A 72,089-nucleotide genomic window follows, 5' to 3' on the forward strand; every position below is an offset into this window, starting at 1 on the left:
CTCTTGGTCAGTAATACTATTTTTTTATGGTAGTTTTTGGATAGGATCCACTAATTGTTTTAAATTCATATCCATCCATTCATTCTTCATGCCATTTTTTTATATTTGGTCAGTGGATGATCTAAAACTTTTAATTTGTCATTTCATTTCATACCATCAGGGGGTGATGACCTAGATGTTAGGCCCCTTAAAACAACAATCATCATCATCATCATCATCATCATCATCATCATCATCATGAAACCTGCAGTGTTTCACCAGCTGCACACTAACCACAGGCATCGTAGATAGGTTTAGCAATCCAACTGCGCAATACTCTGCCGCACAAAGGCAGAACGCTGGTAATATTTATGTTTGAAAAGGTGTAAGGAACTTGAATACTTTTAACATGCATAATCAAAGAAATTATATTTTGGTTCCCTTCCGGGAACTTTAATTTTTGTTAAAATGCCAGGCAGGCGTAAATACAAGTGGGGATATATATTTTCCCTATTTCATCATCATTGTTTTTTTCGTGCATACTAAGTTTGCAGTTGTGTTTTAGCATCGCACTAGCTGCCTGGGTCTTGGAAATGTATATGGTAATATAACTGATGAGCCCAGTGCTACAAAAATGCTAAAACCTAGAATGCTTGAATGTTATTAACTTTAGTAGTCAATGACTTTAAATTCTGAATTCCTTCAGAACTTAATTTCTGATGTAAAAGAAAATGAGGTACATTCTTCCCCTAGTACACAGCTTTGCGTTGTCCTACATAGGAGTCTTGGTGTTGTGTCCCATGTGGTGCTAGCCGACAGCGCTTCCTAAATGTGATGCAATCCAACCGATGGGTCTACTGCAGCACTAGGGCAAAACACTCGTAATTTTACTGTTGATGCACCTAATGTGCTGAAATGTATTCATAATTTCAACACAATTTCAATCAATCAATCAATCATCAATCAATCAATCAATCAATCAATCAATCAATCAATCAATCAATCAATCAATCAATCAATCAATCAATCAATCAATCAATCCTGATCTGCATTTAGGGCAGGCATCAAAGTTGCAGATTACCTATCTGTTGTTTCCCTTGCCTTTTCTTAAAGGTGTGCAAAGAAATAGGAAATTTATTGAAGATCCCCCTTGGTAGGTAATTCTAATCCCTAACTCCCCTTCCTATAAATTAATATTCGCCCCAATTTGTCCTCTTGAATACCAACTTGATCTTCATATTGTGATCCTTCCTACCTTTCAAGACACCACTCAAACTTATTCGTCTCCTAATGTCATTCTACGCCATATCTCCACTGACAGCTCAGAACATACCACTTGTAATACCAATATTAGTTGGTCCGTTATTGGACATTATAAATTTTCTTGGTTGTCAGCGTTTTGCACCAGTGTGCTAAGTTGGGCTCATCAGTTAGTAAGTAGCACACCTACTAAGACGCATGGCTAGTGCATACAGTGGAGGCTTTTATCTATTTATAAATGTTTTCAATCCCCAACCTGAAGGGGTAGGGCAGGCCACCTAGTAGGTTATGCCCTCTCTCTGGAGTAAGGGTGGGGGAGGGTTGGGGAGATGTGATGGAAGAAAGATGTGGGTAAGAGATGTGAAGGAGGTGGAGATGGGAGAGGAATTTTGCCTATGCCTGAGGATTTTACAATTTACATATTTAGTTCATCTTTTATTGTATCTACAATGTACATACAATCTACAGTTTTAAGAAATTATATATTAGGAATTTTCTTGAGATCCTATACCTCGAAGGACATGTATCAAAATAGAAAACTGTATTTAAATACAAAAATAATTTATTTCCCAGCACACTGACACACCAACAAGTTTCTATCATAATTTTGAGTGGTTACGTTTACAGTATGAGTGAAGAAATGTATGAAAGATTGAGCTTATTGGATGGAGTTAGAGAATGTGGAGTGCTTTAAGATGAGGGTTTCAAAAGGTCTGAAACTGAAGCGGGAGTTTAAGCCTGAGTGAGTGGTTGAAAAATGAAAGTTGAATATTTTGTTCGCCGCTGCTTGTATATGAGTGAGCACTAGCGATCTGTGATGGGATAAATATTCAGTAGGGAAATGGTTAAAGAGCAGAGAAGATCTTCAACTATAGGTGTTAGGAAGAGGGAATGGTCGAGTGGTGTGTGCATGTCGATGGGTCGTATAGGAGCTATGAGCTCTGATCTGTTTTGAGGAGGTGCAGGCCAGCTTGTGAAATGGCGTGAATATGCTGTGTGATTGTTTCCACAAGTTTGACGCAGGGGAGGGTGACGGATGTTGGGGCAACCTGTAGAGTGCTGTCGGCTGCAATGTGCGCATACACAATGTTTAGCTGAGCTCTGAGTGGTATGGTGGTTATTATATATGAGACATCACTCACACCTGATGGATTGTAGTGGCGGGGCTCGGGATGGCTCCACTTTGTGTGGTGTCTGTAGATTGAAATTCCGCTGGCCAGTACTCGGTCTATATCTTCAGGTGTTGGAAGAAGGATTCAAACCATGTAGGTGGGTCCTGTTGAGTTCCTTATCCTGAATACCTTTTTCGGTGGGATGCCTTCGGCTTTAAGTTCCGCGTGGATGTTATCTTCAGTAATAGAGGGGTCTACACGTTGTATTATGAAGGTGAGGATTAGATAGCGAGTAGGAGTAGGCGGAGCTTTAATGTGTTGTGGACCAGGCGAGTTGTTCGTGCGCGTAGAGGCGCGCGGTTGTGAGCTTGCATCCGGGAGAGAGTAGGTTCGAATCCCTCTATCGGCAGCCCTGAAAATGGTTTTCCGTGGTTGCCCATTTTCACACCAGGCAAATGCTGGGGCTGTACCTTAATTAAGGCCATGACCGCTTCCTTCCAACTCCTAGGAATTTCATATCCCGTCGTCGCCATAAGACCTATCTGTGTCGGTGTGACGTAAAGCCCATATCAAAAAAAAAAAAATGTGTTGAGGTGGGTGGTGTTGAAAGGGGGGGGGGGGTGCTTAAACCGAGGTGATGGATCCTATTGTAGTAAGCAGGTTGGCAGCAACATCCCCGTTGACCTGGATGATTTATTTATTTATTTATTTATTTATTTATTTATTTATTTATTTATTTATTTATTTATTTATTTATTTATTCATTGATTGATTGATTGATTGATTGATTGTTTGATTGATTGATTGATTGATTGATTGATTGATTGATTGATTGATTGATTGATTTATTTTATTGTGAACATAACAGCTCATGAGACCCAATTACAATGTTCATGACAACTGTTACTTATACGTTAGAACTACAAATTAAAACAAAAACAATATACAGCTAGAGTAAACTTAAAAATTGATTCCTGTGACACACAAGTCACATTATTGAGAAAACAAAATGATTTAGGTACATTACAGTACTAATAAATTAAAATTAAATTTAGTATAATATTTAAAACAATTATTTTAACAGGATTTCCACTTGGAATGAATATATTTAAAAGCGTGGTTTACAACATTTATACTAGTGTATACTAGTTTTCCCCTTTTCTAAAAGAAATTCTGCATAATCTATTAAACTATATTCAATAGTATAGTGTTACATGTCGGTCATACTAAAAATATATACATGGGGATGAACATTATTGTAAAATCTTATTGCTCTGTTAATTGGGGATTTCTTATGCATTTCAGTCATAGCCTTTGATAGAAAGAATTAGTTTATGTGGCACATAGAATGTTATCGACTTAAATTTGTATGAGCCATCAATCACACAATTAATTATTTTGTACAGGAAAATAAAATCTTTACAACTTCATCTGTGGCACAAGCTATTCACAGCATTTTGCTTCAGTATACCTGAATAATTTATGATGGTTGTGTAATTTCATGTGATTTTATAAGTCATGAAGTTTAAAAACTAGTGTTGAGCACTCTCGATAAGATTGATATTCTTTGTGGTCATTGGGCTCCAAATAATTGAGCCATACTCAAGTCAAATGAGTTAAACAAGGTTAATAGTGTCTTTGGATGAAATGATAATGAATTCCATATAATGAAGCCTAACATTTTGAGAGCATTATTCATAATTTTTTGAATATTTTTGTTGAATCTTAAATCTTATTTGAATGTTATTCCTAAATCCATTTTCATCTTGACACGAATCAATATATCAATATGCATTGCATCATTATATTTAATCTTCCGTTTCTTCAGAATAAATGTCATGCCTAAGGTATCGATTTACCTATGTAAAAATTTTATTTAAGTTTGCTGCAGTCTACAAGAGAAACTAAACCATTTTGAAGTTGTTGACAGTCAGATACTGTCTTAATAGATTTGTATATTTTAATATCATCAGCAAAAATAAGAATTTCAGATGATGTTATAGTTTCCGGTATGTCATTACCAAGATAGGAAAAGGCAGAGGCCCCAAGTTAGAACCTTTAAAAGTTCCAGAATTCACATCAAATTTGACCTTTGTAACATACATCCTGAGTTCTATCCTTTAAATACTATACTCAATGAGTTTTGTAATGCAGTAGAAAATCCAAAGGAAGAACATTTATTTATTAAGCAATCATGCTTAACCTTATCAAAAGCTTTTTGAAAATCCGTACAAATTACATCACCCTGTGCTGTTCACATAAATTAGCAGATACATATTCAGTAATGTTGAAAAGATTTGTTTCTGTGGTCTTCTCGCCATGAATCCTTGTTGTCTCAGTGACATACTATTTCTAACATGATCATAAATTAGTTTACAAAATAATTTCAAAAATTTTGGCTGGGGCACAAACAATAGTAACAGGTCTATAATTACTGAACAATGTTATATCTCCAGTTTTATATACAGGAGTAACCTTGGTATGTTCCCACAAGTCAGGGAATATCTCTGTTTTTACTATTAGGTTGAAGATAATGGTTAAAGATTATACTAAAACTTCTCTATGACCTTTCAAAATGTATGGAGGAATGTCATCAGCTCCTACTGATTTCTTTGGTTTTAGGTGGTCAATTGCTTTAAGAACTTCTTCTATAGTTATATGCTGTATATTACGTACACCTATTATGTTTAATTGATCATTAATCCTAAATTCCAAATTATATTTAGAGTTTTCCTGAGAGTATATAGTTTTGAAATAGTCTGCAAATCCATTAGCTATGTCATCTGGTGATTGTAACAGACAACCTTGAAATTCAAACTGTGGGTTATTTTTTAAGCACCTCCTCTTATTATTAATAAAGTTCCAGAATATATTACAATCATTACCGGTACTCAAGTTATTTTCAATCTTCTGGACATATTGGTTGTATGCAATAGTTATCCCTCGTTTTATTTTTGCTCAGAGAGTTTTAAATATATGCATGCAATACTCAGAATGTTTCTTCTTTCTAATTATTTCTTTTAATTTAATATTATTTATAATATCTTTTGTAGCATGATGACTTCAGCAGTAGTTTTCTGGATGTCTGCGATATCCTCACGGCGCTTGTTGAAGCAAAGCAGAGTGGCAAATATGGCGTCAGGTGATTAGAAAGCAGGGGAGGGAATGGAAAGTAAAAAGGAATGAGTACCTGAGCGAGTTGGTTGAAGAAAACGTGAGTGAATAATAGAGCATCTAGGGGCAGATTCAGCAATGAAGGAGAGCTGGACAGGAGCAGGTGTGGTGGTGGTGGTGGTGGTTGTAGTTGCAGGTGGAAGGTCTCTCTGCATAATAACATCCATGGCGAGTGGCAGGTCACGTGACGTGGCTGGTTGAGGGATCCGTTCTGAGGCCACTTCCAGGTGCCGTGTGGCTGGTACCTGCTCTAGAGTAGATCTTGGAGCCAGATTCTTAAAGTAACATTGCTGTCTTGAATTATCTAAAGGTGGAGCTGGTGTGGCAGGAATGTTCACTCAAAATACGGTGAATCAGAAATGCGGAAGTCGTCGATGATGGGCTCGTCCACTTAATCAGCACACATTTTTAATAGGGAATGTCCTACGTGACTGATGTATCAGTGTAGAAAACCGTTGGATGTCAAAGGATGTGGGATGGAGGCTTTTTTTCCTAAGTTTTCATTCCCCTCCCTGAGCGGTAGGGGAGAGCCACCTTGAAGGTTTCGCCTTCACCTTGGCCAGGAGTTTTGGCAGGTTGGGGAATGATCAATAGTGTTAGGAAGAGGGGAATTTGAAGTGAAGGAGAGGAAGGTGTGCAAAGTATTTTTTTCTTGATTTTTGTTATTTATTTTGTTTTGACACGGTTTTTTCTTTTCTTTTTCTCCCCCTTTTTACACATGCATAATGGAAATATTTACAATATTTACAATGAAGTGATGTGTATTATTTGTTTAATTCAAGTGAAGTATTTTTTGAATAATATGTTTACAAGATATAAACATTTTTAACCCCTCAAGCCGGCAATAAAATTATCTCGCCAGAACCTACTAGTGGTAATTTAAATGGCCAAGCAGTAGCTAAGTTACAGTACTTCAAATAAACATTTGTATTTCGACAACGTTTGCATATAAATACCTCAAATTTTGAGGAGATACACACCACAATAGACACTTAGTTACAAAAAGTAAAAATAAATTAACTCGCCTAAAATTTGGCTTCAGTATGATAAACTTTGAAACATCCATCTACAGAGAGCCTAACGCCACATTCCGTGCACAAGAATGGTGTTTCCTTCCGCTTTCCAGTTTTTTGCATACACACCACACACACCTTTTGTAAGGTTTTGCTTTCTTCTTTGTGGGAGGGAGCGTTTAAATGAAATGTCGAGCAATGCTTCTTCTCTATGACGCAGGGCTGCAGTTTCTGACCTTTGAGATCAACACCTCCCATAAACTTATATATTCTGTGATGCCAATGGGTTTCTCTATTTCCTTACCGCGTGTCTCTGTTATTTTTATTGAGGCATTATGAAAACGTGTAAAACGTGGAAATGTTTCAATGGGTTCTAAATCAGTTTGTATATCTCTTGTGACACCTGTGTATATAATGAATTGCCACAAGTACCCCGTGGACAATTCACAGAACTCATAGGACTTTATACCAAATTTGACAGCCTTTAGAGGGATTGTATGTTTTCATCCCTAGACTGCCCTTCCACAAAATCAGTGATTCATCTAAGCAAATATTTTCATTCATGTCATAGAGTGAAGAGTATATTTCATTTTGGTGTGTGATGGTAGGAGTTACCTTAAACAACTTTTTGTTGCCTTCATAGTTTTCAAGGTGTGAATTATCAACAAAATGTAAAAATCTAGTTATCAGTTGAAACCTGTCCTGTGTCATTACACTGTAGAATATAGGCATGTCAAGAATAGGATTTTTACTAAAATATGATTTTATGGAAGGCTTCTGAATAATTCCCATGAGCATCTGTAATCCAAAATAAACATACATTTCATCAATATCAATGTTCTTCCAGTCACAAACTCTGGACCACGGTGTCAGGTCATTATTCTTTGAATTCATAAAGTCATTGGTATAGCGAATTGTCTCATCTGCAATTGTACGCAACATTCAGGAGGTGAACGAGGGAGTTGTGATCAATGACGGGATCTGGTGTGGTGCTGTGAAGGCACCACACCAGGGAACTGTCTCTATCATTAAGGAGGGATTGTAGGTCATTTAGTTCACGGCTGGATCGGTATGTGAGGTTCAGGTCAGCGAGGAGCAGGAAGTAGGAGAATGTGTCAGAGAGATAGGTGAGGTACTCTAGAGGTAAGGGAATGTGTGATCGATGGTATATTGTAGCGAGGTGAAGGATTCGGGATCAGAATTAAATGGTTACAGCGATGGAGTCGGGGAAGGAAAGGGGATCAGGAGGGGTATGGTTGATGAGTGAGTGGCGATGGCTGAGCTCCCGTGGCCTACGTCATGGGAGTGGTCAGCGCAATGAAATGTAAAGCCAGGGAAGTGGGCAAAATGATGGGGACGCAGCATGGTTTCATTCAGGAGGAGGACGTCTGAGGGGTATTATGTGGTGAGAGCTTGGAGGTGGAGACGTTTGGAGTGGAAGGATTGGATGTTGAGGAAGATGATGGAGATGGTTGTAGGGGACCAGCTTCTGGAATGGACTAGTGTTATTATCAAACTAATGTTTTGAGGGGGGTGAAATTGAAGTAGGTGTTGAGGCTGGAATGGTATGTCTGGAGTGCATGTTTAAGGTCTGTTTGGCGGCTGTTTGGAGCTGAGTAAGGACTAGGGTATGGTGCATTGGATGGATGTTGAGGAGTGAAATGGTGATAAAGCAGATGATGTCTTCGAAGGTCGGAGGTGGAAAGAGGGAGCGTGTTGGTTGGTTAGGGGTATCGATGGTACGGATAATGGTACGGATAGGGGCGACCATGTCGGGGAGATTCTCGGGAGGTGCAGGGTGAAATTTACATTGGCAAGACTAAGTTGGATGGGATTCCCCACCGGTGTTACATTTGGGGGGCATTGGACATTGGGACAGCAGTTGGTGGGAGGCGACTCAGAACAATGACTACATACCGGATGTTTTGCGGTGCTGTGTGCTCTAGTGTGCTGGTTTTAGACCAGGCACCGTTCACATAGAATTGACTGAGGGACCAGGCCATGTGACGTTTCCGCTCTGCGGTGGTGAGGGTACATAGACACTCCACTGGTGAGAAACCGGTCGACATCCCCGGTGGCTGGGAGTAGGATCCTCACCATAAAGGTGGGTCCAATGGCATTCCTGATGTGGAAGGCTTTCCTAGCCAGAACGCCCTCCGCATTCATTTCCATGATGATGGCTTTCTCAGGGATGTCGGGGTCAATGCCATGGACGACACAGCTGAAAAGACTGTGACGGGCAAGAGGAGGAGGAGGAGGTGTTTCAATGGTTGGGGAGGGGAGAGATTTGAGGGGTGAGGGGGAACCTAGGTGCGAATCTCCATTGGAGTGCGTTATTTGGTGGGCTGCATCATCCCCGTTGACCTTTATTATCACACCACTACCTGTGGGGCAGATGTCAGCAATTTCATGTCGTTGCATGTTGACCGTGGAAAGAGTATTAAATATATTTCGGGGAATGCAGAATTCGGAGGTAGGGTTGAGTAGGAGGAAGCTGTGGTTGCCAACTGGAGGTCTCTGTAGGGTGCATGGATTGGTTGTAGGGAAACGAGCGAGGGAGATGGCAGAGAATTCGCTTGAAGGATTGAATTTTCTAGTTGGAGGGATTGTGTCCATGATGTCAGGTCCTTGTTCCCTGGATGCAGTAGCTGGAGGGATCTCGAAGGCTTTTCTCCGTGAGGAGTCGTGTTGAGCAGGATGCAGTTCTGGCCTTTGATTGCAGTCCTGGGCCTAGATGAACATTTAGGCGCTGGTGGTATCACGAGTTAGTGAAAAGTCCGTGCTTGGGCAGGAGACACCCCTGTAATGGGCTGGAGTGATGAGTGTGTAGCTAGATTGTGAAAGAGATGCTGTGGTGATGGTTGTAGTTGTAATAGGGCTGGTGGTGGTGATTGACATTGTAAATACTGTGCACAAACACCGAGACCTGGGGGGATGATTTCATTCCCCTTCCCAAAGGGAAGGGGCGGGCCTCATAGTAGGTAACGCCTTCTCTCTGGCCAGGAGATTTGGTGGGGTTTGGAGGTTTGCTGGATTTGGGAGATGGGTAATGGGGGAGAGATTATTGGAGATGTGAAAATTTGGCCTCCTGGCTAAGGGGTGTAATCTGCTCTGTGCTTTTTATTGGAATGTACTTTGATTACATATACAGTTATTACAGATTATATTTTACAGTTGTGATTACAAAGGTGCTAAGAAATATAAGGTGTTTATAGTCTGGGAAAGGTGTGCGGAGTAATGTGGAGTGCGAGGATATGGAATAGTGAGGAGAAGTTCATAATTGAGGTAAGAAGTAGATGGAGAATTTCGGAGTTAGGTGGTGTGGTTCGTGGGTTTTCGGGGGAGGGGGATGGTAGCGAGGATGTGGACTAGTTAGTGGTGCTGGGGTGAGCCAGGGACGACGTCTGGATGTTGTGGGACGAGTTATAGTGGGAATAGGGGAACGGGCGTGTTCCACTCGGTGGTGCTGGCCGTGCAGGTGGTCAACTATGTGCTGGACTTCTTAATGGCCTGGAAGATGGAGATGCACTGGAAATTTAGACCCGTCTGCGTTCCGGATCCTGAACGCGCATTGGTTGGGGATTCCTGCTCTCCGTAGGTCTTCTGCGAGGTCTTCTGGTGGGATGCTGGTATCCACTCCGCATATAACGCATCTATGAATGGTGCCGTTGTCCGTTATTATTGAGGGTGATGGTGGCCTTGCTGTGTCATTAGTAGAAGGGGCAGTTTCATCTCCAGGTGGATGCGGAGTTGCTTGCTGTGAAATCGGTACCGGGAGCCAGGAAGTCATGAGGGAGGATGGATGGGTCGTAATCATGGTGGTGCTAGGAGAAAGAGAGGAAATTTTTGTAGTAGAGGTAGTGGTGGTCGGGTTAGTGGTAGTAGTGGTTGTTGGGGAGTAGGGGGAAGGGGGCGGTGGCTTTTGTTGCGGCGGTTCCTGTAGTGGTGCTGTCGCATGTTGAGGTGGTGAGGTGTCCATTATTTGTAATGGGATATGCTGCGGAGTCCGTTCAGTCATATAGCGGTTGGCACGGAGCGTTACACCGTTGTTTAGGATATACTGGTAATCACGGGGCTCGGAGATGTGTAGCAGTACCTCTCTGGATGGTTCTGCGCCTGCGTGTATCCTGTCCACAATGTATATGCCATATTTGATAAGTTCCCTTTCAATTTCGAGATAAGAAAGTGAAAGAGCGAATGTCGTGGACTATAAAGGTATACATATTGATTTAGGGGAGACCGACTGCCTTCTCGGCGTCAGGCCTATATGCTTTTTGTAGCGGGCTAGGTACGAATTAGAGATGAGGCGTCACCCGGAAAGCGAAATAAAGAGATGTTGATGTGTAGAATTGAGTAGTCCACACTAGGAGAAGATACCTGTAAGAGAAGGGAGAGATGAACACTGAGATATTTTATTCAAATAGTTGTTTCATACTCCCCATGAGGGGAGCAGGCCACCAGTCCAACAAAGGGACTCTTTGGCCGATTACATGAACAATAATTTGTTGTGAAATGTTTTATATGAGCGTGTGCTAATAGCACATTTTTTATGAAAGGTTAAAAATAGTCTTCTATTATAGAACACGTCATCAGAAATGAAAGTCTGTTTCTTGAAGTATGAAGCACTACAAACTTAACATAAGAACTGTGAACATTGATTTCTTGAAGTGAAAGAATATGGAATGAAATGATAAACATGTTCGGAATTTTAATATACAGGCAATGACATAATATTTTTAACCAATTCTTGTCCAAGTGAAAGAGCCAAATCGTCATAAGTTCTGAGAGGTCATACATACACTGAACACGAATGTAGTAAGTGATGGCGGTGGTATTGCCATTAATTCCACAAAATGTGTAAGGTGTCACTGGAAAAATAACCGGAATAAGAACCTCACTCAGAATTGTGCAATCTGCAGTGGTCCATAACTTTATGTGCGTTTAGCTTTAGCTGTGGTCCAAGGTCGATGGTGGGAAGAGGTGTTTGATAAAAGGTTGGTTTTTAAGGATGGCGGTGATGAGAGGAGAAAGGCAAAGTGCTTCTAAAAGGTTCAGATGAGCTGCGGGAGACAGCATTCTGTAAATAGCAGAGATGAATAGAATACAGATGGGACAGGATTGTTGGGAATGTATAAATGTTATTTATTACTTCGAGTCTAGTTTCTGGTATGAGGCAATAAGCCAGTCGGATGGCGTGACGGTCTAGTGTAATATGTCGAGGTATTGGAGAAGGGAGGAGGAGTTCCAGGATAAGGATGCATACGTGATAACAGGTCGAACAAAAGCTTTGTATGTATTAATAATTTGTGTTGGTTTTAATCCCTAGGTTTGACCTAACAACCAGCGGAGGAGCTGAACCCTGCAGGATGCCTTTTTGTAAATCTGTTCAAATTGTATATTCCATTTTAAATTATTTTGAAAAGTGATGCCTAGGTAGGTAAGAGTGGTGATTTCAGTAAGGGTTTGATCATGTAAGGTTAGGTAAATTTGGTTAGTAGGACGGCATCTACGTTTACGATTACAAAAATTACAAGTTGTGTTTTGCTTACATTGATTTTGATGTGCCAAAGATTCAGCCATTGTTCGAGCTCATTTAAGTAGGTTTGTAATTGGGATTGCAGCAATTGGTTATTAGTTCATAAAGCCAGTATTGCTATGTCATCAGCAGGTTGATATAATCTGAGTGGGGGAAGAGGATGGGAAATATCGATACAAAAAAAGGTATACCAAAGTGGTGACATTGGAATACCTTGTAGGACTCCTGCTTTAATAGGAAAGGGGTAGGGTACTGTATTATGGATATTGATTTGGCTGTGTGGGATTTAAGAAAGTCGGCGAGGAAACGGGTGATCGTCATAGGTAGCGGGAGGTGACGAAGTTTAAATATCAGTTCGTCGATCCATACCTTGTCAGAGGCTTACTGAAGGTCTAGACTGATAAGGGCTGCGCAGGTTTTTGGGAGGTAAATATTTTGTGAGGGATGCAGAGATATGAAAGAGGTGATCATGTGTGGAGTGCTGAGATGGAAACCAGCTTGCAATTGAGGTATGGGATGGAGGGAGTTGAGATAGGAGTATATACAGCGTGCGAGTATGGTTTCTAAGATTTTAGAATACACTGTTAGAAGGCTGATAGGACAATATGAATTTAGGAGGGATGGTAGTTTTTTAGGTTTCAAAAATAACAAAACATTAACATGTCCCCAATGGGCAGGAAAGAATCCAGTATGGAGAATGATAGTATATACTGCACTTAGGAAGAGATGTGGAGCTTCGTTGATGTGTCGGTAAGTAATCTGATGTAGAGCAGGAGCAATATTCTTTTTGGTCCTGAGTACGTCTTTTATGTCTTGTACTGTAATAGGAGCATTTAGGGGATGTTGGGAATCAGGAGTGGAAGGAGGTTCAAAGCTAGGTCGAAGAGGAGGTTGATTGATATCCGCATATTCGGATATTACAGTGTGGTCAGGACGGTAGAAATGAGGGTCGGAAGAACGTGAGAAAATTACCCTATAATGATCTGCAAAAATTTCGGCCTTTACTTTAGGATCATTGGGTTCGGATTTGTTATGTATTACTTGATAATGGGGGGTAGGATTTCTTTATGTGTGTCAGTTGTTTTAATTTGGTCCAATATTTGCGAATATCAGTTGTGTTGGATAATTTAGTACAAGTATTTGCCCAGGCTTTTCTTTTCATAGCCTTGATGAATGAACGAGCATGTCTAAGGGTAGTTCTATGTTCGCGGAGGGTATTTGGGTCACGGGTTTGGAGGTATACCTTGTAAAAGTCATGAGAATATTTTAATAGCTGGAGTGCTTTGGGTGGGTGGGGAGGTTTGGAGGGATGGGAGGTGTGGCGAAGAATATGGAGTCGTTCGGCAGTAATTAGGGTGGATTCTAATGCCTTAATTACATCATGTAATTCATGCGGTGATGTAGGTGGGTCAGTATTTCGTATTATGTCTGTTATTGTTTGACTGTATGCTACCCAATCGGTTCGATTATACTGTCTGACAGGTGGAGGACGTCGGGTGTGTTGGTATGGATTGGTTTGGATATTTGTGACGGTTAATAGAGCAGGAACATGGTCACTGCCGATTGAAGGTGGCATAGTGATGTCACAGTTCATTGCTAGGTTAGCGGAGAAGATTAGAATGTCAGGGGTTGTTTGTGTTTATAGGGCGGGTGGAGGAGGGGAAGGGTAAGTCAACACCCCGGATATCATATAAGTTGGTCGTAGATGGTTTCTTGTTGTTATGTATATGACGTAATGTTAAAATATGCAATAATAATGTACATACTCTATTTACGATCGATGTATTCCACAAATTTGGTTGGTGGGGAAGAACCTGGAGGTATATAAATTGTTGCTAGAGCTATTATTTGACTTCCAATCATGATGTTTCTAATTAAGTTTTTAGATGGATATTCATTTAGATAATGATAATGTTACTGTGAGGGAATGGATTGATGAATACTAATAGCTACCCCTCCGCGGCCTCTGGTGGGGCAATCGGAGTGGTAGAAAGTATGGTTTCTAATTTTGGACTTTGTTTCCTTGTTAAAAATATTTCATTAAAAATTATGATATCTGGTTTTTGTTTATCTATCTGCAGATCCAGCACCGGGCACTTGACCCTCAAAGAACATACGTTATCATAATAAATTTTCATTTACTACAATAGTGGACTAGGATCAAGGGTAAAGACTGTACAGTGCATTCTTGTCCCAGAGAACGTTGCATCCAAGAGAGTCTGGAAGATCAATCGCACCGCTAACAGAATCTGATACAGAATATTAGGACGTTAGAAGAGGAGAACATTCTGGAACAGCATAGTGATGAATCGCAGAATGCTCTCAGTGGATGGAGGGGGAAGAGTGGAAGAGGAAGGCGGGCTAGGGAGGTCAATGGGAGTGATAGGTAGCATGGTTTCTGGTTGAGTGGTGGAAGTTGGAGTTTTACCCTTGCATTTAACTGAAAATGTTGGATGAGCTTCGCCGCAAGTGCTGCATTTGGGTGATCCCTTATTCATGCAAGCGTGTGAGGCGTGTTGACCACTACAAATCGCACATACCTGATCATGAAAGCATGGTGCAGTAGTAGGATGGTCGTAGGATTGACAGCTATCACAGCGCCTGCGCTGTGGTGCAGATGAGCGAGAGGCCTCCACACGATGTCGCTTTGCGTAGATCAGCACACCATCCCTCAGTATTTTGTCCAATCTTGCAGTATCCCTGGACAGGATATGCATCAGCGAGGTCAGTCCGTTGGCATTCCGGGTACGAATGGCCCGGAAGATTTGATGTCACGTTTGATGACCGTTTCCCCCTATTCCAACTCCTACAAATGCCCAAGCCCCACCATTCTCCTGGCCAGAGAGAAGGCGTTTCGCCGTAGTTGTTGAGCCAGGTTCTGTGATGCAGCATGCTTTCCAAAGTGCGCCAGTCCTATGGAGTTGACTAGGACTGTGTAGAATGGTATAGAAGTTTTGATATTGTAGCCGTCTTTGCTCCACTGAATTTCTAGATTGTATTCATGTAAGGCATTGGGCGGAAAATTGGTGATAATATGGTAGATTGCTTTAGGATGGTTGATTCTGGGTTCAGATGCCTCAACTTCACTATATAGAATGGGGCAGGTAGACCTGTGTTTTTTGCTGTGCCACTGCGCTGTCGTACTTGATAGGGCAGTGCAGGATTTTTTACTGCCTCTGCATAGCTTCTAATATTTGATGGCATAAATCCTGGAGACTGGTTCCCAGGTGGTAAATGGAACGGTGCTATAATATCACTCTCTTTGATGTTTAGAAGTGATATGCCGCTTGGAGATGCTTCCGGATTGGCTGACAATGTTTTATAGATACTGCCAGTCGATGCACGAGACCTGTCATCCTCAGGAGCAATGGCGAGCTTCTTGCGATGAGTGGGACTCGAAGAATCATTGGATTCAAGACTCTTTGCTTGTTTTCCTGTTTCCTCATCCATCGTGGTTTGTTGTCCTCGTGGTGGTGGTGGTGTAGTACTTCCGGAAGCCATGAATGTTGCTTTACCCGCAGATGGTAAATTTGCGACGGATGGTGCCCTCTGTTGATCTACTGCTGGTATACAGGTGTCGCCTTTCGTAGCTGTTGCCATACAGTACACAAGTAGCTGGAGAAGGGGTCGGCTGTTTTTAAAAAATGTGTTTCATTCCCCGCCCAAAAAGCGGGGCGGGCCCCTAGACAGTAACGCTGACTCACAGGCCAGAGATGTGATTTTGAAGAACAAAATATTATTTTTTCTTTCCTTGTGCCTATTCACCCCTTTGTCCCTATTCAACCCATTTTATGGTATCTCTGATTCCACTTCTTCATTCATATCATTTATGTATATAAGAAAACATAAAGGTCCAATATACTACCTTGAAGAATTCGCCTCTCAATTATTGCAGGGTCAGGTAAAGCTTCGCCTACTCTAATTCTCTGAGATCTATTTTCTAGGAATATAGCCACCCCTTCAGTCACTCTTTTGTCTACTCCAATTGTGCTCATTTTTACCAGTAGTCTTACACGATCCAACCTATCAAATGCCTTAGACAGGTCAATCGCTATACAATCCAGTTGACCTCCTGAATCCAAGATATCTGCTATGCCCTGTTGGAATGAGCTCGATAGCTGCGGTCGTTTAAAGTGCAGCCAGTATCCAGTAATCGGGAGATAGTCGGTCGAACAACACTGTCAGCAGCCCTGAAGATGGTTTTCCGTAGTTTCCCATTTTCACACCAGGCAAATGCTGGGACTGTACCTTAATTAAGAGCACGGCTGCTTCCTTCCCATTCCTAGGCCTTTCCTCGCCCATCGTCGCTATAAGACCTCTCTGTGTCGGTACAACGTAAAAAACCACTAGCAGCTATGGGGAATTTAAGAATATTACACAAACAGATGATATTAATGAAATTAATCTTCCATAATGCATATGTGTCAGTGCACGGTAATGCCAAATGTAAAAAAAGAAAAGATATCATGCATGTCCGTGGAAATATTCACCAACATAACATTTCAGCAGAAAATTTACGTACAGTCACCTATATTCTAAGCTGAACAGGACATTCCAAGTTTCCAGGAACATATATATATACCAGTATATAGATTTTGGTATGCTATGATATCTAAAATAAAAGAATTTAAATGTAATGTGAGTATTTTCTAAAGTAACAAAGGAAGTAACTGGATCCAAAAACTGTGAAAGGAATCCCTATTTGATATCATCACAGCAAGGGATAAAGGATTTATTTGAACAAGGCAGCAAACTTACCAGATTAACATGCGAAAGGTTTTTTGTATTCCAGTTAATGTCGACGCCCTTAGGATATGGTAAGAGTTGGGTAGTACCATACAGAGCAAGACTTATGCATTAATTCTTGGGATCAATATTCAGATTACTTGTTTAATGTAGAGTATCAATTGTCTACTGAACAACAGTACTATATGGCAAATTTTAATAAGTTGGCCTACTTACCTACTTACTCCTTGGCACTAGATCTGTGGAGGGCTGGTGCCTCCTTGATTACTGCCCAAAATGTTCTAACCTTTGCTTTCTTTCTCCATCAATTAACTCCCACACTCCCAAGGTCATCTTCAACAGGATTGACTCACCTCTTTGCTGGCATGCTTCTCATTTCACATCACCATGGTTCCCCCAGGAAATTTGCTTTGACCATACTGTGCACATGGCCCAGTCATAACAATCTGTTGTTGTTCATTCCTGGAACAACATCTGTTCTACAGTGCAGTTTTTCAATCTCCCCATTGTTCCTTGCTATTAAAAGTCCTCTATCTTTCACAGGGTCATGAATTATTCAGGATTTTTTAATATTTATATGTTCCAATCCACAAATATTTCATATATAACAGTCCAGGCCTCCTGAACAATACATTACTAAGGTCTCACCATAGTAAATTAGGTTGACAATTAACTTTAGATTGCTAATCAGACTTCTGGTTTTGAATAATTTGTCCAGAGCTAGGCAATTGTTTTCAATATCTCAATATAGATAACTTATTACCTTTTGGTAATGCATTGTTGATGCAATGAAAACAATTTCAAATATAGGTACATCCAATAATTGACTATGTGCAATAAAGTCAGTTGTGCACATGTTCTTTTCATATGTGGATTAATTCCCTACCAACTCCAACATGCTGGCAGATTACTGCTGGTTATCGAAGAATGACACCTCGCAAGAGAAAAGGTACAAAACAAAGATTCTTAAAATAAGTCAAGATATACAACTGAAACCGTGGACTTGCCAGTTTACAACATATTACCAGGTTTATGAGTGACAAATTTCAGACCATTTGGCACTATGTATACAGTTGTTATGATATGCATAACTTTCTTGTATATGCTTTTCAATATTGGAAAAAAACCTGATGTGATACAGGAAAACACAATTCAGTTCCACATTCAGCATGCCTGAATTAGAAAAGATCACTATTTCTATGTCATGCAATCACCAGATAGTTTAAATTCACAGGCTAGGTTTCAAACGGACTAATATTTAATTTGTTCTGAAAAATGTTATTTTTTTTTCCTGGTGAGTGTAGATCAGGTTATTAAACATACCAGTATCTCTGTTAATAACAGCTTGGAAGCTGGAGTATTCAACAAAACACAAAATTATTCAAGAATAAACGCAGTACCAATCAAAACGTTTGTACTGTACATAGCAAGGCAAGCAGTTACTGGCATTTTCAGCTGTCAGAGTATTAGGTAGAATTCTAGAATTCATTATGATAGGGCAACTGGTAAACATTTTTGAAACTGATAATCTTTTTAAGTTATGAAGCTCTGGATTTCAAATTAGAAAATCTACTATTAAAGCAATTGACTCTCTATTTGATGACATTTTCTTTGCTTCAGAAAATAAGAGGCTTCCTCAGATTATGTTATGTGATCTTAGCAAAGCTTTTGACTGTACGTCCCATTCAAATTTGATTAAAAAGTTACATTTCTATAGAGTTATCTGGCTCTGGAAACTGAGTAGACCGTACAGCCAGAAAGTCAACGCCGGGTGTTGGGTGGTGGCAAATAATCTGACTTCCCAAATGTGCCAACACCTTGGTGCAGATGAACTCATTTAGGAGGGGTGATGGCCCCTTCAGTGGAGTAAATGCCACTGGAAGCTATCTCATTCTGTCTCATGACGTAAAACTGAGGCAAAAAAAAAGGACACCTGACTCCGGGTAAAAAGCACGAGATACGTTGCCAGAGTTGAGAAGCAGCACTCGATATGTTGGCATGTTCAACGGAAAAAAATTTGAACATTAGACATTCTAGAAAGGTGCAAAATGGGACATGGTAGCTGTGCAGGAAACATAGTGGAGTGGAGGCAAAGCCAGAAACAGGGACTAAGGCTGAAAACTCTACTGAAAACCAGTAGGAGTTTTTAATGGCAGACTGAAAATAGGCAAAGAAACTTGGTGGTGAAAATATGACATCCAGGAGGCAATGAAGAGAAAAAATATTGTGTTTACATTGAAAAACGTAAAGATAACTGGAATGGACAAGACCTACATATCTTGGATAAGTTATTACAACTGATGTTAATATTGAGCAAATGTCAAGCATTGCATCAGTGTTGGATGGATCAACTGGCGGTCACTTACTGGCGTTTCGCGTGATATGCCGATGCAGTGAAGTTAAAGGGCAAAGTGAACAATACCACTATCCGGCCTGCCCTCAAGTAAGGCTCCAAATGTTGGGCAAGGCACTAAAAACATGACCAGCGAATGCATGTAACAGAGATGGTGGACGTTGCTTAGGTTGGCAGGGGTAAAATAAAAAATAAATAAATAAATAAACTAGACTTCTTTAATCCCGAGGTGGTGCAGCTCTTTTCTCATACACCCCCAGCGGAGGTGAGCTGCATGTACATTTCAAACCACATACCAGCCCTCCTGCCATTTTTAAATATATGGCAGTACCGGGAATTGAACCCGGGCCTCCGAGGATGGCATCTATAGTGCTAACAGATATGTATAGATGCAGAGAGCAGGAGTCGCACTGCATGACAACGTGCGCAGTGAGTATGTGCGAGGATCTATCAAAGTTGTGCCCATCAGCTACAAGATGGAATCAAAACAGCTTTGCTGTTATGGTCACACCAGAATAAGAAATGAATAATAGCATTTGTTATAGAAAGCTGTAGCTATTGAAGAGAGGGAGAGTTCGTACTAAGCAAACTTGAAAGGAAGTGCTGAGGCTGCCTTAAGGAAAAGTTAAGTGTCATTGGATAGGGTGGAAGAATGTTGGACATACACACTCCAAATCAGACGAGCTGAACACAAGCAAGCTTGGGAGTGTCCGTTTTATCAGTACATATATGGCCAGGAAAGAAGGAGAAGGAGAGGAAGAAGAAGCAGAAGCATTAGGAGAAGCTAACCTGACATGGAATGAATGCATAAATCTTATCATCAGATTCGGTCAAATGTACTGTATTTATTAAGGGACCTTTAAAACTAAATTGAAGAAATAGCTGCTCTAACATCCTTTTTATTCAACAAACGAGTTTTTGAAATGGATTTAATCAGTACTTAATCATAGAATACTGTACATATTAAGTACAAATATTGTAGGTTATACATGTAGGCTACATTTTTATCATTATACATCCTAGGCTTTAATGGGACGATGTCGACTGCAAATTCTATGATCAGTGACAGGAAGATTTATTGATACAAACATAAAAACAACTAGAAATATTGTCGAATTTACGGTAACAACAAATCACCTGTTGGAAAATTTGTAAGATAGTATAACCTCAATTCATTCATCTATATGAAAAAAATTACGATTTCCACTTGGAGAATTGCAGTGGAATTTAACTGTAAAAGAGTACCACGAACAAACCAACAAACTTGCGCTCCCATCGGTTTGACTCGTATGGGCAGCAATTTAGCCGAAACACTTCAGGTATTACCAGTTCACATCATGCTTTCTCCAAGTAGAGAGTAGCAACTCAAAGCATTCATAGTTATAAAGCCACTCCCTAATATCCGATATACCGTACCGGTATATACTTTTTAACTCTCAATGAATTAAAGAAATATTTTGTGAATTACTGCTATCCTAACCTAACTTAATGCAACTTTTCATTCAACCCCTGAAGGGGAAATCGGTGTGCTTAGAGGAAGATTTGGTATGGTGCAGAAGGTTTGTGGAGTAGGTGAACGATTGACAGGCGGAGCCTCTACTAGGAACTAGTACTACTAAACATTTTCAATTCTCCCCTGAAGGGGGAAGCGGGCCTCTTACACAGTCTCTCAGTCCGGGAGATTTGTTACGGCGAAGGTGAGGGGGTGGGCAGCCCTAGCCTATACTACGAACTGTCCCGGCATTCGCCTTAGTGCAGGAGAATGGAAAACCATTCTCAGGGCAGCCGACGGGTGGGATCCCGCCAACCGAATGCAGAGGCGTAGAGCCACGGTAGGGCCGTGGGCCCGTCCCGTGGTCACCTTTCCTCTGCTCGGTTGGCCGGTCAGAGTACAGAACTGCCAGACTACGGAGAAGCCGTGGCCTCTTAGGCGCCGGAGTCTGCACCCACCGACGTACTGCGATCGTTCCAACGACAACCGCATTTTTGAAAATTAATATTTTGGGGATAGGGATGGGAATTGAGACGAGTGTGGGTAACATGAACAATCAAAGTGATTAATCTTATTCAACATTGGGTATGCAATATTAGCTGGAGTCGGGAATTGTTGAAGACTATTTTATTTACCAATTTAGTTCTTCCCTATGTGTTGGCTCAATATAAATAATGTAATTTGCGTTACATATAAGAGTGAGTAGCACACTATGTTCCAGCGAGATAACATCTTAATGATTTTTAAAATGAATATATTCCTACAGTTTCTTTGAATTTATTTATGTACACCAAATGGTATATAATAGTATGACAAAACGTACCTGTATAATGAGAAAATATGTTAAGTATGTAGTGATTAAAATCTTCTCCTTATCGGGTGTGTTGCCAACACCATGCGTACAAATTGCTGCGATAACGTATAGAACTTCCCACAACGGGGAAAGTTTCCTATAATCTTTAACAACTTGGATACATTATGGAATCTTATAATTCTCCATGCATAGCCTTATGTCATTATTTACAGTAGATTATACTCCTGTGCATTAAAGGTTATTGAGAAAACAGTTAATGGAAGGTACAATGACCAGCTTAAGGAAAAAAAAAAAAATCAACAAGCTTGTACCTCGTAATAAAATGGATAATAACAGGGGCTACAATGGTTGTTGTTTAAACATGAATAACAGTTAGGTCCAAACCGAGTTTACTTCGTTCAATTCTTATTTATAATGGAGTGGGTGATTCTATTTCGATAAGAAAGCAGTATCACAAGCTACTCCCGTGTCTATTTTACTAAGCCTCAAAAGCCCTTGCTTATCTAACTCATGACCTAACATAACCTCATTCTCTCGGTGAACCCTTCCCACTATCTTTATATATAGGAATGGAAAACGGATGAAGGAACGAAGAAGTAAAACACACCATAATGTATATACACAGTTTGTACTTTGAATGTATGCACACATTTGCAGTATATTCAAAAGAACGCGTAAGAAGCACGTAAATACATAAACACAAACACAGGTATATACTGGCAACTACTAGTTCAACACAAGAGAAATTGATGGTCATAATAATATTTCTTAACACTAAGAATGCCTATAATTCTGATTTCACTTCCTACACTCAAAAATATAAACATGGAATGTAAGAAATTCATCCTATACAGCATCAAGTTACCTACTCACATCTCATACAATCACAAAATACTGTCACATAACAGTATATAAGAAAATAGCAACAAAGGCAAATGTTTGCCATGTAACAACCAGAAGGTACAACAAAAACGATCAGTGAAATGATACTTCAAAGTTCAAAATATTTTGTACCGGTACTATACGTAAGCTCAATCAAGTTGACAAATATCAAAACACAAGGCAAAACCTTAATTATGGTGATGATGGTGATGAGACAGATTATACAGAAATGGTTTACATGGAAGTTAATTCAGAACCAGTGACCACACATTACCCAGAAATGATTCACAGGGAAATTAATCCTGTGTTAGTGAAGACACAACACACATAAATGGTTTAAAGGGAACTTAATCTCGAACCAGTGACTGCATTTTACATGGAAACTGTTTGCAGGGAATTGAATCCAATGCCAGTGACCTCTTGGTAGACAGGAGTGGTTTATGAAGAACTTAATCCTTTGCCAGTTACGACACTTTACACAGAAATGGTTTACAGAGAACATAATCCCACACTAGTGACCACATGTTACACAGTAACAATTTATGGCTACCAGCGCCACTGAACACACATTACACAGAAATGTTTTATACAGAAGTTAATCCCAGGGCAGTGATCATACGTGACACAGTGATGGTTAACAGGGAACTTACACCTGTGCCAGTTACCAGACATTATAAAGAAAAGTTTCATATGTATTTCCAGTCGGCCAGAAAGTGGACTTTCTTCATGGAGTCCCTTCACCTTAGTTCAATCAAATTTTTGGCAAAGAGTCCAAATCACCGATCTCGATAGCTGCAGTCGCTTAAGTGCGGCCAGTATCCAGTATTCGGGAGATAGTAGGTTCGAACCCCACTGTCAGCAGCTCTGAAAATGGTTTTCCGTGGGTTCCCATTTTCACACCTTAATTAAGGCCATGGCCGCTTCCTTCCCACTCCTAGCCCTTTCCTGTCCCATCATCGCCATAAGACCTATCTGTGTTGGTGCGACGTAAAGCAACTAGCAAGAAAAGAGTCCAAATCTTACTCGCTAAATCCTGCACATTTCTTTTTATGGCCTATGTTTTTCCACATTTTCTGAAATTATCTCTTGCAGATCGTAAAGGTATTCATGCACTCTACTTGGGAAAGTAAGATGGTTTATTCCACCACCCATCTCACACAGCTCAATAAACTTTTTGTCCGAGCTCCTTTCCTCAATGCTACAGGTTAATAAACCTTGACACCATGAGCATTCAAAGTCATGTACTACCTGCTTCACAACAAAAGCGTGCGTTCGTGCGCATGGACACACTTGCACACACACCCGTACACACCTACACACACACTCACACAGAGGTGCCTGTCTGTAGACCTTCATATGATATTACTCTAATGTACTACTGTGGACTTTTAGGACAATTTGAATTTTCTACTAGTTAGTTGATTCATTGCAGGAATCATGGATTCTTCCACAGATTGCTCAGATTCTCCTCCAATGCTGAATGTGAGGCCCTCCCAAGAAAGTCTGAAGGTTGCTCAGAAATAAACCATTATCGTATTTGCAGTTTTCCCTTTCAGTTGTTGTGACCCCAATTCATGTAAAACTGCACTTTTCAGTACAGCTATGAAGTGAATGAAGTTTGGAGAATCGTTGTTACCACATTTACCATTCACCACAGCAAACAAATTCTCCTGGGAATATCGGTTCAAATGCCAAAGGTTCATGTACATGAAAGAAACCTTCAGTGAAGAACACAGTCTCTCCATTCCTGTAACAGTGCTAGTGTTTGAGTCATCAGTCCATAGTCTGGTTTGATGCAGCGTTCAATGTCACCCTATCCTGTGCTAACATTTTCATTTCTATGTAACTTGTTACATCCATCGTCTGCTCTAATCTGCTTGTCATATTCTTGCCTCAGAAACCAGCTGAACATCTTCAATCTGTCCATTTCACCTTCAGCATTCTTCCATAACACCACATTTTAAAAGCTTCTATTGTCTTTCTTCTGGAGATATATTGTGTTCATGTTTCACATCCATGCAATGCACACTGCAGATGAATATCTTCAGAAATATCTTTTTAAATCCTATATCAATGTTCACAGTGAGCAGATAACTTTTATTAAGAAAGGAATCCCTCGCTTGTGCTAGTCTGCATTTTATATCCTCCTTACTTCTGCCATCATTAGTTATAGGGTGCTTGTCAGAGACAGTAGAAACAACAAGAACCTCATGGTGAAATATGGTTCTCACAGCATACTGTATAAGGTTTACAAGCACTACTGCTCTTGTGCAGCCTTTAGAGAAGGAAAATAAAACAGTTTTGTCTGATACCCTGAATCATGAATACAAGAGCATGAGCAGCACTCTGGTTGTTTGTATGTGGAGTACCATACTCCTGAAGTACCGTACCATAATCCTGATATCCTACAATATATCCCTTGTTGTCATCGTAGTAAAACCCAAGTTGCAGAGCCATCTCATCAAACATCAGGAGTCATCTTCTTGTAGCTTCTCCATGACACTCTTCAAGTGTTGAAGAAGAATTTCACTTAGGCCCCGCTGTAATGGGATGTTCATCAAGAGTCCATGTAAAGTCCTTTAACTGGGTAGAGTCATTAAGCACAGAAGAAATCAGTACATTTTTGTACTCCGATTCTACGCAGCCAAAGCAAAAGTTTTCTCTTCAGAAGTCCGTCTCTTTGTACGTGGCTGCTCTGAAAAATTATGAAGATGACCCTGTATCATCTCCTGGAGACCCTTGCAATCGTCCCACAATTTGTTGAACCTCAGTGCCATTCTCCTGGACTTTTCACAGTACTCCTCTGCAGTCTTCACAAGAGATTCCTTGAGGAGTGTGTCTATGTCTCTATGGTCATGACTTGACTTCTGCAGCACTTAATATAGATGTTGATTCCCATAGGGAATCTGAAATATTTGTCCCGAATGAGTAAATTTATAATACCAATATAAATGGTCTGTTATTGGACATTATAAATTTTCTAGCTAACTCATTCCTGGTTGCCAGCGTTTCGCCCCTGTGTGCTAGGTTGGGCTCATCAGTTGGTACCTAGCACACCTACCAAGACGCACGGCTAGTGCATACGCTGGAGGCGTTCGTTTTCACGTTTTCATTTCCCGCCCAAGGGCGGGGCGGGTCCCCTAGAGAGTGATGCTCTCATTCGGGCCGGGAGAAGTGAAGAGAACTGGGAGGTGTGAGAATTGAGGAAGGTGGGTAATGTGATTTGGTATTAGGTGGAGAAGTGATTAGGGCTTCTTGGTTGAGAAGATGTGGGCTAGGAAGTAGTGAAAGTTCAAACTGGAGTTCCAATGTGTGAAAGGAGGAGGTGAAGCGTGGCTGAGATGTTGCATAATGAGGTGGTGAAAAGTCGGAGTAGGTCAGCTGTTAGAGGTGATGGGATGAAGGAAGACGTTGGAGGAAGGGGTTGATTGACTGGTGGCGGAGGTCGATATAGGGTAGCAGTATCTTGATTTATAAATTTCATTTTTGTTCCGTATTGATAGTCACCAAATGTCATAAAAGAAATAAAAGTTCCACCTGATCAATACTTATTTATTATCACATGTATGATAGAATATCACGTATATAATTGGACCGGTTTCGACCTCTTACGAGGTCATCCTCAGCTGCATTAGAATCTTATGTTTGCATTTTTGTGTTATGCCTCATTCTTGAAACTTTATGACATACTCTGAAATTTAACAACATTATGTTGATTACACTTTTGCTAAGAGTTCTAATGTTACAACAGAGCTAAAATTATAACATGTTAAATACTCTTATTACATAATATAATGACCCAATGTATACATATAATTATAATAAAATGAGTTCATCTATTTTCTTTTTCTAATGCGTAATGAGTATGTAGGAATAGTTTACCATAGGTATTTTCCTATTCAGTTAAAATTAACTCCATTCTTATAAATGTTTAGTCATGTATGAGGCGAGCTTTGTTGATACTTGTGAAGTGATTAATGTTATAGCAGTAAATTAGCAGTAAAATACGCTAACCAAATGAAATTATATGCTGATAGTTCAAACCAGGATTAAGTTCAAGTCACAACAACAAAATTTGAAAGATAAAGTGGTTGAGTTATACACAAAGTGTATCGGCTAAGCTTATACAAATTCAGGCTTGTAACTCGCATGTTCATCAGTCTATTTTTAAAACAACATAAGAATGTGTTGTCACTTGTTAATTTAGACTACAAACAGACATTTGCATCTAAACATATCTTACAGTGTTTTAATATTCTAATGTGTTTATATGTTTGTATAATGGGCAAATTTCACATTATTTCAATGTAATACGTACTGCAAAACAAGGTAAGATTTATTATCAGCTGTTTTAGACTTTCAAAAATGCATTCAAGCACGTTTAACCATGTTTGCTAATATTTTAATGTAGATATATAATATGTTTTATTGAACTATCAACATATAATTTCATTCGGTTAGCGTATTTTACTGCTTAACATTAATCACTTCACAAGTATCAACAAAGCGCACCTCATACATGACTAAACATTCATAAGAATGGAGCTTATTTTAACTGAATAGGCAAACACCTATGGTAAACTATTCCTACATACTCATTACGCATTAGAAAAAGAAAAAAGACGAACTCATTTTATTATAATTATATGTATACATTGGGTCATTGTATTATGTAATAAGAGTATTTAACATGTTATAATTTTAGCTATGTTGTAACATAAGAACTCTTAGCAAAAGTGTAATCAACATAATGTTGTTAAATTTCAGAGTATGTCATAAAGCTTTCAAAATTGAGGCATAATACAAAAATGCAAACATAAGATTCTAATGCAGCTGAGGATGACCTTGTAAGAGGTCGAAACCAGTCCTATTATACATGTGATATTCCAGCATACAAGTGATAATAAATAAGTATTGATCAGGTGGAACTTTTCTTTCTTTTATGATAGGGTAGCAGCACGGGGTCGATGACGTGAGGTGCGGGAAGATTCCACAGTGAGTTGTTGACCATAGAGACGTGCGCCGTTGGTGATGTGGCATTGGATTTCCTCTTCTGTTTGCAGGTGAAGACGGACTAAGTATGTTGGTCCTGAGATATTCCAGACGGAGAAGGCTCGCCAGACAGGGATACCTTCGTGGTTGAGCTCGTGGATGACGTCGTGGTCAGAAATAAGAGGATCCACGCCGCAGAGGACATAACTATACCTGATGATGCGGGCTGGTTGTAGCTGTGGCAATTGTTGTGCGGCATCTGCTTGAGGTGGTGGCTGTGATGCTGGTGGCGTTGTAGGGCTTACTTCGGCATTGGTTGGCAAGTGACTGAAGTAGCGGGGAGGGACATAAAGAAAACTGGGTGGATTAGGTTATGTTGGCTGAGGAAGCTTCGAAGTAGCAATAGGTGAAGGGTGGTAATATGTAACAGTTGTGATAGGAATGGGAAGAAAGGTAAAAGTGGAGGTCGTGGTTGCAGTGTTGGTGGTTGTGGTGGTCATGGTGGGGAGGCTAACTTCCAGTGCGGAGTCGGCCTATTTGCTGTATTGGGTTGGCGGGGAGCTGAGAGTAAAGATGAATGAAGAGCCACCCAGCCGATCAAAAATGAAGAAGTGTTGCGTCGGAGGTCGGAAACGCCCAGTTGCAAGACAGATCTCACCAAAATCAGAGATGGTATGTGTGTCGCGCACCGTGGATGCCACTGCGTAGGCTGCTTGAAGCTACCGGCAGTGCCAGTGCACTATAAGAGACTTTGTCTCACTACCAAAAATTGATGCCTGCTTGGCCATCAGATGATATAGATGTTGATTCCCATAGGGAATCTGAAATATTTGTCCTGAATGAGTACATTTATAATACCAATGTTAATGGTCCGTTATTGGACATTATAAATTTTCCAGCTAAATCATTCCTGGTTGCCAGTTGGCTGCCAGCTGGAAAATTTATAATGACCAATAATGGACTATTTATATTGGTATTCTGCAGCACTGGCGAGACATATTTCCGCTTCATCCTTCTCTTGAGTTTATCATCTGTAATGGAAAGCAGCCAATAAGTATTAATGTTCAGTGTCCCAATTCAAAAGTACACTTATTTCCATGCTAGTCATGAATTTAGGCTTGAAATGTTAATGGATGGATCATAGTTTGGTTATTCCATTAAGAAATTTTTGATGATACACACCACTGTCTGACCTGCAGTGAACTAAGAATTTCTAGTCCTAGGATAGCGATATGATAAAGAAGTCAAATCTGAGATGAATTAGATCGAGAATCTCACAGTCAAGAAAATTAGACAGAAGTACATGAATATTAATACAAAAAGTTTCAAACATTAGACATTACAAAGGTTCAGGATCATTATACCCGACAAGGTGTTCACTGGCATTTTGGAAGGGAGGGTGCAATCTATGATTGAGAGTAAGTTGGATAAACTGGCTTCAGTGGAGGGGTCATGTGAGGTGAATGGAGGAGGTTAGGTTACATGGGAGAATATTGAACTCAGTCATGGAGAGAAAGAGGATAAAGGAAGATCAAGATGGTTATGGTTATACTCAGTTTCGAATTTTTTAAAGATATGATGAATGGAAATAAATAAGGGCATAGAGCTACCTGCAAACAGAGGATTGTGGAGGCATTCAATACCATTTCTGTGGTATCTGTAGTAACTCTGTTACTAAAATTCTGTTGTTGTAATTAGGGTAGACTTAACTGCGGTTAAGAATTTTGTAATTCTTGTGTATTATTCTCTGTTTCCAGTAATTAACAGCAATTTTCACTGTGTTAGAGTGTTGTAGGAATAAAAAAATAGTACAATTAAGTAGTATTGTAGTGTAGTAGTAGCCTATATTAAATAACTTACTGTCGTGTGTTCTTTCTAAACTAACCTAGACAATATTTCTTTCCTTTCATTTTTATTTTGCACAGAATAAGTTATCTTATTTTTACTTTTCTTTTCATTATTTAGTAAAAAATGGCTAAGCAATGTGAGTGTAGGAACTGTGGATGTGGTCAGGAATTAAGGAGTATGGGGGAGGAGTAGGAGAGCTTGAGGGAGATAATTAGGATTCTCTCAGAGGACAGGAAGGAAAGTAGGCCTCCAAACAATGTACAGGATAAAGTAGGTGTAATAGAGGGATTGTAAGGAAATGGGGGAATTGTGGAAGACAGGTGGTCTAATGTTTTAAGGGGAAGGAGATTGCAGGCTAAGGGCTCCATTCAGGGTCAAAATTCAGGACAGGTGTCGATGAGAAATCGGTACGAGTCGCTGCAGGTAGAACAACCAAGGGAAGATGAGGAACAGGGAACTGTTGCCGAGAAGTTTGGTAGTAGGAGAAAGGGAAGAGGTAGGAAAGGGAAATGTGGAGTAGTGGATAGGAAAAGACAGGTGGAACAGGGTCATGGGTTGGAGAAAAGGGAGGAGAAAGTAGCTTCTGCAGCTGTCAAGGAAGATAGGACTGACCAGGAGGGGAGGGAATCAAATGAGGTAGGTAGGGTTGAGGCTCTGGTCATAGGGGATTCTTTCGTTAGACATGTTGGGAAAGTGTGTGGAGGAAGGGGTACCAGGGTAGAGTGTTATCCAGGAAGTAGGTAATGCAGATGTTAAGGAAAGTAGAAGAGGAGGAGGAGGGAAAGGAGAAGCTGGTAGTGTTTCTTGTTGGTACTAACAACGTAAGACAAGCAGGTATAAGTACCAACATAGTTGGGATGTGTGGGATCTGGTAAATGCAGCACGGATGAATTTTAAGGAAGCCTAGATTGTTATCAGTGGAATACTGTGTAGGTGGGATACTGACTGGAAGGTGATTGGGGATTTAAATGAGACTATGGAGGGGGTATGTGGGAAACTGGGAGTGAAATTTCTAGATACTAATGGGTGGGTAGGAGATAGGGATCTGCGCTCAGATAGCCATCACTTAAACCGCAGTGGTACATATAAGTTAGGAAATTTGTTTAGAAGGGTTATAGGGAGGTACATTCAGGGAAACAGGGTGCGCTAGGGAGCGGTGTTAAGGGAACAGGGAACTGGAAATCAAGTAGGGATGACATCAAATTGTAAGTGTTGAACTGTAGAAGTATTGTAAAGAAAGGAATAGAATTAAGTAATTTAATAGATATATACTTAACAGATATTGTAATAGGAGTTGAATCATGGCTGAGAAACTATATAATGGATGCAGAAATTATCTCACGGAACTGGAGGGTGTATTGTAGAGATAGGATAGGAATGATAGGAGGGGGAGTATTCATTCACATGAAAGAAGAATTTGTACGCTACGAAAAAGTTAGAGATGACAAGCACGAAATTCTAGGGGTAAGGCTCATTTCTAAAGATAATAGACAACTTGATGTCTTTGGAGTGTACAGACCAGGAAAGGGTAGCGCAGATGCTGATTCAGAATTATTTGATAAGATCATCATCTATGTGGGAAACGATAAGGAAAAGAACGTGATCGTAGCGGGTGATCTCAATTTACCAAATGTCAATTGGGAAGGTACTGCGAACGACAGGAAGCATGACCAACAAATGGCAAATAAGTTAATATGGGAAGGGCACCTGATTCAGAAAGTGATGGAACCGACTAGAGGGAAGAATATTCTGGATGTGGTGCTGGTAAAGCCAGATGAGTTCTATAGAGAAACCAAAGTAATAGATGGTATTAGTGATATCGAAGCTGTTTTTGTGGTAATTAAAAATAAATGTCAAAGAAAGGAAGGTCTTAAAAGTGGGACTGTTAGGCAGTACCATATGGCTGATAAAACAGGCATGAGGGAGTTTTTAATAAGTAACTATGATCGGTGGAAAATGGTAAATAAAAATGTAAGCAGACTCTGGGATGGGTTTGTACCGGGCGGTACACCTCCACGCCGCTAATTTAAAATGTGCGCCAGTTGAAACTCCTCTGCTGGAGGAAGTCTGAACTTTATCTACGCTATTAATTCTCTACTTTCTCAGAAGATGTCACCACGTGGAAAACTTTGAGTTTTTGAACTGTGTCATTTTTGATGTGTTTTTGTTTAGCTTGAAGTAAGAAGTGTGAATTTTCTCTTCTAGAGGACACTACTGAAGATCAACAATAGTGCAACCTAGTGCGGAGTCAAAGAACTATTTTGTTGGAGAAATTTTTATTTCAAATGTTTGTTCTTTGCTAAATTTCTTTCTGTTATTGTTTAAGTTGGCTGTATACCCCTCTCTTTCCCCTTGTTTTGCATGTGACCAATCCCGAATTTCTGTTATTAATTTCTGACCAATCATGGGTATCTTCTCCCAAATTGAATATGTTTCTGTACCCTAGCCAATAAAAACGTTGTGGGAGGGTGTTTTCATTCCCCTAACGCCTAGAACCTTCCGCGAGAGGATATAAACTGCTGATTTTTGGGTCTCCGGGCCACTTCTGTTCCATCTTTCAGTGTATTAAGTACATAGCAGGAGGCGGGAAGCGCCTCTTTCCCCGGCAGCGGTCAACAACAAGGTAATGGCCGATTAATAAATTCTTTCTTTGTTAGCTCAGCAGTTTAACTTTCGGGGCGGGTTCTAAGCGTTCCACTATGTAACCTTTTCCTAAAATGTAACTCCTCTTTTCTTCTATTCTCTTGTAAAGCTACATACTGGGATAGAGAGTGCTAACCCTCTCGAGCTCCCACTCACATTGTCTTGAGGTGAACTTATTTTCTCAACCAATTCTTCCGTAATGTAATGTAATTTTCTTAAGTCACCTCTGTAGTATGGGATTAGCCCTTGCACTAACGGCCTAAGGCCAAGTAGGTCTTAAACAAAGTGTATTAGGAGTGCAAGTTCGCCTCCCCTCAAATTGTATTTTAGAGGCCATGTATTAACCTTCTTGTCATTTAATAGACCTCAGTAGGTTGGGTATTTTACCCCTGTGTATATGTCCTTTGAGGACAGCTTAAAGGTGGAGTTTGGTGTGGCCTGGGAGAGGCTTAAATTTGAGAGCGAGTGGCTCTTTTGAAAATTGTATGTTGTATGCCTCGAGGAGGCTTTTCAGTGTAATTTGGAGCAAGGGCTCCTAGGTATGAATGGGGTTTTCTGCCCCTCTGTTAAAATTGTGTTTGGGGTAAAACTGTGCTGATTGCCCAAGAATTATGTTTCTGACTTTTGAAGCCCCAAATGGGGTACCTATGTAAATGTATTTTTCAATCGTGTTTCGGCTACTAAGTACCTGTTCTATTTGTTGTTACCTAATTTTGAAAAGAAAATATAACCTTGTTAAATTTTAAAATTAATTTCACTTTAGTAGCTTGAGACCTATTCACCACCCAGCACCTTCTTTCATGCATAACTACCACCAAAATACGGTAACAAGTGGTAGCAGAGCGTGGTTGAATGGGTCTCAATTTAGCCCCTTTTGACGGCTACACATTGTTTTGATCCGAACTCTAACCATTTTCTCAGTTGCTGGAATTTTTTGACCTTTTCAAAATTGGTCTGTCATCATGCCCGGCCCTCGTGATGTTCTCCTTCTTATCTATTTGCGCAAGGAGGAGTTGATCTATGAATTAACTATCAGAAATGTGCAATCTGGAGGCACGGTTGCAATAGACACTAACAAGCTTAGAGAGTCCCTTGATTTGCCCATTTCCATCCCCAATTTGGGAGAGAAAGAAATTGACGACTCTCTTTCCACGATCACGGAGAATATTACTGGGCTAGCTTCTGTAGTTAGTTTTTTTGATGAAAATGATCCGTCTCCTAATCAAATTAAGCGTGTGCAAGGCAGGCTATATCATTTTTCGAATAGGGTTAACGATCTGTTGTCTCTAAAACTGAATGACGTTCAGAGGAAGGAAGCTAGTACGCTCCTGGAAAATATTTCTGAATTATCTAGTAAGGTCACTCAATTGTTAACTGGGGAAGTTCCTCCCAAATCTGATCAACCCACCATAGTGAATGCAGGTAGTGAGGAAGCGCCTCCCAAGGGAGAAGTTAATAGAATAACCGTTGCTGCTCAAACTATCCCGCCCCATTGGACAACGAATCTGAACGTCGTGCATCATTGAGTAACATCCGTTCTGAATTAACTTCCTTACCATTGAAACCTTTACCTACTATGTCACCCGGGTTTAGCAGCTTGCCTCATCCATTGGCAATGTTGCTCAGAGGTATCTCTAAGTTTTCCGTTAATACCACCAGTGATGTAATTTCATTTTTAAGATTTCTAGTGGAATTTCAGGATCATGCCCTTGTTTTTTCTCTTTCTCCATGTCAAATCTTGCAAATTATCTATCCGTATGCTATTGGTATTCTCTCTGATAAAATCGTAAGAGCCATTGCCGAGCAATCATCTATTGAGGATTTCCATGCCCACTTGCTAGCTAACTTCATCCCTGCTAGGGCCAGGTCCTCCCTTATTCAGAAGTACTATTATCGTGTACAGCGCTTGGATGAAAACTTGGCTGATTTCATACAGGACATTAAGTTTTATACTAGGGTATTTGCCCTTCATTTTCCTGAAGATCAGATTGTACAGGCTATTGTAGAGGGAATTTCACCTCCCTATAGGTCATATTTGTGTTTCGCGGCGTGCCCGCAAACCTTCTCTGAACTTGAAGCATTGGCCGTCTCAGCGGAAGGAGTTAGATACGCCGATTCTTTGCGTGTTGCGAAAGAACCCCCGCCTTCCTTTAGTAACACTCGGCCTCCACCTCGCCGACCAGTCAATCCCCGTAAATGTTATGCTTGCGGGTCGCCTGACCATCTGCGCAACAAGTGTCCACTGATCAAGTTAAGTGGGACAAGGAATGGAGCCGGGTCATCACAAGGCTGTTTTAAGTGTGGGGCCTTCTCACATATCGCCAAGAATTGCCCAAACTCAAATAGCACCCCCTCCTGCTCAACTTCTGGTGCAAATTCCAGCTATGCCAATAATAAAAAGTGACTAGTGGCTTCGGCTGAGTCGACTAATCCATCTTCCCAAGACTCAGCCCCTAGTAAACAGGTTGTAAATGCAGAGAACGATCAGCCTTCAAATTCATCTTTTGAATGCCCTAAAGAATGTCTTAGGATTGCGGCGGATACCCCCGCACCTGTTCCTTTTCTTAAGATTGAGTTAAATAACGAGCCTATAACAGCTCTCGTAGATTCAGGCAGTGTTTGTTCGATTATTTCGGCTGAATGGTATTCTAAATTGAAATCGGTTTGTAAACTTCCTGACTATGTCTCTTCTCCTGTTCAATACGTTTCGGCTAATTCATCTCCATTAGAAATTCTAGGTTCCTTACTGGTCAAAATTCGTATTTTTAAATTTACATGGAAAATTAAATTGTTTGTGGCCAAGCAATTATCTTGCCCCATTATATTGGGAGCTGACTTTATTTCTCACACTGGTCTTGTGCTCGATCTCCAGTCTAGGTCGTGCTCATTCAAATTTGCTTCTAGTTACAAAATCCCACTATTAAAGTGTAATTCTGTGTCATGTTCTTCTATTTCGCCTACCCAGGATGAGATGTTGTTAGACCTTAGACATCTACCTGAGGAGCAGGCTGATAGTATTCGTAAATTATGTCAGTCATTTCCAGAGGTGTTCTCTGATACTCTTGGTGTTACTGACCTTATTGAAAACAAAATTGAGGTCACGGATTCGATTCCTGTTCGTTTTCCACCTTATAGGCTATCTCCACCTAAAATGAAGGCTCTGAAAGAAATTATCGATCAGATGTTGAAGGATGGTATTATTAGGCCCTCTAAGTCGGCGTATTCATCGCCTATTTTTCTAGTCCCGAAACCCCAAGGAGGCTTCAGGCCTGTCATTGATTACAGGGCTCTCAATCGGAAGGTGGTGTTGCAATCTGTGCCCCTTCCTGACCTTCATTCTTGTTTTTCATGGTTTCGTAAGGCCAAGTTCTTAACTATCTTGGACTTGAATCAGGCCTATAATCAAATTCCCCTTGCCGAAGAGTCTAAACACCTTACAGCGTTTGCCACGGACTGGAATTTATACGAATACAACCGCGTGCATTTCGGGCTCCCCACGGGGTCAGCTGTGCTCACTAGGCTACTAGATAGGGTCTTCTCCGACATCAAATTCGAGTACTTATATCACTACTTAGATGATGTCGTCGTATTTTCAGAGACTTTTGAAGAACATCTAGATCATCTGCGAGAAGTTCTTGATCGCCTTCGTAAGGCTGGGTTAACTGTTAAGTTGTCCAAGGTTGCCTTTGCTAAGCCCTCTATGTCATTCCTAGGGCATATTGTGTCACCCGATGGGGTAGCAGTCGATCATTCTAGAACACAGGCCATCCGTGATTTTAAACCTCCCAAGGACATTAAAGGCATCGCCAGGTTTATTGGTATGGTGAATTTCTTCAGAAAGTTCATTCCTAACTTTGCTAATAGAGCGGCGCCCTTAAACCTCCTTCGTAGGAAAGGCATCAAATTCGAGTGGGGACCTTCTCAACAAGCCGCTTTTGAAGATCTTAAATTAGCGCTTTGTAATGCCCCTGTCCTTGCTATGCCTGATTTCTCGAAGAAATTCATTGTCCAAACCGACGCATCGTCGTCAGCAGTAGCTGCAGTCCTTCTTCAAGAGACTGAACTAGGGAGGCGACCCATCGCCTATGCGTCTAGGACATTGTCGGCTCAAGAAGCCAAGTATTCCATCTATGAGCTCGAAGGTTTGGCAGTCTTATTCGCCTTAGAAAAGTTCCGTCTCTATCTGGAACACGTCAAATTCGACCTGGAGACAGATAATCAAGCATTAAGCTGGGTCTTAGGTAGGCCGCGTCGTACTGGTCATATAGCCCGTTGGGCCATCCGTATTTCTGCCTTCCAATTCAATGTCAGGCATATCCGAGGTACCGAAAATGTTGTCACTGATGGACTCAGCCGTATGTTTTCAGACGACGTTGAGAACCATGAACAGGTCGACAGTTCATCACCTCCCGAGTCCATGCTATCTGAGGTTAATGCCATCCTAACAGATGCTCCCATGCTTTTTAGGGATATTGAGAAATACCAACGTGAAGATCCGACGCTGGCTCCGATAATGGAAACCCTTTCTTCTGGGGAACATGTTGTCCCTTATGTTCTGAGGAATGGTGTTTTATGTTGCCCTTCGAGGCATGACAAGATGATGAAAGTCGTCGTTCCAGCTGTTCTGGTGCCTATGATCTTCAAGTACTATCATGAGACCCCATTAGGGGGGCATCTTGGAATCTTTAAAACCCGTGAAAAGATTCGTGAAATGTTCATCTGGAAAGGTATGGACGGTGAAATCCGTGAACTTGTAAAAGCTTGTAAATCATGTTTGCTGAGTAAACCCACCATGTCCACCAAGGTAGGCCTTTTGTCTTCGCATCAAGCGTCGCGCCCCATGGAACGCCTGTATATTGATTATGTAGGACCCTTCCCCCAGTCAAAGGGTAATGCCAACAAGTTCATCTTTGTGTGTGTAGATGGTTTTACCAGATTTTCTTGGTTATTTCCGACTAAGCTGGCTACCGCTCAGTCTACCATTACCTGCTTAAATTCTATTTTTGCTTCTTTTGGTCCGTGTCAATATATTGTATCTGATAATGCTAAGGCTTTTACATCTAATTTATTTCGTAAATTCTGTTTTGACTTATCAATCTCTCATGTAACTACTTCTGCTTATTACCCTCAACCATCTCTGGCTGAACGGGTTAACCGTAATCTCAGGTCCGCACTTATTGCCTATCATCATGAAGATCTTTCCAGGTGGGACACGTCCCTGCATTGGATAGCTTTTGCTTTGAATTCGGCAGTTCATGAATCTCACAAGTTTACTCCAGCTTCTTTGATGTTCAAGTTTGTTCCCAACTCGCCGCTCTCTAACCTCTGGTCTCTGAATGACATTCTACCCGAGACAATAGATCCGGATAACATTAAAGATCTTTGGAAGAAGGCTAAAGCCAATCTTAAAGTGTCTCATGAAAAGGTTAGGGAAAGGTATGATCGTGGACGGAGACCCACCCCTTTGAAGGTAGGTGACCAGGTTATGGTCAAAAATTTTGTTCCCGCGGGCAAGCTTGCCCCCAGATTTCATGGGCCATGTATCATTCTCGATTTTCTCACACCGGTTACATTGTTAGTAAGTAATCCAGCCACCGAGAGGATATTTAGGGTTCACCTGTCCCAGGTGAAACCGGTGTAAATTTTGTGTCAACTTGCTTCATATAATTTGATAGGAATATGATGGTTATATTTTTTTTTTTTTTGAGTTCCACGCTTAAGGCATTCTGCTCCTTCTATAATATTTTGTTTTATATGTAAGCATTTCTTGTAAACCTCCCCCAATTGTTAAACTGCCATCCTGTCCTTGCCACGGCCATTACCACGCTCCCGTCTCCTGCTCCAATACACACTGTGGCTTCATAATATTAAATGCCATGGATATCTACACGCCGCTGGCCCCTCAACCTCTCCATAATGCCTGTGCCCTCAAAAAAGATGATGGTCCAACACAATTCTGCCGCCTAGCTTTATGTTTCAGTGCCCCCGCAGCCGCGCAGCGCTGTGCCGCGGCTGGGTTCGAGGACGGGCCCCCTCGGCCCCAGCGAGGACGACATGTGCACGGCGAGCCGGAGCTCTCCTCCCGGCCAAGGCTGATGTGCGGCGCACGACCTGCTACTTGCCCGCAGCCTGTATATGTTCACCGCGGGCGCGGCGTGCTTCAACACCTCTGCTCCCCTCATAGTGCGGGCGAGCGGTATCTCAGGGTACTTGAGGGGTCCGAGCGGCCTCCTTTGGACGCAAGCTGCAACGGCCGGTCTGGCCATCCAACTTCATTAACCTCAACTACATGAACAGTTACTATAAGTAATGACTACACTTGGGAAACCAACAAGCAATATTTGGTGGACATTGCAAAATTCTTCATCACTTTTAAGTATTAAAAGTTTATCTTCAGAATTCTACTTCTACAAACTTAAAGACTATACTTCACCTGCAACAACAAAATTTTGAAACTGAAACAAACCAAATCAAGAAAATCTTATAAATTTTTTTTTGGGCAATCAATCTCCATATCTACATCAAAACTTGGACCTGGTTTTCAAACAAATTTCATATATCACCCCTGGTGGAACTTTTGGGGGGGGGAGGTCTGTACCGGGCGGTACACCTCCACGCCGCTAATTTAAAATGTGCGCCAGTTGAAACTCCTCTGCTGGAGGAAGTCTGAACTTTATCTACGCTATTAATTCTCTACTTTCTCAGAAGATGTCACCACGTGGAAAACTTTGAGTTTTTGAACTGTGTCATTTTTGATGTGTTTTTGTTTAGCTTGAAGTAAGAAGTGTGAATTTTCTCTTCTAGAGGACACTACTGAAGATCAACAATAGTGCAACCTAGTGCGGAGTCAAAGAACTATTTTGTTGGAGAAATTTTTATTTCAAATGTTTGTTCTTTGCTAAATTTCTTTCTGTTATTGTTTAAGTTGGCTGTATACCCCTCTCTTTCCCCTTGTTTTGCATGTGACCAATCCCGAATTTCTGTTATTAATTTCTGACCAATCATGGGTATCTTCTCCCAAATTGAATATGTTTCTGTACCCTAGCCAATAAAAACGTTGTGGGAGGGTGTTTTCATTCCCCTAACGCCTAGAACCTTCCGCGAGAGGATATAAACTGCTGATTTTTGGGTCTCCGGGCCACTTCTGTTCCATCTTTCAGTGTATTAAGTACATAGCAGGAGGCGGGAAGCGCCTCTTTCCCCGGCAGCGGTCAACAACAAGGTAATGGCCGATTAATAAATTCTTTCTTTGTTAGCTCAGCAGTTTAACTTTCGGGGCGGGTTCTAAGCGTTCCACTATGTAACCTTTTCCTAAAATGTAACTCCTCTTTTCTTCTATTCTCTTGTAAAGCTACATACTGGGATAGAGAGTGCTAACCCTCTCGAGCTCCCACTCACATTGTCTTGAGGTGAACTTATTTTCTCAACCAATTCTTCCGTAATGTAATGTAATTTTCTTAAGTCACCTCTGTAGTATGGGATTAGCCCTTGCACTAACGGCCTAAGGCCAAGTAGGTCTTAAACAAAGTGTATTAGGAGTGCAAGTTCGCCTCCCCTCAAATTGTATTTTAGAGGTCATGTATTAACCTTCTTGTCATTTAATAGACCTCAGTAGGTTGGGTATTTTACCCCTGTGTATATGTCCTTTGAGGACAGCTTAAAGGTGGAGTTTGGTGTGGCCTGGGAGAGGCTTAAATTTGAGAGCGAGTGGCTCTTTTGAAAATTGTATGTTGTATGCCTCGAGGAGGCTTTTCAGTGTAATTTGGAGCAAGGGCTCCTAGGTATGAATGGGGTTTTCTGCCCCTCTGTTAAAATTGTGTTTGGGGTAAAACTGTGCTGATTGCCCAAGAATTATGTTTCTGACTTTTGAAGCCCCAAATGGGGTACCTATGTAAATGTATTTTTCAATCGTGTTTCGGCTACTAAGTACCTGTTCTATTTGTTGTTACCTAATTTTGAAAAGAAAATATAACCTTGTTAAATTTTAAAATTAATTTCACTTTAGTAGCTTGAGACCTATTCACCACCCAGCACCTTCTTTCATGCATAACTACCACCAAAATACGGTAACAGGTTTAAAGCAATTGTTGAGGAATGTGAAAATAGGTTTCTACCTTTAAAGGTGGTAAGGAATGGTAAAGATCCACTATATTATAACAAGGAAGTAAAGACACTAAGAAGGAGGTGCAGGTTGGAAAGAAATAGAGTTAGAAATGGCTGTGGAAGTACGGAGAAATTGAAGGAACTTACTAGGAAATTGATTCTAGCAAAGAAGTCAGCTAAGGATAATATGATTGCAAGCATAATTGGTGGTCACACTAATTTTAGTGAAAAGTGGAAGAGTATGTATACGTACCTTAAGGCAGAAACAGGTTCCAAGAAGGACATTCCAGGAATAATTAATGAACAAGGGGAGTGTGTATGCGAGGATCTTCAAATTATGTAAAGATTGTTGGTTACAAGGATAATGACCAGATAGAGGAGTATTAAAATTTACCTATGACAGCAATGACATTTACAGTAAGATACAAAAGTTTAAAACTAGAAAAGCAGCTGGAATTGACGCTGAGCACTATACCCTTTCCCCCCTAAATGTTATACTGTAAATAACTTTATAAACTTTATAATTTCCTAAAGTGCATCAATTATTCTTCAGAGCACCACTGCTGAACTCTGCTATAATTACCCAGTAATTTCAAGCATTGGTGCCGACTTCTTATTCTTCAAACTTATATGTTTAACCATCACCATGTACAATGTTTCTGTTACTTAATTTTCCCATGCAATGTGTACTAATTTGTTCATGTTAAATACTAACCAGGTACCGGTACCCGATTTTTGCCTTGAGAAGGTAATTTGACCGATGATGCCCTCAATGAAGGGCGAAACATGTCTCAAGCGGAATTAAAATAAATTCCTAAATGTAAAAATTTATATGTATTGAATAGGTGTCAAAATAAACTATTTAGCATTCTACATTCATATCTTCAATTGGCATAACAATGATTTTTATCACTTGTAAGTGGTATCTTCCTAGCTGTCAGTGGAGAGATGGTGTGGGAGGACATCAGTAGACGAATAAGTTTGGATGGTGTCTTTAAAAGTAGGAAAGCTCAAAATATGAAGATAAAGTTGGAATTCTAGATGACAAATTGGGGCAAATATTTGTTTATAGGAAGGGGAGTTACGGATTGGAATAACTTACCAAGGGAGATGTTCAATAAATTTCCAATTTCTTTGCAATCATTTAAGGAGATACACACCACAATAGACACTTAGTTACAAAAAAGTAAAAATAAATTATCTCGCCTAAAATTAAAGTTTTCAAGGTGTGAATTATCAACAAAATGTAAAAATCTAGTTATCAGTTAAGACCTGTCCTGTGCGGGTGGTGTTGAAAGGGGGGGGGGTTGCTTAAACCGAGGTGATGGATCCTATTGTAGTAAGCAGGTTAGCAGCAGCATCCCCGTTGTCCTAGATGATTGTTTTATTTATTTATTTATTTATTTATTTATTTATTTATTTATTTATTTATTTATTTATTTATTTATTCATTCATTCATTCATAAATTTATTTATTTATTTATTTATTTATTTATTTATTTATTTATTTATTTATTTATTTATTTATTTATTTATTATTATTATTTTTTTTTTTTTTTTTTTTTTTTTTATTGTGAACATAACAGCTCATGAGACCCTATTACAATGTTCATGACAACTGTTACTTATACGTTAGAACTACAAATTAAAACAAAAACAATATACAGCTAGAGTAAACTTAAAAATTGATTCCTGTGACACACAAGTCACATCATTAAAAAAACAAAATGATTTAGGTACATTACAGTACTAATGAATTCAAATTAAATTTTTTTTTTTTGCTAGGGGCTTTACGTCGCACCGACACAGATAGGTCTTATGGCCACGATGGGATAGGAAAGGCCTAGGAGTTGGAAGGAAACGGCCGTGGCCTTAATTAAGGTACAGCCCCAGCATTTGCCTGGTGTGAAAATGGGAAACCACGGAAAACCATTTTCAGGGCTGCCGATAGTGGGATTCGAACCTACTATCTCCCGGATGCAAGCTCACAGCCGCGCTCCTCTACGCTCACGGCCAACTCACCCGGTCAAATTAAATTTAGTACAATATTTAAAACAATTAATTTAAGAGGATTTCCACTTGGAATGAATACATTTAAAAGCATGGTTTACAACATTTATACTAGTGTATATTTTAAAAGAAATTCTGCATAATCTATTAACCCTCTTGGAGCCAAGAGCCTATCTGGTCGGCCGCTCCCCATCACCTGGAAGAGGCCAGAGCTCCGCCTCCACTCTACTACTGTAAAGGGCCAGGCCGTTTTGAGTGGAAATATATGTATTTTAAAATTCGCTTATATCTACCGGTGTATAGCAAATACCGGCATGAAATTTTCTACATATCGACTACGTAGAATAAGAAACTGGTTTGGAGTGATATAAAGAGTCAAAGACGTTTCATTGTTGATTTATAGTTGTCGATTACGTTTATTATTAGGAAGAGAAAATTTTTTTTTCGCACTTTCTCTCTCAATATCTACTTTTTAAAAAAATAATTTACGTTACAAAAGAATATATGTTATTATGTATAATGTATTTCTAAATACAATTCTATAGAATAACTAATTTGAACGAGAAAAATAAAAACATTTAAAAAAAAAATTCAAACGCATGTCACTAATAAAAACAAGACAATTTTACTCATCGATAAAATTCGTGTTTATGTATCGATGTTTGGCAGACACTGACAACAAATTTTCTACGTGCGGACAACACAGTATTAAAATAATTCTGAATTATTAAAATTAGTAAAAAATAGTAGTTGATATTATAGTTTTTTTTTTTCAGATAAAATAGTTTCTCGTTTTCGGTTGTAGTATATATTAGAAAAATAATTTAACAATACAACAGAATTTACGAAATTAAGAAATGTATGGCACTAAAGCCGTGATTTGCTTTGACCTACTAAGCGACCGCTGCTCAGTTCGGTACCTGCAGTTTACGAGGTGAATCATGGTCAGTGAGACGGATCCTCTCAGTAATTATTCTTGGTTTTCCAGACCGGGGTCACCCTCTCACCCTCAGATATCTCCTCAATTGCAATCACTTAGGGTCACTTAGATTGAGTGAACCTCGAACCAACCCTCAGGACCAGGCGAAAATTCTTGACCTGGGCGGGAATTGAACTCATGACCTCCGGGTGAGAGACAGGCACGCTGCACTTGGCCCGCAGAGACAGGCATTTAGGTAATGATAGAGGACTATATGTGACTATAAGTGTAAGTAAGTGAAATGTAAAGTGAAGTGTGATATGGGCGGAGAATCAGATGGTAGGGCATGTTTAGGTCCAAGAACTTCCTTGAAGGAGACAAGAGGTTGAGGAATGTTGTCGGGTTCAGTGGGACAAATTTCCACAAAATGTTCTCCAGAGACATCATCATCATATTCGATATCACTAGTTTCACTACCACCATATTCAGAGTACCTTTAGCACTCTTAGACACAATTAAACGTCTCTTTTAGCTGCGGTGATTCCGCGGACGTGTTTGGTATAATTTCGTCGATACTCTCTGAACTAAATTCCCTATCGCTCTCCGAAAAATCATCCGCGTTAACTTCGCACTGTTCTAAATACTGCGTTAATTTATTGTCATCAATACCTGCTGAAAAATTGTCACGTGAACAACATGACATTTTCCTGTCACAAATTCACTCACTGCAAGGAACAATCTCTTACTGACCGGTTAGCGGTATTTGTAAACACAGGAAACGACTCTTGTGATAGGTATAACACCCTCTTAGAACTGCCAAAGCAAGGCCAGGCATACAATAACATGTAGCCCCTTTACTACAGGTTGTAACAAAAGTATGCACGTCACTATAGGTTGCATCAAAATTGTCTATATCACAGAATTTTAAGCTGGCCGATGTAATCGGCTCTGGCAACTTCCGACTGGATTGTTAACGGCCGACCAGATCAGCTCTGGCAATTTAAAGGACGGATGCTCGCACTACCGCCTGGCACCAACAGAGTTAAACTATATTCAATAGTACAGTGTTACATGTCGGTCATACTAAAAATATCAACATGGGGATGAACATTATTGTAAAGTCTTATTGCTCTGTTAATTGGGGATTTCTTATGCATTTCAGTCTTAGCCTTTGATAGAAAGAATTAGTTTATGTGGCACATAGAATGTTATCGACTTCAATTTGTATGAGCCATCAATCACACAATTAATTATTTCATACAGGAAATTAAAATCTTTGCAACTTCATCTGTGGCACAAGTTATTCACAGCATTTTGCTCCAGTATACCTGAATAATTTATGATGGTTGTGTAATTTCATGTGATTTTATAAGTCATGAAGTTTAAAAACTTGTTTTGAGCACTCTCGATAAGATTGATATTCTTTGTGGTCATTGGGTTCCAAATAATTGAGCCATACTCAAGTCAAATGAGTTAAACAAGGTTAATAGTGTCTTTGGACGAAATGATAATGAATTCCATATAATGAAGCCTAACATTTTGAGAGCATTATTCATAACTTTTTTGAATAAGGTGTTTAAATCTTAAATCTTATTTGAATGTTATTCCTAAATCCATTTTCATCTTGACACGAATCAATATGTCAATATCCATTGCATAGTTATATTTAATCTTCCGTTTCTTCAGAATAAATATCATGGCTAAGGTACTGATTTACCTATATAAAAATCTTACTTTTTCAGTTTGCTGCAGTCTACAAGAGAATCTAAAAACATTTTGAAGTTGTTGACAGTCAGATACTGTCTTAATAGATTTGTATATTTTAATATCATCAGCAAAAATAAGAAGCTCAGATGATGTTATAGTTTCCGGTATGTCATTACCAAGATAGGAAAAGGCAAAGGCCCCAAGTTAGAACCTTTAAAAGCTCCAGAATTCACATCAAATTTGACCTTTGTAACATACATCCTGAGTTCTATCCTTTAAATACTGTACTATACTCAATGAGTTTTGTAATGCAGTAGAAAATCCAAAGGAAGAACATTTATTTATTAAGCAATCATGCTTAACCTTATCAAAAGCTTTTTGAAAATCCATACAAATTACATCACACTGTGCTGTTCACATAAATTAGCAGATACATATTCAGTAATGTTGAAAATATTTGTTTCTGTGGGTCTTCTCGCCATGAATCCATGTTGTCTCAGTGACATACTATTTCTAACATGATCATAAATTTGTTTGTACAATATAATTTCAAAAATTTTGGCTGGGGCACAAACAATAGTAACAGGTCTATAATTACTGAACAATGTCATATCTCCAGTTTTATATACAGGAGTAACCTTGGTATGTTCCCGCAAGTCAGGGAATGTCTCTGTTTTTACTATTAGGTTGAAGATAATAGTTAAAGATTATACTAAACTTCTCTATGTCCTTTCAAAATGTGTGGAGGAATGTCATCAGCTCCTACTGATTTCTTTGGTTTTAGGTGGTCAATTGCTTTAAGAACTTCTTCTATAGTTATATGCTGTATATTACGTACACCTATTATGTTTAATTGATCATTAATCCTAAATTCCAAATTATATTTAACGTTTTCCTGAGAGTATATAGTTTTGAAATAGTCTGCAAACCCATTAGCTATGTCATCTGGTGATTGTAATAGACAACCTTGAAATTCAAACTGTGGGTTATTTTTTAAGCACCTCCTCTTATTATTAATAAAGTTCCAAAATATATTACAATCATTACCGGTACTCAAGTTATTTTCAATCTTCTGGACATAAAGTTATCCCTCTTTTTATTTTTGCTCAGAGAGTTTTAAATATATGCATGCAATACTCAGAATGTTTCTTCTTTCTAATGATTTCTTTTAATTTAATATTATTTATAATATCTTTTGTAGCATGATGTCTGCAGCAGTAGTTTTCTGGATGTCTGCGATATCCTCACGGCGCTTGTTGAAGCAAAGCAGAGTGGCAAATATGGCGTCAGGTGATTGGAAAGCAGGGGAGGGAATGGAAAGTAAAAAGGAATGAGTACCTGAGCGAGTTGGTTGAAGAAAACGTGAGTGAATAATAGAGCATCTAGTGGCAGATTCAGCAATGAAGGAGAGCTGGAGAGGAGCAGGTGTGGTGGAGGTGGTGGTGGTGGTGGTGGTGGTGGTGGTGGTGGTAGTTGCAGGTGGAAGGTCTCCCTGCATGTTAACATCCATGGTGAGCGGCGGGTCACGTGACGTGGCTGGTTGAGGGATCCGTTCTGAGGCCACTTCCAGGTGCCGTGTGGCTGGTACTTGCTCCAGAGTAGATCTTGGAGCCAGATTCTTAAAGTGGCATTGCTGTCTTGAATGATCTAAAGGTGGAGCTGGTGTGGCAGGAATGTTCACTCAAAATACGGTGAATCAGAAATGCGGAAGTCGTCGATGATGGGCTCGTCCACTTAATCAGCACACATTTTTAATAGGGAATGTCATACGTGACTGATGTATCAGTGTAGAAAACCGTTGGATGGCGAAGGATGTGGGATGGAGGCTTTTTTTCCTAAGTTTTCATTCCCCTCCCTGAGGGGTAGGGGAGAGCCACCTTGAAGGTTACGCCTTCACCTTGGCCAGGAGTTTTGGCAGGTTGGAGAATGATCAATAGTGTTAGGAAGAGGGGAATTTGAAGTGAAGGAGAGGAAGGTGTGCAAAGTATTTATTCTTGATTTTTGTTATTTATTTTGTTTTGACAAGGGTTTTTATTTTCTTTTTCTCCCACTTTTTACACATGCATAATGAAAATATTTACAATATTTACAATGAAGTGATGTGTGTTATTTGTTTAATACAAGTGAAGAATAAAAAAAAGTGTGGTATTGTGTGAATAATAAGTGTACAAGATATAAACATTCTTAACCCCTCAAGCTGGGAATAAAATTATCTCGCCAGAGCCTACTAGTGGTAATTTAAATGGCCAAGCAGTAGCTAAGTTACAGTACTTCAAATAAACATTTGTATCTTGACAACGTTTGCATATAAATACCTCAAATTTTGAGGAGATACACACCACAATAGACACTTAGTTACAAAAAAGTAAAAATAAATTAACTCGCCTAAAACTTGGCTTCAGTATGATAAACTTGAAACATCCATCTACAGAGAGCCTAACACCACATTCCATGCACAAGAATGGTGTTTCCTTCAGCTTTCCAGTTTTTTGCATACACACCACACACACCTTTTGTAAGGTTTAGCTTACTTCTTTGTGGGAGGGAGCGTTTAAATGAAATGTCGAGCAATGCTTCTTCTCTATGACGTAGGGCTGCAGTTTCTGACCTTTGAGATCAACACCTCCCATAAACTTATATATTCTGTGTTGCCAGTGGGTTTCTCTATTTCCTTACCCCGTGTCTCTGTTATTTTCATTGAGGCAATATGAAAACGTGTAAAACGTGGAAATGTTTCAATGGGTTCTAAATCAGTTTGTATATCTCTTGTGACACCTGTGTATATAATGAATTTCCACAAGTACCCCGTGGACAATTCACAGAACTCATAGGACTTTATACCAAATTTGACAGCCTTTAGAGGGATTGTATGTTTTCATCCCTGGCCTGCCCTTCCACAAAATCAGTGATTCATCTAAGCAAATATTTTCATTCATGTCATAGAGTGAAGAGTATATTTCATTTAGGTGTGTGATGGTAGGAGTTACCTTAAACAACTTTTTGTTGCCTTCATAGTTTTCAAGGTGTGAGTTATCAAAAAAAATGTAAAAATCTAGTTATCAGTTGAAACCTGTCCTGTGTCATTACACTGTAGAATATAGGCATGTCAAGAATAGGATTTTTACTAAAATATGATTTTATGGAAGGCTTCTGAATAATTCCCATGAGCATCTGTAATCCAAAATAAACATACATTTCATCAATATCAATTTTCTTCCAGTCACAAAATCTGGACCATGGTATCAGGTCATCATTCTTTGAATTCGTAAAGTCATTGGTATAGCGAATTGTCTCATCTGCAATTGTACGCAACTTTCAGGAGGTGAACGAGGGAGTTGTGATCAATGACGGCATCTGGTGTGGTGCTGAGAAGGCGGGCCGGGTGTGGTCTTGGATGGGGATGAGGGAACTGTCTCTATCATTAAGGAGGGATTGTAGGTCATTTAGTTCACGGCTGGATCGGTATGTGAGGTTCAGGTCAGCGAGGAGCAGGAAGTAGGAGAATGTGTCAGAGAGATAGGTGAGGTACTCTAGAGGTAAGAGAACGTGTGATCGATGGTATATTGTAGCGAGGTGAAGGATTCGGGATCGGAAGTAAATGGTTACAGCGAGGGAGTCGGGGAAGGAAAGGGGATCAGGAGGGGTATGGTTGATGAGTGAGTGGCGATGGCTGAGCCCCCGTGGCCTACGTCATGGGGGTGGTCAGCGCAATGAAATGTAAGGCCAGGGAGGTGGGAAAAATGATGGGGACGCAGCATGGTTTCATTCAGGAGGAGGACGTGTGAGGAGTATTATGTGTTGAGAGCTTGGAGGTGGAGACGTTTGGAGTGGAAGGATTGGATGTTGAGGAAGATGATGGAGATGGTTGTATGGGACCAGCTTCTGGAATGGACTAGTGTTATTATCAAACTAATCTTTTGAGGGGGGGGGGGGGTGAAATTGAAGTAGGTGTTGAGGCCGGAATGGTATGTCTGGAAGTGCATGTTTAAGGTCTGGTTGGCGGCTGTTTGGAGCTGAGCAAGGACTAGGGAACAGTGCATTGGATGGATGTTGAGGAGTGAAATGGTGATAAAGCAGATGATGTCTTCTAAGGTCGGAGGTGGAAGGAGGGAGCGTGTTGGTTGGGTAGGGGTATCGATGGTATGGATAATGGTACGGATAGGGGCGACCATGTCGGGGAGATTCTCGGGAGGTGCAGGGAGAAATTTACATTGGCGAGACTAAGTTGGATGGGATTCCCCACAGGTGTTACATTTTGGGGGCATTGGACATTGGGGCAGCAGGTGGTGGGAGGCGACTCAGAACAATGACTACACACTGGATGTTTTGCGGTGCTGTGTGCTGTAGTGTGCTGGTTTTAGACCAGGCACCGTTCACATTGAATTGACTGAGGGACCAGGCCACGTGACATTTCCGCTCTGCGGTGGTGAGGGTAGATAGACACTCCACTGGTGAGAACCCGGTCGACATCCCCAGTGGCTGGGAGTAGGATCCTCACCATAAAGGTGGGTCCAATGGCATTCCTGATGTGGAAGGCTTTCCTAGACAGAACGCCCTCCACATTCATTTCCACGATGATGGCTTCCTCAGGGATGTCAATGCCATGGATGACACAGCTGAAAAGACTGTGACGGGAAAGAGGTGGTGGAGGAGGTGTTTCGATGGTTGGGGAGGGGTGAGATTTGAGGGGTGAGGGGGAACCTAGGTCCGAAGCTCCATTGGAGTGCCTTATTTGGTGGGCTGCATCATCTCTGTTGACCATTATTATCACACCACTACCTGTGGGGCAGATGTCAGCAATTTCATGTCATTGCATTTTGACAGTGGAAAGAGTATTAAATATATTTCGGGGAATGCAGAATTCGGAGGTAGGGTTGAGTAGGAGGAAGCTGTGGTTGCCAACTGGAGGTCTCTGTAGGGTGCATGGATTGGTTGTAGGGAAACGAGCGAGGGAGATGGCACAGAATTCGCTTGAAGGATTGAATTTTCTAGTTGGAGGGATTGTGTCCATGATGTCAGGTCCTTGTTCCCTGGATGCAGTAGCTGGCGGGATCTCCAAGGCTTTTCTCCGTGAGGAGTCGTGTTGAGCGGTATGCAGTTCTGGCCTTTGATTGCAGTCCTGGGCCTAGATGAACATTTAGGCGCTGGTGGTATCATGAGTTAGTGAAAAGTCCGTGCTTGGGCAGGAGACACCCCTGTAATGGGCTGGAGTGATGAGTGTGTAGCTATATTGTGAAAGAGGTGCTGTGGTGATGGTTGTAGTTGTAATTGGGTTGGTGGTGGTGAGTGACATTGTAAATACTGTGCACAAACACTGAGACCTGGGGGGATGATTTTATTCCCTTCCTGAAGGGAAGGGGCATTCCTCATATTAGGTAACGCCTTCTCTCTGGCCAGGAGATTTGGTGGGGTTTGGAGGTTTGCTGGATTTGGGAGATGGGTAATGGGGGAGAGATTATTGGAGATGTGAAGATTTGGCATCCTGGCTAAGGGGAGTAATCTGCTCTGTGCTTTTTATTGGAATGTACTGTGATTACATATACAGTTATTACAGATTTGATTTTACAGTTGTGATTACAAAGGTGCTAAGAAATATGAGGTGTTTATAGTCTGGGAAAGGCGTGCGGAATAATGTGGAGTGCGAGGATATGGAATAGTGAGGAGAAGTTCATAATTGAGGTAAGAAGTAGATGGAGTTCGGAGTTAGGTGGTGCGGTTCGTGGTTTTCGGGGGGGGGGGGTATGGTAGCGAGGATGTGGACTCGTTAGTGGTGCTTGGGTGAGCCAGGGACAACGTCTGGATGTGGTGGGACGGGTTATAGTGCGAATAGGGGAACGGGAGTGTTCCACTCGGTGGTGCTGGCCGTTCAGGTGGTCAACTATGTGCTGGACTTCTTCGTGGCTTGGAAGATGGAGACGCACTTGAAAGGTAGTCCCGTCTACGTTCCGGATCCTGAACGCGCATTGGTTGGGGATTCCTGTTCTCTGTAGGTCTTCTGCGATGTCTTCTGGTGGGATGCTGGTATCCACTCCGCATATAACGCAGCTATGAATGGTGCCGTTGTCCGTTATTATTGAGGGTGATGGTGGCCTTGCTGTGTCATTAGTAGAAGGGGCAGTTTCATCTCCAGGTGGATGCGGAGTTGCTTGCTGTGAAATCGGTACCGGGAGCCAGGAAGTCATGAGGGAGGATGGATGGGTCGTAACCATGGTGGTGCTAGGAGAAAGAGAGGAGATTTTTGTAGTAGAGGTAGTGATGGTCGGGTTAGTGGTAGTAGTGGTTGTTGGGGAGTAGGGGGAAGGGGGCGGTGGCTGTTGTTGCGGCGGTTCCTGTAGTGGTGCTGTCGCATGTTGAGGTGGTGAGGTGTCCATTATTTGTAATGGGATATGCTGCGGAGTCCGTTCAGTCATATAGCGGTTGGCACGGAGCGTTACACCGTTGTTTAGGATATACTGGTAATCACGGGGCTCGGAGATGTGTAGCAGTACCTCTCTGGATGGTTCCGCGCCTGCGTGTATCCTGTCCACAATGTATATGCCATATTTGATAAGTTCCCTTTCAATTTCGAGATAAGAAAGTGAAAGAGCGAATGTCGTGGACTATGAAGGTATACATATTGATTTAGGGGAGGCCGACTGCCTTCTCGGCGTCAGGCCTATATGCTTTTTTGTAGCAGGCTAGGTACGAATTAGAGATGAGGCGTCACCCGGAAAGCGAAATAAAGAGATGTTGATGTGTAGAATTGAGTAGTCCACACTAGCAGAAGATACCTGTAAGAGAAGGGAGAGATGAACACTGAGATATTTTATTCAAATAGTTGTTTCATACTCCCCATGAGGGGAGCAGGCCACCAGTCCAACAAAGGGACTCTTTGGCCAATTACATGAACAATAATTTGTTGTGAAATGTTTTATATGAGCGTGTGCTAATAGCACATTTTTTATGAAAGGTTAAAAATAGTCTTCTATTATAGAACACGTCATCAGAAATGAAAGTCTGTTTCTTGAAGTACGAAGCACTACAAACTTAACATAAGAACTGTGAACAGTGATTTCTTGAAGTGAAAGAATATGGAATGAAATGATAAACATGTTCGGAATTTTAATATACAGGCAATGACATAATATTTTTAACCAATTCTTGTCCAAGTGAAAGAGCCAAATCGTCATAAGTTCTGAGAGGTCATACATACACTGAACACGAATGTAGTAAGTGATGGCGGTGGTATTGCCATTAATTCCACAAAATGTGTAAGGTGTCACTGGAAAAATAACCGGAATAAGAACCTCACTCAGAATTGTGCAATCTGCAGTGGTCCATAACTTTATGTGCGTTTAGCTTTAGCTGTAGTCCAAGGTCGATGGTGGGAAGAGGTGTTTGATAAAAGGTTGGTTTTTAAGGATGGCGGTGATGAGAGGAGAAAGGCAAAGTGCTTCTAAAAGGTTCAGATGAGCTGCGGGAGACAGCATTCTGTAAATAGCAGAGATGAATAGAATACAGATGGGACAGGATTGTTGGGAATGTATAAATGTTATTTATTACTTCGAGTCTAGTTTCTGGTATGAGGCAATAAGCCAGTCGGATGGCGTGACGGTCTAGTGTAATATGTCGAGGTATTGGAGAAGGGAGGAGGAGTTCCAGGATAAGGATGCATACGTGATAACAGGTCGAACAAAAGCTTTGTATGTATTAATAATTTGTGTTGGTTTTAATCCCTAGGTTTGACCTAACAACCAGCGGAGGAGCTGAACCCTGCAGGATGCCTTTTTGTAAATCTGTTCAAAATGTATATTCCATTTTAAATTATTTTGAAAAGTGATGCCTAGGTAGGTAATAGTGGTGATTTCAGTAAGGGTTTGATCATGTAAGGTTAGGTAAATTTGGTTAGTAGGACGGCATCTACGTTTACGATTACAAAAATTACAAGTTGTGTTTTGCTTACATTGATTTTGATGTGCCAAAGATTCAGCCATTGTTCGAGCTCATTTAAGTAGGTTTGTAATTGGGATTGCAGCAATTGGTTATTAGTTCATAAAGCCAGTATTGCTATGTCATCAGCAGGTTGATATAATCTGAGTGGGGGAAGAGGATGGGAAATATCGATACAAAAAAAGGTATACCAAAGTGGTGACATTGGAATACCTTGTAGGACTCCTGCTTTAATAGGAAAGGGGTAGGGTACTGTATTATGGATATTGATTTGGCTGTGTGGGATTTAAGAAAGTCGGCGAGGAAACGGGTGATCGTCATAGGTAGCGGGAGGTGACGAAGTTTAAATATCAGTTCGTCGATCCATACCTTGTCAGAGGCTTACTGAAGGTCTAGAATGATAAGGGCTGCGCAGGTTTTTGGGAGGTAAATATTTTGTGAGGGATGCAGAGATATGAAAGAGGTGATCATGTGTGGAGTGCTGAGATGGAAACCAGCTTGCAATTGAGGTATGGGATGGAGGGAGTTGAGATAGGAGTATATACAGCGTGCGAGTATGGTTTCTAAGATTTTAGAATACACTGTTAGAAGGCTGATAGGACAATATGAATAGGAGGGATGGTAGTTTTTTAGGTTTCAAAAATAACAAAATATTAACATGTCCCCAATGGGCAGGAAAGAATCCAGTATGGAGAATGATAGTATATACTGCACTTAGGAAGAGATGTGGAGCTTCGTTGATGTGTCGGTAAGTAATCTGATGTAGAGCAGGAGCAATATTCTTTTTGGTCCTGAGTACGTCTTTTATGTCTTGTACTGTAATAGGAGCATTTAGGGGATGTTGGGAATCAGGAGTGGAAGGAGGTTCAAAGCTAGGTCGAAGAGGAGGTTGATTGATATCCGCATATTCGGATATTACAGTGTGGTCAGGACGGTAGAAATGAGGGTCGGAAGAACGTGAGAAAATTACCCTATAATGATCTGCAAAAATTTCGGCCTTTACTTTAGGATCATTGGGTTCGGATTTGTTATGTATTACTTGATAATGGGGGGTAGGATTTCTTTATGTGTGTCAGTTGTTTTAATTTGGTCCAATATTTGCGAATATCAGTTGTGTTGGATAATTTAGTACAAGTATTTGCCCAGGCTTTTCTTTTCATAGCCTTGATGAATGAACGAGCATGTCTAAGGGTAGTTCTATGTTCGCGGAGGGTATTTGGGTCACGGGTTTGGAGGTATACCTTGTAAAAGTCATGAGAATATTTTAATAGCTGGAGTGCTTTGGGTGGGTGGGGAGGTTTGGAGGGATGGGAGGTGTGGCGAAGAATATGGAGTCGTTCGGCAGTAATTAGGGTGGATTCTAATGCCTTAATTACATCATGTAATTCATGCGGTGATGTAGGTGGGTCAGTATTTCGTATTATGTCTGTTATTGTTTGACTGTATGCTACCCAATCGGTTCGATTATACTGTCTGACAGGTGGAGGACGTCGGGTGTGTTGGTATGGATTGGTTTGGATATTTGTGACGGTTAATAGAGCAGGAACATGGTCACTGCCGATTGAAGGTGGCATAGTGATGTCACAGTTCATTGCTAGGTTAGCGGAGAGGATTAGAATGTCAGGGGTTGTTTGTGTTTATAGGGCGGGTGGAGGAGGGGAAGGGTAAGTCAACACCCCGGATATCATATAAGTTGGTCGTAGATGGTTTCTTGTTGTTATGTATATGACGTAATGTTAAAATATGCAATAATAATGTACATACTCTATTTACGATCGATGTATTCCACAAATTTGGTTGGTGGGGAAGAACCTGGAGGTATATAAATTGTTGCTAGAGCTATTATTTGACTTCCAATCATGATGTTTCTAATTAAGTTTTTAGATGGATATTCATTTAGATAATGATAATGTTGCTGTGAGGGAATGGATTGATGAATACTAATAGCTACCCCTCCGCGGCCTCTGGTGGGGCAATCGGAGTGGTAGAAAGTATGGTTTCTAATTTTGGACTTTGTTTCCTTGTTAAAAATATTTCATTAAAAATTATGATATCTGGTTTTTGTTTATCTATCTGCAGATCCAGCACCGGGCACTTGACCCTCAAAGAACATACGTTATCATAATAAATTTTCATTTACTACAATAGTGGACTAGGATCAAGGGTAAAGACTGTACAGTGCATTCTTGTCCCAGAGAACGTTGCATCCAAGAGAGTCTGGAAGATCAATCGCACCGCTAACAGAATCTGATACAGAATATTAGGACGTTAGAAGAGGAGAACATTCTGGAACAGCATAGTGATGAATCGCAGAATGCTCTCAGTGGATGGAGGGGGAAGAGTGGAAGAGGAAGGCGGGCTAGGGAGGTCAATGGGAGTGATAGGTAGCATGGTTTCTGGTTGAGTGGTGGAAGTTGGAGTTTTACCCTTGCATTTAACTGAAAATGTTGGATGAGCTTCGCCGCAAGTGCTGCATTTGGGTGATCCCTTATTCATGCAAGCGTGTGAGGCGTGTTGACCACTACAAATCGCACATACCTGATCATGAAAGCATGGTGCAGTAGTAGGATGGTCGTAGGATTGACAGCGATCACAGCGCCTGCGCTGTGGTGCAGATGAGCGAGAGGCCTCCACACGATGTCGCTTTGCGTAGATCAGCACACCATCCCTCAGTATTTGGTCCAATCTTGCAGTATCCCTGGACAGGATATGCATCAGCGAGGTCAGTCCGTTGGCATTCCGGGTACGAATGGCCCGGAAGATTTGATGTCACGTTTGATGACCGTTTCCCCCTATTCCAACTCCTACAAATGCCCAAGCCCCACCATTCTCCTGGCCAGAGAGAAGGCGTTTCGCCGTAGTTGTTGAGCCAGGTTCTGTGATGCAGCATGCTTTCCAAAGTGCGCCAGTCCTATGGAGTTGACTAGGACTGTGTAGAATGGTATAGAAGTTTCGATATTGTAGCCGTCTTTGCTCCACTGAATTTCTAGATTGTATTCATGTAAGGCATTGGGCAGAAAATTGGTGATAATATGGTAGATTGCTTTAGGATGGTTGATTCTGGGTTCAGATGCCTCAACTTCACTATATAGAATGGGGCAGGTAGACCTGTGTTTTTTGCTGTGCCACTGCGCTGTCGTACTTGATAGGGCAGTGCAGGATTTTTTACTGCCTCTGCATAGCTTCTAATATTTGATGGCATAAATCCTGGAGACTGGTTCCCAGGTGGTAAATGGAACGGTGCTATAATATCACTCTCTTTGATGTTTAGAAGTGATATGCCGCTTGGAGATGCTTCCGGACCAAGGACCAAGGGGGATGTTTTCATTCCCCTTCCCGAAGGGAAGGGGCGGGCCACCTAGAAGGTAACGCCTTCTCTCTGGCCAGGAGATTCGGCGGGTTTGGGGGATTGCTGGAGTTGGAAAAAGAGGGACGGAGCTTTGTGATTGTTGAAGGAGTTGGGAGGGGGTCTCGACCTCTCGGCTAAGTATTTATTGAACTTCCAGTGTATATACAGTATTTTACAATATTTTACATTTTACATTTGTTTGATACTTTGGATTATACGAAATTGTTTGTTCTTGTTCTTCTTCTTCTTGCTGTCTGATTGTATGTTGTGTTCTGAAGGATATCCTTAACCCCCGGTTTTTTATGTTTGTTTTTGTTTTTATTGGGGGGTTATAAGGATATTTACAAAGTGTTCTTAACTTGTTCGTTCTGTACAAATATTTTATAATGTTTGGCTATTTACAATTATTTACAAATATTTACAATTATTTGCATGTTCTGGTTACATTATCTATACAGAATTATTGAGGTTTTTACAATTATCTACACAGAATTATTTGCAGTATTATGTTGTTTACATTATTACAACTTGTTATTGTGGTTTTTACAGGATATGCTTCTTTACATTATGTACAGCTGATTATTGAAGTTCTGCAATCTTCACATATTTGTTGTGTTATACCTCTCGTCCTTACGAGCAATGGGGCCTCGTGTTGTTGGCATGCCCTGCTTCTGTAACAGAATTGATACAGGTTAGTCACATTGCTTGGGTGTAGTTGATAAGGGGGGGGGGGAAGCTCGGTGGGGACTCTTGGGTTGTTTGATGTTGTAGGTGTTGCTTCCGGATTGGCTGACAATGTTTTATAGATACTGCCAGTCGATGCACGAGACCTGTCATCCTCAGGAGCAATGGCGAGCTTCTTGCGATGAGTGGGACTCGAAGAATCATTGGATTCAAGACTCTTTGCTTGTTTTCCTGTTTCCTCATCCATCGTGGTTTGTTGTCCTCGTGGTGGTGGTGGTGTAGTACTTCCGGAAGCCATGAATGTTGCTTTACCCGCAGATGGTAAATTTGCGACGGATGGTGCCCTCTGTTGATCTACTGCTGGTATACAGGTGTCGCCTTTCGTAGCTGTTGCCATACAGTACACAAGTAGCTGGAGAAGGGGTCGGCTGTTTTTAAAAAATGTGTTTCATTCCCCGCCCAAAAAGCGGGGCGGGCCCCTAGACAGTAACGCTGACTCACAGGCCAGAGATGTGATTTTGAAGAATAAAATATTATTTTTTCTTTCCTTGTGCCTATTCACCCCTTTGTCCCTATTCAACCCATTTTATGGTATCTCTGATTCCACTTCTTCATTCATATCATTTATGTATATAAGAAAACATAAAGGTCCAATATACTACCTTGAAGAATTCGCCTCTCAATTATTGCAGGGTCAGGTAAAGCTTCGCCTACTCTAATTCTCTGAGATCTATTTTCTAGGAATATAGCCACCCCTTCAGTCACTCTTTTGTCTACTCCAATTGTGCTCATTTTTGCCAGTAGTCTTACACGATCCAACCTATCAAATGCCTTAGACAGGTCAATCGCTATACAATCCAGTTGACCTCCTGAATCCAAGATATCTGCTATGTCCTGTTGGAATGAGCTCGATAGCTGCGGTCGTTTAAAGTGCAGCCAGTATCCAGTAATCGGGAGATAGTCGGTCGAACAACACTGTCGGCAGCCCTGAAGATGGTTTTCCGTAGTTTCCCATTTTCACACCAGGCAAATGCTGGGACTGTACCTTAATTAAGAGCACGGCTGCTTCCTTCCCATTCCTAGGCCTTTCCTCGCCCATCGTCGCTATAAGACCTCTCTGTGTCGGTACAACGTAAAAAACCACTAGCAGCTATGGGGAATTTAAGAATATTACACAAACAGATGATATTAATGAAATTAATCTTCCATAATGCATATGTGTCAGTGCACGGTAATGCCAAATGTAAAAAAAGAAAAGATATCATGCATGCCCGTGGAAATATTCACCAACATAACATTTCAGCAGAAAATTTACGTACAGTCACCTATATTCTAAGCTGAACAGGACATTCCAAGTTTCCAGGAACATATATATATACCAGTATATAGATTTTGGTATGCTATGATATCTAAAATAAAAGAATTTAAATGTAATGTGAGTATTTTCTAAAGTAACAAAGGAAGTAACTGGATCCAAAAACTGTGAAAGGAATCCCTATTTGATATCATCACAGCAAGGGATAAAGGATTTATTTGAACAAGGCAGCAAACTTACCAGATTAACATGCGAAAGGTTTTTTGTATTCCAGTTAATGTCGACGCCCTTAGGATATGGTAAGAGTTGGGTAGTACCATACAGAGCAAGACTTATGCATTAATTCTTGGGATCAATATTCAGATTACTTGTTTAATGTAGAGTATCAATTGTCTACTGAACAACAGTACTATATGGCAAATTTTAATAAGTTGGCCTACTTACCTACTTACTCCTTGGCACTAGATCTGTGGAGGGCTGGTGCCTCCTTGATTACTGCCCAAAATGTTCTAACCTTTGCTTTCTTTCTCCATCAATTAACTCCCACACTCCCAAGGTCATCTTCAACAGGATTGACTCACCTCTTTGCTGGCATGCTTCTCATTTCACATCACCATGGTTCCCCCAGGAAATTTGCTTTGACCATACTGTGCACATGGCCCAGTCATAACAATCTGTTGTTGTTCATTCCTGGAACAACATCTGTTCTACAGTGCAGTTTTTCAATCTCCCCATTGTTCCTTGCTATTAAAAGTCCTCTATCTTTCACAGGGTCATGAATTATTCAGGATTTTTTAATATTTATATGTTCCAATCCACAAATATTTCATATATAACAGTCCAGGCCTCCTGAACAATACATTACTAAGGTCTCACCATAGTAAATTAGGTTGACAATTAACTTTAGATTGCTAATCAGACTTCTGGTTTTGAATAATTTGTCCAGAGCTAGGCAATTGTTTTCAATATCTCAATATAGATAACTTATTACCTTTTGGTAATGCATTGTTGATGCAATGAAAACAATTTCAAATATAGGTACATCCAATAATTGACTATGTGCAATAAAGTCAGTTGTGCACATGTTCCTTTCATATGTGGATTAATTCCCTACCAACTCCAACATGCTGGCAGATTACTGCTGGTTATCGAAGAATGACACCTCGCAAGAGAAAAGGTACAAAACAAAGATTCTTAAAATAAGTCAAGATATACAACTGAAACCGTGGACTTGCCAGTTTACAACATATTACCAGGTTTATGAGTGACAAATTTCAGACCATTTGGCACTATGTATACAGTTGTTATGATATGCATAACTTTCTTGTATATGCTTTTCAATATTGGAAAAAAACCTGATGTGATACAGGAAAACACAATTCAGTTCCACATTCAGCATGCCTGAATTAGAAAAGATCACTATTTCTATGTCATGCAATCACCAGATAGTTTAAATTCACAGGCTAGGTTTCAAACGGACTAATATTTAATTTGTTCTGAAAAATGTTATTTTTTTTTCCTGGTGAGTGTAGATCAGGTTATTAAACATACCAGTATCTCTGTTAATAACAGCTTGGAAGCTGGAGTATTCAACAAAACACAAAATTATTCAAGAATAAACGCAGTACCAATCAAAACGTTTGTACTGTACATAGCAAGGCAAGCAGTTACTGGCATTTTCAGCTGTCAGAGTATTAGGTAGAATTCTAGAATTCATTATGATAGGGCAACTGGTAAACATTTTTGAAACTGATAATCTTTTTAAGTTATGAAGCTCTGGATTTCAAATTAGAAAATCTACTATTAAAGCAATTGACTCACTATTTGATGACATTTTCTTTGCTTCAGAAAATAAGAGGCTTCCTCAGATTATGTTATGTGATCTTAGCAAAGCTTTTGACTGTACGTCCCATTCAAATTTGATTAAAAAGTTACATTTCTATAGAGTTATCTGGCTCTGGAAACTGAGTAGACCGTACAGCCAGAAAGTCAACGCCGGGTGTTGGGTGGTGGCAAATAATCTGACTTCCCAAATGTGCCAACACCTTGGTGCAGATGAACTCATTTAGGAGGGGTGATGGCCCCTTCAGTGGAGTAAATGCCACTGGAAGCTATCTCATTCTGTCTCATGACGTAAAACTGAGGCAAAAAAAAAGGACACCTGACTCCGGGTAAAAAGCACGAGATACGTTGCCACAGTTGAGAAGCAGCACTCGATATGTTGGCATGTTCACCGGAAAAAAATTTGAACATTAGACATTCTAGAAAGGTGCAAAATGGGACATGGTAGCTGTGCAGGAAACATAGTGGAGTGGAGGCAAAGCCAGAAACAGGGACTAAGGCTGAAAACTCTTCTACAACGACACAATAATAAGAAATGGTGTAAGAATCATCATCGCCAGTCATGTTCTTAGAAGGCTTATTTCAGTCACACGGATCACCGACCGTCACATGGCAGTGAAATTAGCCATGAATGATACCACCTGCCTGAAAATGATCTCTTCATATGCACCACAGGCTTGCTGTGATGGAATCATAACCCAATATTCTGGGAGGAGTATGATCATCTAATGTAGCAGATGTCACATGAAGAGAAAAGATTGCATTGGCTGATCTTATTGGTCACGTTTGACAGACTGGCAAGGATTATTCTGAATGTCATCGAGGCTTTGGTTAGGAATGAGGAATGACCAGGGATAAGAGATCGTCCAGTTTGCGTCAACATATAATCTAGCTGTACTCAACGGATACTTTCAGAAGAAGGAAGAGCACCTTATCACTTACAGAGGAAAGACTTTATCATTGGTACAAGACCAAGTGGAAGAGAGAGTCATATGTACGTAAATTGACTATAATCCCTTCAACAATGATCTGCTGAGACAGTTCATCTACTGCAAGGTCATCCCTGATTGGCCTCTGACATCTCAAAATATGCTTTCGATCGGAGAGCTTTTGCAACTTTGTCCGTTAAACAACAGAATCGGACCAACTATGAAGATTAAAGCCCCATTCACAATGCAAACGTAATATAACGTAAACTTAAAATTAAGATTAACTTAGAATTTAGTGGCCATGTTATCTAATGTAACCATTCACAATACGCCGTCGTAAACTTAACTGCGAGAACGTAAAATTAAGGGATTGCAACTCCAAGCTCTTGCGGTTAATTTTACGTTAGGTTTAAGAACAAGCAAATCAGAGCAGACGTAAATATTGTATTTGGTGCTCGATATAAAATTACTTCTTTCGACGAAACACTTGTGTTCTCTTTCAAAATAATCTTTATGCGTATGTATGATAAAAGGCAAAAAAAATTGCGAAAACACTGTACTGAAAACAAAAACGTGGAAGTAAATATGCTGTAGCAATTAAATCTGATGGTAAATGGCGGGAGAACAGCTCGCAGCGCTGGCGTCCGAACGAGAGACAATCCCTGTCATAGATAAAACAATGTCCCAATATATTTCTTAACATCATGACAGACTACTAGTTTGCGAAAACGCTATGATCCAAACATCTCATCCGAGTGTTATAGCTAGGCGAAATAATGTCAGTAAAGAAGACCTTACACTTTTTTTTGTTAGGAAAGGGGAATTAAATCGTCAGAGAGTGTCAAACAGTTCAGGTTTCATCCGCATGTACAAAATGAACTGATGAGGGTCATTTCTTATGCTAGATTACCGAAATCGCCCTGAAATAACCTTCTTTGATTCAAGGGATGAACCCATTTTCTGCACCGTTGTTTAGTTCGCCTTTCCATGTAAACTTACATAGCTCCCAGCAGCAAAGCAAGAGATGTATGAAGTAAAATGAATTCCGCGACCACGTTGTTTAATTCCATCAATATATTAAAATAACACATAAAACTGCGCGATAGCCTAAAACACGACTTCCGTGCTAAATAACATGGCAGTGATTTGATTGGCTGCTGTATACTCTTTACATCCGTGTTATGTTCCTCCATTGTGAATAACACAAATTTTACGTTAATTTAACGGTTATGTTACGTCTTTAAGTTTACGGTTACGTTTGCATTGTGAATGGGGCCTAACTGGTTTAAGCTGTGAGATGAAGAGACAGCACTACAACTCATTGATGATATCTGGGCTTATATGGTCCAGGACATACAGAACAACGATAATGACACCCCAAATCAAATGTGGGAGAGATTCCAGAAGTATTGCACCAGTAGGAGTTTTTAATGGCAGACTGAAAATAGGCAAAGAAACTTGGTGGTGAAAATATGACATCCAGGAGGCAATGAAGAGGAAAAATATTGTGTTTACATTGAAAAAGGTAAAGATAACTGGAATGGACAAGACCTACATATCTTGGATAAGTTATTACAACTGATGTTAATATTGAGCAAATGTCAAGCATTGCATCAGTGTTGGATGGATCAACTGGCGGTCACTTACTGGCGTTTCGCGTGATATGCCGATGCAGTGAAGTTAAAGGGCAAAGTGAACAATACCACTATCCGGCCTGCCCTCAAGTAAGGCTCCAAATGTTGGGCAAGGCACTAAAAACATGACCAGCGAATGCATGTAACAGAGATGGTGGACGTTGCTTAGGTTGGCAGGGGTAAAATAAAAAATAAATAAATAAATAAACTAGACTTCTTTAATCCCGAGGTGGTGCAGCTCTTTTCTCATACACCCCCAGCGGAGGTGAGCTGCATGTACATTTCAAACCACATACCAGCCCTCCTGCCATTTTTAAATATATGGCAGTACCGGGAATTGAACCCGGGCCTCCGAGGATGGCATCTATAGTGCTAACAGATATGTACAGATGCAGAGAGCAGGAGTCGCACTGCATGACAACGTGCGCAGTGAGTATGTGCGAGGATCTATCAAAGTTGTGCCCATCAGCTACAAGATGGAATCAAAACAGCTTTGCTGTTATGGTCACACCAGAATAAGAAATGAATAATAGCATTTGTTATAGAAAGCTGTAGCTATTGAAGAGAGGGAGAGTTCGTACTAAGCAAACTTGAAAGGAAGTGCTGAGGCTGCCTTAAGGAAAAGTTAAGTGTCATTGGATAGGGTGGAAAAATGTTGGACATACTCACTCCAAATCAGACGAGCTGAACACAAGCAAGCTTGGGAGTGTCCGTTTTATCAGTACATATATGGCCAGGAAAGAAGGAGAAGGAGAGGAAGAAGAAGCAGAAGCATTAGGAGAAGCTAACCTGACATGGAATGAATGCATAAATCTTATCATCAGATTCGGTCAAATGTACTGTATTTATTAAGGGACCTTTAAAACTAAATTGAAGAAATAGCTGCTCTAACATCCTTTTTATTCAACAAACGAGTTTTTGAAATGGATTTAATCAGTACTTAATCATAGAATACTGTACATATTAAGTACAAATATTGTAGGTTATACATGTAGGCTACATTTTTATCATTATACATCCTAGGCTTTAATGGGACGATGTCTACTGCAAATTCTATGATCAGTGACAGGAAGATTTATTGATACAAACATAAAAACAACTAGAAATATTGTCGAATTTACGGTAACAACAAATCACCTGTTGGAAAATTTGTAAGATAGTATAACCTCAATTCATTCATCTACATGAAAAAAATTACGATTTCCACTTGGAGAATTGCAGTGGAATTTAACTGTAAAAGAGTACCACGAACAAACCAACAAACTTGCGCTCCCATCGGTTTGACTCGTATGGGCAGCAATTTAGCCGAAACACTTCAGGTATTACCAGTTCACATCATGCTTTCTCCAAGTAGAGAGTAGCAACTCAAAGCGTTCATGGTTATAAAGCCACTCCCTTATATCCGATATAGCGTACCGGTATATTCTTTTTAACTCTCAATGAATTAAAGAAATATTTTGTGAATTACTGCTATCCTAACCTAACTTAATGCAACATTTCATTCAACCCCTGAAGGGGAAATCGGTGTGCTTAGAGGAAGATTTGGTATGGTGCAGAAGGTTTGTGGAGTAGGTGGACGATTGACAGGCGTAGCCTCTACTAGGAACTACTACTACTAAACGTTTTCAATTCTCCCCTGAAGGGGGAGGCGGGCCTCTTAGCCGGTTACACCGTCTCTCAGTCCGGGAGATTTGTTACGGCGAAGGTGAGGGGGTGGGCGGCCCTGGCCTATACTACGAACTGTCCCGGCATTCGCCTTAGTGCAGGAGAATGGAAAACCATTCTCAGGACATCCGACGGGTGGGATCCCGCCAACCGAATGCAGAGGCGTAGAGCCACGGTAGGGCCGTGGGCCCGTCCCGTGGCCACCTTTCCTCTGCTCGGGTGGCCGGTCAGAGTACAGAACTGCCGGACTACGGAGAAGCCGTGGCCTCTTAGGCGCCGGAGTCTGCACCCACCGACGTACTGCGATCGTTCCAATGACAACCGCATTTTTGAAAATTAATATTTTGGGGAGAGGGATGGGAATTGAGACGAGTGTGGGTAACATGAACAATCAAAGTGATTAATCTTATTCAACATTGGGTATGCAATATTAGCTGGAGTCGGGAATTGTTGAAGACTATTTTATTTAGCAACTTAGTTCTTGCCTAATGTGTTGGCTCAATATAAATAATGTAATTTGCGTTACATATATGAGTGAGTAGCACACTATGTTCCAGCGAGATAACATCTTAATGATTTTTAACATGATATATTCCTACAGTTTCTTTGAATTTATTTATGTACACCAAATGGTATATAATAGTATGACTAAACGTACCTGTATAAGGAGAAAATATGTTAAGAATATAGTGATGGAAATCATCTCCTTATCGGGTGTGTTGCCAACACCATGCGTACAAATTGCTGCGATAACGTATAGAACTTCCCACAACGGGGAAAGTTTCCTATAATCTTTAACAACTTGGATACATTATGGAATCTTATAATTCTCCACGCATAGTCCTATGTAGTTATTTGCAGTAGATTATACTCCTGTACATTAAAGGTTATTGAGAAAACAGGTAATGGAAGGTACAATGACCAGATTAAGGGGGAAAAAAAAAAAATCAACAAGCTTGTACCAAATACACTGTATTTGCTTGTACCTCGTAATAAAATGGATAATAACAGGGGCTACAATGGTTGTTGTTTAAACATAAATAACAGTTAGGTCCAGACCGAGTTTACTTCGTTCAATTCTTATTTATAATGGAGAGGGTGATTCTATTTCGATAAGAAAGCGGTATCACAAATTACTCCCGTGCCTATTTTACTTGAAAAGCATATTTTAATTATTTGTGTGTTGGCAATGCTTCCTTTTTGAAACTCGTCTCTATTGTTGTTTCAGCGTCAGATTTCTTTAAAGAACATCTGTTGAATAAGGAATGTAGTACTGAATACTGAAAATGTGAATGCAGATCATATAAAAGCCTCAAAAGCCCTTGCTTATCTAACTCATGACCTAACATAACCTCATTCTCTCGGTGAACCCTTCCCACTTACTTTATATATAGGAATGGAAAACGGATGAAGGAACGAAGAAGTAAAGCACAACATAATGTATATAGGTACTCAGTTTGATTTTGAATGTATGCACACATGTACGGCATATTCAAAAGAACGCGTAAGAAGCACGTAAATACATAAACACAAACACAGTTATATACTGGCAACTACTAGTTCAACACAAGAGAAATTGATGGTCATAATAATATTTCTTAACACTAAGAATGCCTATAATTCTGATTTCACTTCCTACACACAAAAATATAAACATGGAATGTAAGAAATTCATCGTATACAGCATCAAGTTACCTACTCACATCTCATACAATCACCAAATACTGTCGCATAACAGTATATAAGAAAAAGGCAACAAAAGCAAATGTTTGCCGTGTAACATCCAGAAGGTACAACAAAAAGGATCAGTGAAATGATACTTCGAAGTTCAAAATATTTTGTACCGGTACTATACGTAAGCTCAATCAAGTTGACAAATATCAAAACACAAGGCAAAACCTTAATTATGGTGATGATGGTGATGAGACAGGTTATACAGAAATGGTTTACATGGAAGTTAATTCAGAACCAGTGACCACAAATTACCCAGAAATGATTCACAGGGAAAATAATCCTGCGTTAGTGAAGACACAACACACATAAATGGTTTAAAGGGAAATTAATCTCGAGCCAGTGACTGCATTTTACATGGAAACTGTTTGCAGGGAATTGAATCCAATGCCAATGACCTCTTGTTAGAGAGGAGTGGTTTATGAGGAACTTAATCCTTTGCCAGTTACGACACTTTACACAGAAATGGTTTGCAGAGAACTTAATCCCACACTAGTGACCACATGTTACACAGAAACGATTTATGGCTAACTTAATCCAGCGTCACTGAACACACATTACACAGAAATGTTTTATACAGAAGTTAATCCCACGGCAGTGATCATACGTGACACTGTCATGGTTAACCTGGAACTTACAACTGTGCCAGTTACCAGACATTATTAAGAAAAGTTTCATTTGTATTTCCAGTCGGCCAGAAAGTGGACTTTCTTCATGGAGTGCCTTCGCCTTAGTTCAATCAAATTTTTGGCAAAGAGTCCAAATCACCAATCTCGATAGCTGCAGTCGCTTAAGTGCGGCCAGTATCCAGTATTCGGGAGATAGTAGGTTCGAACCCCACTGTCAGCAGCTCTGAAAATGGTTTTCCGTGGGTTCCCATTTTCACACCTTAATTAAGGCCATGGCCGCTTCCTTCCCACTCCTAGCCCTTTCCTGTCCCATCATCGCCATAAGACCTATCTGTGTTGGTGCGACGTAAAGCAACTAGCAAGAAAAGAGTCCAAATCTTACTCGCTAAATCCTGCACATTTCTTTTTATGGCCTATGTTTTCCCACATTTTCTGAAATTATCTCTTGCAGATCGTAAAGGTATTCATGCACTCTACTTGGGAAAGTAAGATGGTTTATTCCACCACCCATCTCACACAGCTCAATAACCTTTTTGTCCAAGCTCCTTTCCTCAATGCTACAGGTTAAAAAACCTTGACACCATGAGCATTCAAAGTCATGTAGTACCTGCTTCACAACAAAAGCGCGCGTGCGTGCGCATGCACACACATGCACTTGCACACACACCCGTACACACCTACACACACACTCACACGGAGGTGCCTGTCTGTAGACCTTCATATGATATTACTCTAATGTACTACTGTGGACTTTTAGGACAATTTGAATTTTCTACTAGTTAGTTGATTCATTGCAGGAATCATGGATTCTTCCACAGATTGCTCAGATTCTCCTCCAATGCTGAATGTGAGGCCCTCCCAAGAAAGTCTGAAGGTTGCTCAGAAATAAACCATTATCGTATTTGCAGTTTTCCCTTTCAGTTGTTGTGACCCCAATTCATGTAAAACTGCACTTTTCAGTACAGCTATGAAGTGAATGAAGTTTGGAGAATCATTGTTACCACATTTACCATTCACCACAGCAAACAAATTCTCCTGGGAATCTCGGTTCAAATGCCAAAGGTTCATGTACATGAAAGAAACCTTCAGTGAAGAACACAGTCTCTCCATTCCTGTAACAGTGCTAGTGTTTGAGTCATCAGTCCATAGTCTGGTTTGATGCAGCGTTCAATGTCACCCTATCCTGTGCTAACATTTTCATTTCTATGTAACTTGTTACATCCATCGTCTGCTCTAATCTGCTTGTCATATTCTTGCCTTGGTCTACTCCTACCATTCTTACCACCTACACTTCTCTCAGAAACCAGCTGAACATCTTCAATCTGTCCATTTCACCTTCAGCATTCTTCCATAACACCACATTTTAAAAGCTTCTATTGTCTTTCTTCTGGAGATATATTTTGTTCATGTTTCACCTCCATGCAATGCACTCTGCAGATGAATGTCTTCAGAAATATCTTTTTAAATCCTATATCAATGTTCACAGTGAGCAGATTACTTTTATTAAGAAAGGAATTCCTCGCTTGTGCTAGTCTGCATTTTATATCCTCCTTACTTCTGCCATCATTAGTTATAGGGTGCTTGTCAGAGACAGTAGAAACAACAAGAACCTCATGGTGAAATATGGTTCTCACAGCATACTGTATAAGGTTTACAAGCACTACTGCTCTTGTGCAGCCTTTAGAGAAGGAAAATAAAGCAGTTTTGTCCGATACCCTGAATCATGAATACAAGAGCATGAGCAGCACTCTGGTTGTTTGTATGTGGAGTACCATACTCCTGAAGTACAGTACCATAATCCTTATATCCTACAATATATCCCTTGTTGTCATCGTAGTAAAACCCAAGCTGCAGAGCCATCTCATCAAACATCAGGAGTCATCTTCTTGTAGCTTCTCCATGACACTCTTCAAGTGTTGAAGAAGAATTTCACTTAGGCCCCGCTGTAATGGGATGTTCATCAAGAGTCCATGTAAAGTCCTTTAACTGGGTAGAGTCATTAAGCACAGAAGAAAGCAGTACATTTTTGTTCTCCGATTCTACGCAGCCAAAGCTAAAGTTTTCTCTTCAGAAGTCCGTCTCTTTGTACGTGGCTGCCATGAAAAATTATGAAGATGACCCTGTATCATCTCCTGGAGACCCTTGCAATCGTCCCACAATTTGTTGAACCTCAGTGCCATTCTCCTGGACTTTTCACAGTACTCCTCTGCAGTCTTCACAAGTGATTCCTTGAGGAGTGTGTCTATGTCTCTATGGTAAAGACTTGACTTATGCAGCACTTGATATAGATGTTGATTCCCATAGGGAATCTGAAATATTTGTCCCGAATGAGTAAATTTATAATACCAATATAAATGGTCTGTTATTGGACATTATAAATTTTCTAGCTAACTCATTCCTGGTTGCCAGCGTTTTGCCCCTGTGTGCTAGGTTGGGCTCATCAGTTGGTACCTAGCACACCTACCAAGACGCACAGCTAGTGCATACAATGGAGGCATTCGTTTTCCCGTTTTCATTTCCCGCCCAAGGGCGGGGCGGGTCCCCTAGTGAGTGACGCTCTCACTCGGGCCGGGAGAAGTGAAGAGAACTGGGAGGTGTGAGAATTGAGGAAGGTGGGTAATGCGATTTGGTATTAGGTGGAGAAGTGATTAGGGCTTCTTGGTTGAGAAGATGTGGGCTAGGAAGTAGTGAAAGTTCAAACTGGAGTTCCAATGTGTGAAAGGAGGAGGTGAAGCGTGGCTGAGATGTTGCATAATGAGGTGGTGAAAATTCGGAGTAGGTCAGCTGTTAGAGGTGATGGGATGAAGGAAGACGTTGGAGGAAGGGGTTGATTGACTGGTGGTGGAGGTCGATATAGGGTAGCAGTATCTTGATTTATAAATTTCATTTTTGTTCCGTATTGATAGCCACCAAATGTCATAAAAGACATAAAAGTTCCACCTGATCAATACTTATTTATTATCACATGTATGATAGAATATCACGTGTATAATAGGACCGGTTTCGACCTCTTACAAGGTCATCCTCAGCTGCATTAGAATCTTATGTTTGCATTTTTGTGTTATGCCTCATTCTTGAAAGCTTTATGACATACTCTGAAATTTAACAACATTTTGTTGATTACACTTTTGCTAAGAGTTCTAATGTTACAACAGAGCTAAAATTATAACATGTTAAATACTCTTATTACATAATATAATGACCCAATGTATACATATAATTATAATAAAATGAGTTCATCTTTTTTCTTTTTCTAATGCGTAATGAGTATGTAGGAATAGTTTACCATAGGTATTTTCCTATTCAGTTTAAATAAACTCCATTCTTATAAATGTTTAGTCATGTATGAGGCGAGCTTTGTTGATACTTGTGAAGTGATTAATGTTATAGCAGTAAATTAGCAGTAAAATACGCTTACCAAATGAAATTATATACTGATAGTTCAAAGCAGGATTAAGTTCAAGTCACAACAACAAAATTAGAAAGATAAAGTGGTTGAGTTATACACAAAGTGTATCGGCTAAGCTTATACAAATTCAGGCTTGTAACTCGCATGTTCATCAGTCTATTTTTAAAACAACATAAGAATGTGCTGTCACTTGTTAATTTAGACTACAAACAGACATTTGTGTCTAAACATATCTTACAGTGTTTTAATATTCTAATGTGTTTATATGTTTGTATAATGGGCAAATTTCACATTATTTCAATGTAATACATCCTGCAAAACAAGGTAAGATTTATTATCAGCTGTTTTAGACTTTCAAAAATGCATTCAAGCACGTTTAACCATGTTTGCTAATATTTTAATGTAGATATATAATATGTTTTATTGAACTTTCAGCATATAATTTCATTTGGTTAGCGTATTTTACTGCTTAACATTAATCACTTCACAAGTATCAACAAAGCGCGCCTCATACATGACTAAACATTTATAAGAATGGAGCTTATTTTAACTTAATAGGCAAACAACTATGGTAAACTATTCCTACATACTCTTTACGCATTAGAAAAAGAAAAAAGACAAACTCATTTTATTATAATTATATGTATACATTGGATCATTGTATTATGTAATATGAGTATTTAACATGTTATAATTTTAGGTATGTTGTAAAATAAGAACTCTTAGCAAAAGTGTAATCAACATAATGTTGTTAAATTTCAGAATATGTCATAAAGCTTTCAAATATGAGGCATAATACAAAAATGCAAACATAAGATTCTAATGCAGCTGAGGATGACGTTGTAGGAGGTCGAAACCGGTCCTATTATACATGTGATATTCTATCATACAAGTGATAGTAAATAAGTATTGATCAGGTGGAACTTTTCTTTCTTTTATGATAGGGTAGCAGCACGGGGTCGATGACGTGAGGTGCGGGAAGGGTCCACAGTGAGTTGTTGACCATAGAGACGTGCGCCGTTGGTGATGAGGCATTGGATTTCCTCTTCTGTTTGCAGGTGAAGACGGACTAAGTATGTTGGTCCTGAGATATTCCAGACGGAGAAGGCTTGCCAGACAGGGATACCTTCGTGGTTGAGCTCGTGGATGACGTCGCGGTCAGGGGGATCCACGCCGCAGAGGACATAACTATACCTGATGATGCGGGCTGGTTGTAGCTGTGGCAATTGTTGTGAATTGTTGTGCGGCGTCTGCTTGAGGTGGTGGCTGTGATGCTGGTGGCGTTGTAGGGCTTACTTCAGCATTGGTTGGCAAGTGACTGAAGTAGCGGGGAGGGACATAAAGAAAACTGGGTGGATTAGGGTATGTTGGCTGGGGAAGCTTCGAAGTAGCAATAGGTGAAGGGTGGGAATACGTAACAGTTGTGATAGGAATGGGAAGAAAGGTAAAAGTGGAGGTCTTGGTTGCAGTGGTGGTAGTTGTGGTGGTCATGGTGGGGAGGCTAACTTCCAGTGCGGAGTCGGCCTATTTGCTGTATTGGGTTGGCGGGCAGCTGAGAGTAAAGATGAATGAAGAGACACCCAGCTGATCAAAAATGAAGAAGTGTTGCGTCGGAGGTCGGAAAAGCCCAGTTGCAAGACAGATCTCACCAAAATCAGAGATGGTATGTGTGTCGCGCACCGTGGAGGCCACTGCGTAGGCTACTTGAAGCTAATAAATAATAATAATGTTATTTGTTTTACGTCCCACTAACTACTTTTTAAGGTCTTTGGAGATGCCGAGGTGCTGGAATTTAGTCCCGCAGGAGTTCTTTAACGTGCAAGTAAATCTACCGACACGGGGCTGTCGTATTTGAGCACCTTCAAATACCACCGGTCTGAGCCAGGGTCGAACCTGCCAAGTTGGGGTTAGAAGGCCAGCGCCTTAACCGTCTGAGCCACTCAGCCCGGCCTACTTGAAGCTACCGGCAGTGCCAATGCACTATGAGAGACTTTGTCTCACTACCAAAAATTGATGCCTGCTTGGCCATCAGATGATATAGATGTTGATTCCTATAGGGAATCTGAAATATTTGTCCCGAATGAGTAAATTTATAATACCAATATAAATGGTCCGTTATTGGACATTATAAATTTTCCAGCTAAATCATTCCTGGTTGCCAGTTGGCTTATTCTTTATTCAAATAGTTATTTCATTCCTGCCCGGTAAGGGGCAGGCGGGCCACCAGCTAAACATGTAGCTCTTTGGCCGGTGAGTGAGTACATAAAAGTAGAATTTTGAAACACATACATAGAAGTATGTCTCGTACATACTGAAAACAAAACATAATCAAATACAGATTGAAGCAGAGAAAATAAAAAACATAAACAAGTATATAACAAGGAAATATT

This window comes from Anabrus simplex, chromosome 2 (assembly GCF_040414725.1).
Source record: "Anabrus simplex isolate iqAnaSimp1 chromosome 2, ASM4041472v1, whole genome shotgun sequence".
Classification (NCBI taxonomy): domain Eukaryota; kingdom Metazoa; phylum Arthropoda; class Insecta; order Orthoptera; family Tettigoniidae; genus Anabrus; species Anabrus simplex.